The following is a 71,360-nucleotide window of genomic DNA, read 5'->3' as shown; positions in this document are numbered from 1 at the left end:
CCTCCAGAGTCTCTCCATTCTTTCATACTACATGTTTCTCTCCCTCCCTCTTTCTTCTCTCCTCACCTACATGTTCTCCATCTCGCCTCTCTTTGGCTTTTTATGCAGATAACGCCCTGCACTCTCTGCTCTCTGGACCCCTCATTGCTGAAAACTGTGTGGTCCAGCTGCATTCATCTCTGTCAGACTGCATTAGTGCCATGAAGAGCACGTACACACACTCACACTCACACGTACACACACATACACACACACAGGTCCCTGGTCTGGTCTGCCATGGGGGGTGGGGAGGCCATGACAGCAGGCCTCTCCAAAGCTGGCCAATGAATATAGATCACCTACCTATTCTCTACCACTGGGGCCCTGAGACCCTTGCTGGCCCTCTGGGACTCTGAGCTCTTAGACTGGGTCAGACCTGCTCTATGTGGACATGCAGATAGAGCCTTCACCAGCACCAGCACCCTTTAAATGTGCATGCATGATTTGTATGACCATTTCGCAGTCAATAAATGAGCAATAGTGCAATATATATGTGGTGTTATTTGACAACAGACTCCAATTTGATTTTTATGGGAAACTGTGGTGTTGCAGCTCTGGTAGGAAATAGTAGTCTTGGGAATAATGGAGGGAAACACAGCCAACAGCACTGGATTTACTTTTCCCTCAGCAGAGCAGATGGGGATGGATCACATAAGAAATTTTCAGTCTGTGTTTTTCTATTCCACATGGTTCAAATTAAATCTCGTGCTCATGAGATAGACAGGACTGTCGCAATCACTGAGGACACTGAGGTCATGCCCTCCGTATATTTTGTGGGGATTTAGCAATCTAGCGGGGGGTTTAGGTTCTACAACTAAAACCTTACTCATGGTTTGTATTTCATAAGCTTATTTTTATATATTCACACTGACTATGTTTGAAGTTTACAACTATTAAGCCAATAATAATCAAATGAATAAATGATTCAGTATTTCCTTACCAGAATTGAAATCCTGGCAGTGTGGAGAAGGCTTTAAACAATACACATATTTAGAAAATGTAAGTGAACTTCTGACAAAAAACAAAACTACATTTTTAGTGACTTTTCAGTCATAGTTTTCTGAGGAAGGTATATTAGGGACTAGCATTTGGGCAAACTTGAATTCATAAAATCACTCAAATTCTGAAAAAAAAGTACTGGCTACAGCCACAGACATAAAACATCATATAAAATTCCCCTAGTGCTTTGTTGTAAGCATTCATTACAGGTGTAGGAACTATTATGTAGTTACATAAAATATCTGTGTTCATTGCAGGTGCACAAAATGTGCTGTGGAGTGTTGTGTCTGCTTTTACCAGCTCTCTACATAAACATCCCACAGTTTAATGATACTCTGAGATTTACTTACAGGCATTTTTGGAAATCACAAACAGACACGGGTGTAAGTGAAGCAGGTTTTTAAAAATTGATACACAAAAATAGAATAACTTGCTGAGTGCACTGCACTGAGTAAAAAGTTTGACATTTTTAGATGAACATTACTCACCAAGGCAGATTATCTTTTAGGTGAAAGCAAGCCTTGTTACATGCATGTGAATGCTCATATAATTGTTTTTGTAGATAATACTTTGTATTGTTAAGAATGTAATATGACCTCTGTACAAACAGAAGAGATCAACACCAGATGATCAGGCTCAAGTGCTTGGGTACTGGTGTGTGCAGGGCATGTGTGTTACTGTTGGTCTGTGTGCTAGCATGTGTGCTTTACGAATGCCTCAGTGGTTTTAAATGTAAGACCATAAGAAGAAGAAAACAGCAGTTGTAAGTCTTTCCTGTAGCTGTGGTCAGCCGTGTGCCATTGTGTATGTGTAATCTGTCTTGCAGTATTGTTTGCCTCTGCGCTTGTGTGCCCAATCCCCTGCAAGCATGCAGTAGGCATACTAATCTGCTTGTAGAATTGCTAAACCAGCTCTATACTCAATGCTGTCGTTTCTTGAAAAACAATGAAGGAAAAAGGAAGGACTTGTGTTTTGGACCTTATCTAAAAGCTACTGGTCTATGGCCACGCTGTCTATTAACATGTATCTATAAAAAACATTGTTTTCCATGCTAATGATGCCCTTTCATTACATAGTATTATGTCTGAAACAAATCTATGGCTAAACAATACTAAGTACTAAAAGGCTGAGGAGTGTGTGTTGTTTGTATGTATTCAAACACAAAGTGCTGTTGGCGTGATCTCAAACTCAAAGCAGTTGATCACCCTTCCTTGATCTCATTAGGTGCAAATGACGGGTGGTATAAGCAGATTGCCGATGAGCGGACCACTCTGTGAGCTAACAGCCATCAGTGCAAAACGGGAATAAAGTCAGAGGTGGAATTCATGGGAGCCAGAGGCTGCAAGAAGGTAATGAGATGATGAGGAAGACCAACACTCACACTCATTTTTTAATCCTGCATGGTTTTACCAGTCCGCCCAGGCTGCTCATTCAGCAGATGTACGGTACTACTTGTGATTTTTCAACCATATTACAGTGATTTTATATTAATTGATTGATGATTTCAGGAAAAAAAAATGCCGTTCACTAGTTCCAGCTTCTGATGTTATCAGTTGCTCTTTCTCCAACCTGCTTTTTATCTGTTTTGCGTTGTTGTAAACTGAATATCTTTTGGGTTTTAGATTGTTGGTCAGACAAAACATTTGATTTGAAAATGCTGGCTTGGGTTGTTCTCTCTTTTTTTGACATTTTACAAAAATTAAACTTTTATTCGAGAATATCATCAACAGATTAATCGATAATCAATGTGCGCAACTTTTCATTGCATCTCAGTTTCAGTGGTCCAGAGTTGAAAGGCTGTGCAAGAAAATGTATAATATTGAGTTAGTATTTGGTGCACTATTGCAGCTTTTTAAGCCTTAATCTTCAACTGCTATGCACTTGCACACATTTTTCGCACACAAATTTTTCTAGTATGTTGTTTACATTTCATACGCAGCATGAACAATTTGTCATAAATATACATATATCATAGACATGAATACCATTACATTTGTCATGGACTCAGCAGCGAATCTCAATTACTTTATACTGAGTTCATTAAATGCTCTGTATGAATTAATATAACTTAATAGGGAAAACCACAGAAAAAAGTGATACATAACAAATCTAACTCATTTATCGTTTAGGTTCAGTCTTGACAATAAGCAATTGCTGAGACATTTATCTGTTTCTCATAAATGTCTTGTAACCATACAATATTTTTCAGAACAGTTAAATAACAGTATAAATCAGTTGGAAAAGAGAAAGGGCATATATCATGAGAATCTGCAAATATACACTGTTGCCCATAAAGTTGGAATAAAATGTTTTTTTACCTCTTCTCATGAAATTATTGTGACGATGTGATTTATTCTTGATAAATAAAGTGTATATCTTCTCAACTTTATTGATCAAACTCTTCCAAACATATCACAGTGAAACTTAAACCACAATTAACCTTTGCAAACTGTGTATTCAGGCTTTAACAAAATTGGGGGTATTGAACAATTATTCCAACTTTATGGGCAACAGTGTACCTCCAGGCGAGTGAAGCATGCTGGTAGAATAGATCAAAGAAGCTGTGTGCATGTGTATGTTTTCATTTGTATTTCCATTTTTTTCCACTCTCTCTTTTTTTTTTACGTAGCTGTCTGTCTTTCCACGTGCCTCACTTACATGTTCCTTCAAACATATTGTACACACATACTGGCAGCAACCAGAAGAGGAAGTACCACCAGTTCGGCAGCAGTTAATAAAAACACACCAAAGTCAGTTACCATGATCATGAATATTAATTCTCTAACACTGTAATATGGTAATTGTGTTTGGACAGCCCCAAAGGTAGTCAGTGTCACAGTTGAAGGTGTTCCATCATTTCTTCCAAGACGCAGAATTGGCATCCAGTGATGACTAGTGTATCCCTGGGCTATTTGAGATTCAAACAGACAGTTGAACTGCACACACACCCACTCCAAACATGCAAATATAAAAGGAATGGCCCGCAGCCCCTCAGGGGGGAGTGCAGAGGGTAGCTATTAGAGAGACAGAAAAAAGAATAACAGATTACAGAGAGAGAGAGCACAGACAGAGTGAGCCACATTCCTCCATGCCAGGGGAGTCTTTGCTGTAAAGACAATTACCTTACTGTCAAAAGACTTCTTCTTTAGGTAGAGGAGATTGGAGCCAGCTTGCAAGTTATAACAAAGTTTAATCTTACATGTAAGAGGAGCGTTTGACAGTGCAACAACATCATGGAGGTTACAGAGTAAAAGGCTCATCTGGTGAGCATATACAGTTAGGTTTTATAATGGGCATTGTGGGTGTAGTTCTCACACATCGTGTTATCATCTACTTCTTCTTGTCCTTGTAGATATGAGGCTTCACACCATTGCAGAGCACACCCTCGATTACCACTCTGTCTGGCAATTCGTGAGCATGTCCTTGGATGGCAATTCTCATAACATTCCCTCCTGTTTGCACTCACAAGAGTGCAACTTTCCACGTAACATATAAGAACTTTACCTTACATGTATATCAAAAGCCCATGGAGTGTAAGAGCGAAAAACCTGTCTGGCAGAACAATCAATCTTTCTGGACAGGAAAATTCTCTTACGGTCCCGCTGCCCCGGCGACCGCACTATGGCACTCCCAGAGGGTCACAATAATGTCAAAAATTAACTGCACACAAACGGTACACAATGAGAAAAATAGCTGTTGTCTACTCTGGAAACTTTGAGTATGGGAACATCCATAAAAGAACAGAAACTGTCCACCTCCAGGCTGGTCATCCCATCGTACCTGTGAAGTGGACCTGCCCCTAATAACTAATCATTATTTCCCTAATAGACAAAAACAAAGTAAAACATGGATGTGAATATGGGAACATATCTATTATCACCAAACAGTATCTTTTCCTTCAATTTTTGTTTAGTTCTATGAAATCCATACAGACAATTTGAAAATAGTAGGTTACTTCAGGAAATGTACCTTGTCTTGGAGTAGTTTTGATAACCATAGATTGTAAATGTTTTATTTATCACAGATACCATCCCTCCTGTTGATACATGTGAAATCCCATGGATCAAAAATAGCTGCAAATCTAAAATGATTCTGCTGACTGATCATTGTCATGTTGCCACTCGTCATCCTCCTCATGATCCTCCTCTGTGTTCTGGCCCTCTGTCCAATGTCCAAATTTGCCGTCCCCTCCGTGTCCTCGTCCCCATCCTCGTCCACCTCCTCCTCTTTGATCATTTCCTCGGTAACAAACATCATAATATTCATCAGTGGGAAATTCATCACAGTCATCAACAATAAAAGTGTCATTACTTTTCACCATGTTCTGCATGATCTTTGGTGGTTTGAATCCCTGCACTCCTCCATCCTACGAGGTGCTTTTTAATGTTATTGCAGATTTGTTGATGCATTCCAAGCAGGAATGCATTTTTTAGCTGTAGGTTGTAATTACTCGTGTCTGCACGGTCTACAGGTATACCGCTGTGAATTGCAAAAATCCTCTGTCCTCTCATTGTATTGCACATGTCCGAACGAGATGGGTACGTTATTTTCAAAGGGGTCCCACGTCCCCTTCACCAAACACCAATCCTGTTTCACAACACATCGCAGGACTCTCTCAGTCTCCACTGTGTCCAGCCTAAAACTGTCACACAGTCTTTTTATCTCTGTTATGAATTCTTCCGGATTTATTCTGGGATGGACGATGCTAGCAGCAGCTTCTTTTACATCTGCATCAGTCCATGGTCTATACACTCTGACAGTGGGGGGTTGATTACTCTGTCCTGCTCTGGGATTTGGCATTTCTATCATAGGAAACATTTCTGCATCTTTAAGTCCTAGATTAGGTACTGGTGGTGTTGGACTGAGGTAATGTAAAGGATTGTATACATTACCGCTTCGGGTCCGGTGTGGTGTGTCCACCCCGGACAGAGATGGTTGTGCAGTCATGGATGATTGAGGCAAGTGGTGGGAGGCAGATGAGGAGGAGGACCCCAATATCCATTCTCTTCCTCCGGTGAAAACCACAGACCTTGCGCAAGGCTGAGTGAAAAAACTCAGAGGTAAGACCTCCACCGCGGGATTCCTAAAAACCCGTTTTGGACAGGGAGGCCAGGGCCACTGGAGAGAGGGATGGTGACGGGGTGTAGCAGAGGAGTGACGAACCAGCTACCCTGAGTCCGGGACTCAACAACAGGGGTGAGTTAAACAAAAGGATAGGTCAGGGACCTATAGCAAGTCAGGGACTTGTGGTAAGTCAGGGACTTACGGGTAAATGTCTTCAGAAAGACTGATAGGTCAGGGACCTAGGGTAAGTCAGGGACTTACGGTAAAGCGTCTTTAGAAGGACGACAAAAAACTAATCTCTCAGCGCCTGAGTTAACAATAATAGACGTCGGGAAGTCAGGGACTTCAGGGAGTCAGGGACTCACAGAGAATTTTTTTTATTAAATAAATTTTCCCTAAAATTCAAAAAAAAAAAATAAAAATAAAATAAAAGAACAGAAACTGTCCACCTCCAGGCTGGTCATCCCATCGTACCTGTGAAGTGGACCTGCCCCTAATAACTAATCATTATTTCCCTAATAGACAAAAACAAAGTAAAACATGGATGTGAATATGGGAACATATCTATTATCACCAAACAGTATCTTTTTCCTTCAATTTTTGTTTAGTTCTATGAAATCCATACAGACAATTTGAAAATAGTAGGTTACTTCAGGAAATGTACCTTGTCTTGGAGTAGTTTTGATAACCATAGATTGTAAATGTTTTATTTATCACAGATACCATCCCTCCTGTTGATACATGTGAAATCATTACTTACACAACTGTCAGTGTGAGCAAAGTGTAGCTGTTTTTTTTTTTAATACCCTGATGAGAGCTTTTCATGAATGCAGCTAAACATTATGTGCATGTACTTTCACACGGACTGGATGAAGTTTGTTGAGCTACAACCTGTAATCTTTATGTGCACATTTATGTGTTTAATAGCTGTTAGTCTGTCACGACATTTACCTGTTGTGCTTACCTGGAAGGAAAACTCACACAGATAGCCGTTTCTACAAACGAGATCAGCTTGTTCTGTTTTTATTTAGGGAACACACATGTAAAGTTACATCATTATTAGTTTTTTATATGCAGAGAAATTATGTCTTCAACATGCCAACTCTATTTCAGTGCACTTGTACTAATTACAACCTGCTAAATACAGTCATGATTGACATGCAAGACAGTGGCTTCACACAATATCATAATTAATAATAGAAAAATGAAAATAATAGAAAATTTGGGAAATGTTGTCAGAAGAGTGATATCAAAAGGTAATATATTATAATAATATATTATCACACATCACATATATTATCACTCTGTTTGTTTATTGGTAATTAGAAAAAAATGATCTTAACCATCTTATTTAGAGGTAAAACTGAAAGTGAAAAAGTGAATTGCACATAAACACCATATGTGTGCTCAGCTACAAGCTCGACCAATTTGGACTCTTCTGTAACATGTGATTGGATCACAGTTAAACATATTGACTTTGCTTTCTTTTTGAAATAAGTTTAGCTCATCAGTGCATTGCGTGGAACTTGTATGATCACGTGACTGAAGTGTTTCTTGCCTGGTTCAACTTCTTTTGAGTGAAACCGCCACCTTCCCATGCAGGGGCCAATTTCTCAAAGATAGACTTTGACTGCAGCACAGATCGAACCAATGGTCAAACCTCAAGTCATCTGTCTGGTTCTTGACTATCTTCAGTGGTAGTGAACTAGTAGTAGTTAGTAGTGAACTAATTTGCAGTGAATTCTGGGTAAGTTAAGAGTGAAAATATGGTCGACTGCTCAGCTCAGACCACAACACTCGGCTGCTCTCACTCCAGCAGAAAATGTTTGACTTTCAACACTCAGAAGTAACACTGGCATAAAATCTTAACACACCTGGCAGAGCTGAGATGGTTGATGTCCTCACTGATGAGCATTTCCAATTCCACACAGGTCTCTTTTGCCAAACTTTTGCCCCTATCACTACACACATCAGTGTTAGCAAACCACAAACTGTACACCATGTTTTGCTCTTTTATGTCCTTTGGCACCACTGACCAGCGGGTGTCACTGATTGTTATCATGGAAAAGTGGCTCTTAGTCCTGATTTGGCCGAGGGGTAGGTTGGCTAACTGTTCAACTTGCATGAGACTAATGTAAAGGCAAAAATTAGAATTGGCCTTACACCACAGATCAATCGAATATATCTTCAGAAACTGGCCCCAAATCACAGCAATACACTTTCTAGTTGCTTTATTATTATTACCATTTAGAATGACATCCAGAATTGTGATAATGTGATACTGGTACAGTATCTGTGGCACAGTGAATAGAGTCACCTCTGCCACTAAAACAGAACTTTTCAACCTCTTTATGCAGCCCGCCAAGTTGGAGGTTTCAGATATTTTGAGCATGTGCCTTGTTCCTTCCTTGACCTCTGTTCGTGCACGTGTTTGTGTGTGTGCATTTGTTTGTGTACGTGCATGTGTTTGATGTGAAAGAGAGAGAGAGAGAGAGTTGTTGCCTGCTCCCTGACCCCTCTCGTGTAAACACGGACACACTCCGGCGAGGTGCTGAATGGCAGTGATTATGAGACAGCTCTGCACCACACACACACACACACAAACACACTGGGAGTTCTGCCAAGGAGGGAAGACCTACAGAGCAAGGCTTCCCCTGGCTCGCTGCCAACACTCCATTAACAGATGCAGGAAGAGAAGGAGAGCTGGAGGGAGGGAGGGGGGAGTGGGGAAAAAAAAAGAGGTGACGAGCAGGAAAAAGAGAGGGAAAAATAGTAGTAGAGCAGAAGAAAAGGGGCTGGAAAATGTTGATTGTAAGGGGAAATGGAGGATAGAATAAACCTCTCGCCGACTGTGTATTCCTTTTATAATCTTAGGATTAGAGCTGGGTTGATGGGATAAAAGGGTTGACGGAGCAAATGACTTTAACAGGATTAAAGTAAGTTTGAAAACTGTTCTCCATCAGTTATTATAAAATCTTGTAACGAGATTATCAGTACTTATTTCTTTATGTGACATTCATTTATTTAAAAGCATGCCAGAGGGAGAACATATGTTAAGATTGTGATTTAGGAAACATATGAAAGAATGTAAATGAATATAAATTAATCTGTGGATGCAGCATTCAAATTTTAATTTGAAATGCTGACAGTTTAAATGTTCCAGGCCAAGCATTCGTGTTGGTTGGACAGTTAGATGGGGCAGAAAAGTCTTTACTTGAGTTCACTGGACCTTTATTTGTGCACCATTTTAGATATGTGATCGCTAAGTTCTATTTTGCCTGAGTTATATAAAAAGTGATGAATTTTTTTTTACACCAAACATCTAAAGAGTAACAATGCAAACATTCAAAAATGGGAATAATCCAAGAAGAAAAAAGAAGTTTCACACCCTCTCTCATCATTTCCTCAACATTCTCAAGGAAGCAATGCTACAGAGCATAACAGCAAATCAATAATTCAGAGAGAAATCTGCTTTAGTATGATGAGACAGAAGAGGAGTGCTTGTGGTTAAGGAGAGCTGAGCCTCACACACTTGAAAGAAGAGTGACAGAGCGGAGAAAATAAAAGAGACAAAGAAGACAAATAGACAAAGTATTGTCAGGGTCATGTGTTGTTTGCGAAGTCATGCTTTTCCTGTCCTTTGCCCGTCTGGCCTGTTATCACAGTGTTCAGCCTGTCAGCTGACCATGTGCTGACCCCTGCAACCTCCAGTCAAATGATGTGACGGTTGCAGAACCGCCATCAGCTGGACATGCTCATCTTCCAACACAAGATCTTTATGAATAAAACAGCTGAGCTCACATTAAAGCAAAGAGGAGATACTTCAGTTCGCAGTCTTATCAAGCGACAGTAAATAATTGACAGAAAATGTGAGCGATAATGGGTTTTACACTCAGCTCTATCATTTTTCGGCAACTTCAGAGGCACATAGATTATCGTGAAGGCAAACACTGCCATAAAATGTGCACATCTTACCTTCTGCTGTGATATTTTAAAGTTTCACAAGCCTAATATCTAATTGACAGGAGTCAATTTTGGCCTGAAGTCATCTTACTTCAACGGGACCTGAGCAATGTCAATACTATTTACAGAAAAGTTCATTTTAGGCAACATTTGCTGGCTCTGAGATTCAGGTCTTGAAGTTATGCTGCTATTCCGGGAAGTCAACTCAGTTCTATTCATATAGTTCCAAATCACAGCAAAGGTTATCTCACGACAATTTTATACATAGAGCGGGTCAGGACCATAATCTTTCATTTACAAGGGCCCAACAATTTGCCAATGAGCAAGCACTTGGTGATGGTAACAAGGAAAAACTCACCTTTTACGGGTAGAATCCTTAGACAACACAGAGGACAACACGGGACAACAGAGAGAGACTGAGATGTACAGCAACAATAATAATAATAATAATATAATAATAATAAATATTAAATAGTGGCTATAGTTTATAGATGCACAGATTTTCCACGTCTTCATGGAGTGGCTAGTTGGAACATTTTGTATAAATACATTGAAATAGTGTTTTCTTTTCTTACAGCATGACATTTGGTCTAATTTCTCATGAGCCTATGTGTGTCTGACTGACTACAAGTCAACTGAGACTGATAAAACACTTCTTCTATTTTAAAAAAGACCAACACAGGAAATAGTTAAAGACTACATGTGAGCACCAGGACATCACACACAACAGTGCACAGCTGCTTATGGATCCAAAGCCAACATGTCATGATTGACTTCAACATAGCAGGTCGACTGTACCACGTTTCAAAGGCTTCTGTGATTGTGCAGAGTAAAAGCAGCCCTCTTATCAGCGGATTTGAAGGACACAAACGGTGAATCCTTTGCAACCCTCAATATCCCATAATCCATTGTGCATTGAGCCACCTTTCTCTAAAGCCAATTCATGTGACTGCCATTCTTTTTTATTGTTTTTTTTCCCACTTAACAAAATGAGCAATCTTATTTTAGAGCACGATAGAAATTCCCCACCTGAGATACCAAAATAAAAGCACTGTCATTCTGTAAAGTATTCTGAGAAAGCAGCTAAAAATGTTACACCACCAGTCAATTATTTAATGGAGCGTCCAGGCGACTCTCATCAACGCTCATAAATTTGTTAAATCTGACATGACCATTTCAAACAGCTCAATGATCACTCCATGATATATTGTTTATCAAAACAGAAGTTATTTGGATATATTCAACCTACACTATTCACCACTGATAAACATTTCATGTCAAACTGCTACATCTGGTATCACTGAACATGTTCTACAGGCTCACAGGGGTTTATACATTTTATCAGCCATTTATGGGTAACGTCCTGGTCATAAACTTTAACATAATACCATTTAACTCAGGTGCTTTATGTGCTGTTTGAGGTACAGAAAAGTGAGGGAGGTCCTCTTTTCACTTACTGACATTAAAATAAAAAATGACAAAATGGACAACTAGTGCTTTCCTTGCCTGCAATATGAGCCTTCCCGAGTGTGTGCATGTGAGTGATGTGTGTGCGTGTGAGAAAATACATTCAAAGCTCAATTTTCTTTGATGCTACTAAGCTGCACTGGCAGACTGCAAAATGGAATTTGACCTATGTAATGTCCTTTTTAATCAGAGGTAATTGACACAGATAGACCTTCATCATAACTGTATGTGCCCTTGCCAACCATACTGGAGCCCTGCAGTGCTCTGCTTCTATTATTTCCTCCACTTATGGTAGATTGGCTGAATCAATTCCTGAAATCTAAAGAGAAAAAAAAATCCACCAGGCCTTAAACTTGTAACATTAATCACCTTTATGCTATGACTTTGACAGGAAAAAAAGTCTGTTTTGGGAATAAACTTCTGAAACTCATCTGTAGTTTTCCGTCATGCAAAAATGTGCACTTCCTCTCTCCAAACTCTCTTTTCTCTTAGCCTTGCACAGTTATGTGAGAACTTTGTGCCACTGGATGGTTCAATTAATATACAGTAACCAGTTTCTCCTTTTACCCTCCATTCTCCTCTCGCCCCTGCTGAGGGGAAAAATGTGTCTCATTCCAATTTAATGCATGGCCAATTCCCACCTCGACAGAGCAGTAATTAAAATCCACACGCAAAGCCCCATTCATCAGCAGAGATGACAGAGAGAGAGAGAGAGAGAGAGAGAGGTGGGGGACAAGGGGCTCTGTCGCTGTACCCTTGAATTTAGGAATCCCAACTAGCTTACGAAGAGTGAAAAACAGGAAGGAGAGTTGAGGCTGATTTCTCCAGACATGTGATGCGTGTTGTTTTCAGTCCATCAGCACTGTATTCATTCCTTAAACAATCACATGCCTAAAGTGTGTTTGTGTGCGCAAATAATTGTGTGTACACATATAAACATGTTATATTCCTCTGAGTAATTGCAGCTCTGCTTATGTTTCACTCTCCAGTACCTGCAGCGTTAACATCTCATTAGCATAGCACCCACCGTTTAAGCCCCGCCTCTCATATTAGTCATTTCTCCCCTCCTTTATTACAGATCCCCCACCTTTTGCACCCCATGGCAGATTTTCTGTTTTGACAGCAGTCCTGCTGTGCTCTCTTGGCTTCACACACACACACACATTGACCCTCAGAGAGCTCTGTGCATATCTACAATGTCCTTCGGGGGCGTAGGGACACCAAAGGGGCTCTGGGAGGTTGACGAGTGTGTGTGTCATTGTTTGCTGTCTGTGATTACGCGTGTTGCCACCCGGCAGCTGTTAGCATGTTTTATCCTTCTGTCCATCCACACATGGATGGGGCCGTGTCTGGCGCCTTGCTGACATCACATCACTCTTGGGCTCACTTACATCTTTAAAAATGCACAAAAAATAACAAACATGCATGCTGTGCCTATTCTTGTTTTCTTTCTCAAGAAGGAAGGAGGGCTATAAAATCGTACAGTAGGCATGCAGAGTTTTAAGAGGTTCATTTCTGTTTTATTCCTAAAATGAGAAATGTTTTTAAAAGAAAGAAAAAAAACAAAGCATTTTGAGATACAACAGCAGAGCAATGCTTTTCTTCGTGCAGTCTCTCCAGTCCCAGTGGTGATGGCATATGTCCAAGGCCTCTTCTACCCCCCCATCACCACCCCAACTCCCAGCCTTCTCTCTGTCTGCCGTCTTTCTCTCTATCCTGCAGTGGACTGCACTTGAGCTTGAATGGCCAGAGTGGGACAGGCAGCTGCTTGGGTCCTGTGCTCCAGAGAAAGAGGGCTGGGGGCTGGGGGCCTGTGGGGGGGGTGCACAGATTTTAATGAGATGCACAGTGTCAATGGCCACTCGCTCTGAAGAGGGCAAGAAGAAAAGGGTGCTCTCTTTTTCTCTCCACTCCCCTCTCTCTCCTCTGTACCCCTTCCTCCAGCTCCCTCTCTCTCCATCTCCTGCCCTCCTCCCCAGCTGGCGAGGGGCTTTGTTAGGCGCCAGATGATACCCCAGATGCCCCAGCCCAGCCGCCTCTTTCAGCTACATTCACCAGCCTCCTCTTAGGTCAGAGGTCACCACCGGGCATCTGAATGGGTCTCCGTGGAAACAGTGGCCATGGTGGTTGAGAGAGTGGCAGAGGCTTTTTTTTTTGCGCTTGGTTGCCATGGACTGTGCTTGAATAATCTGATTCAACTCCATGGGGACAACTGACGTATGATTTAGGAAGAAAATCACAATTTTCAGTTTAAACTGGTGCTAATACAAAAAGAAATCTTTAGTTGTTATTTACATGGAAATTAGTGTAGATAGTCTTTAAAATGAAAATCAGATTAAACTGAGAGAGAAAGTAGGACTTGTAGGGGAAAATAATGTGTTTCAGAGAAGTGATGCAAATGCACATTTCATACAGAGCTTTTCTGGCCTGTTTGGGATTTCTTGTTTCTGTGGTTGTTTTTGTACTGATGTCCCTGCATGCTTCAGCCCTCTGCTGGGCAGAATTACAACTGCACAGTTTCACTGGCGCCAGCAGGTAAAGTGTGAGAAAACTTCAATCCACCAAGTCCCTGTTTCAGTGTTTAGAGAAATATTGTGTGATGCCGATATATTCTACTTGTCTCAGTTCATATTGTTCAATAAAAACAATAATGTGCATTTTACACTGAAATGTTCAAGTAAAATTGAGAAAAAAGAGGGATTATTAGAGGGATTAATATTATTATACACATTTGTACATAACAAAATTTAAAGAGAATAATAAATGCTTGTTAAAGTATTAAACATGAAGACAAATAATGGCATGTGTCAAATACAACGGGGACTTGTCACTTGCTATCCTTGCAAATTTTTACTTTAATTCCAATATCAGAAATGTGTAAAAAAAACCAAAAAAAAAACACACACACACACAGACACACACAAAATAGAAAAACTGTCTAAATGGTCTATGTTTTAAATGTAGAAATCCACTGTCAATACAATCCTGTTTAATGACGTAGTGTGGGTGTTATGATTCTGGATGCCTAATTGTAGGGTGCACGAGTCTATGCTGTAATAAAAAGTTGGGACTGTTACAGTAAGTCAATAGAGAGAAGCAGAACTGGGGCAGGATGTCGAACAGGAGAGGCAACAGAGGTAAAAGGGTGGCCAGAGGACAGCAAGGAGGAAAAAAAAACAAACAAAGATTTAAAAGGGCAAAGGTTGGATTTGCTATTTTTCACCTATGCTGTACACACAAAGACCAGTGACTTATTCTAAATACACAAATGTGGTGTCATAATATTCCACAGAAAAGGGGCTTTAAGTACCGACTCACGAGTAAATTTGCATCCTGATATCCCCCTTGTGTTGTGTGCACAGTGCAGGTGTGGCATATCTCTCATCTATCGAAGTATTACGCCATGCTGTAATTGACTGATGAGTCATGGACTAATATTTTAATGTCAAAACAGAGTTTAGCAGAGACACAGCGGAGCCCTGAGGGGTATTCCAAACAGCATGTATATCATATTTCTTTTCATCCACATAAATGTGCACTTGATGCTATTGTAACATGCCGGCTTTTCATTCAGTGCCAGGTTTCCTCTGCTCTGACTCGAGTGTCTCTTGGCTCTCTTCTCCTTGCAGCCTGTGTTGGTCACGCTGTCCAAACAGATCAAAGGTCACATGATAAGAAGAGGGCGAAACACTGGGGCCCATTCAGTAGCCTGGACCAATAGCGTATAACACGTGGGCACAGAGAGACAGAGACAGAGAAAAGACAGAAAGAAAGGGAAATAGAAGGAGTTTTGGCCCCAGTGTGCGTTGTGACAAGTCCTTAGAGAGTTCTGGGAAAGTCTTTCAAAGAGGAGCTTTATAAAACATTGATTTGTTATGCTAATATGGCAAATTGTATTAAATACAGTGAAAAATATCATTATGGTGGATTTAGCTTCACTTTTTGGATGAACAGTACTTGTGCTGTCCCCTGTTTGGGTATGCACACATGCCTTTGTGTATCCCCTTCAGACCCTGCGTCCACTGGAATGGACATGACACATTTATGGGTCTAGACCAATAAATATCTGAGATTTCATCATTTGAATAGTGCTTTCTTGCTGATTGGTTCCTGATTATCCAGTCACAATGAAGTTATGACTGGTAATTTGATCTGAGAGAGCTGTAGACATCAGACAAGACAAGCATGGCTCTGAAGCTTGACAGGACGAGGAGTAAGCACCTTTATTTTCTTATAAATATGCATTTATGATGATTGTAGCCTAATCAATTTGCACTCAGCATAATTCAAACAATTCAAAGTGATGATATTTTATGTTGTTCTGAATATATTTCATAACTGCAAAGTACAGGATTTTTTTAAAGTTCAGTGTCCATTCCAATGGACATCAGGAGTTGGGTGATGTCAGCCAACAGTGTCAGTGTCACATTATTTAGTGTCACTATGCAAAGTCTGTGAGCATTTCATAGCTAAACTTTGACAGTTTAGTTGGTTGGAGTATAGGCTGGATGCCAAGAGTGCCAAAATAAAGGCCAAAGACACTCTCGATCTCCTCCACTTCAAGATGAATGTGGCCCAATGTCTAGTGAGGGTCCACAAACCAGTGGCAGCAAAACGTGGAAGACCCAGCATGTCTCCAGAACCACAGCATGTCCACCACAGACCACACATTCAGGATGTAAGGCCCCTACCTGAAGTGCAGTTAGACATGGTTGACCACATGCCAAATTATGATGATAAGAGGGAGGCCACCACATGCAAGAGGCCCTACTGCATGGGAAAAACACACGTCTTTTGTGGCAAATACAATATCCACCTGTGCCTTGTGCCACACAGAAACTGCTTCAAGGCCACTCATCAGAAATGAGTGACTAGATAAAAGTATGTTCCAATTCTATGTGTGATCAATTTCTACATGCAGCCTACTATGTTAAAAAGTATGGCAATGCATTCATGAAATGTTGCTGACAAAGACATCAGAACTGATGTCTTGATTTTATGTTTCCCAAAATCATACACAGGTTGTTCAAATTGTTCATGTCCAGACCTGAACACAGACATACACATAGACAAACATGCAGACACATGCAGACATCTACTTCTAAATGTCAAAAACATATCCTTTTTCTCTTAAGTTTTTATGACATTTCACGCCCATCCAGTCGTGGCGTCCATTGTAATGGACATGTAAAAATACTAATAAAAAATTGACTTAGCAAAAATGTTTTTTTTCCCCTGCATTTCTATATTGGAGAGGAGTAAAAAGCAATTGGATAAAAATTTTTTTGCTCAGCAGAAAAAAATCAGGTCTGAAGGGGTTAAAATGTACAGTGTTTGTTTGCCAGTGGCCTTTAGCTTGCAGGTGGTGAGTGTATGTTGGTTAAGCCTTTGGCTGCGACCCCTCCCTTAAGTCATCACAGCATCAGATAACACAACTGATCAACAGTGGAAACAGTACAGAGGAGAGGCTGACCCTACCACCGCCCTCCTACCACATGCAAACTGCCGCACAAGAGTCACCAAACAGAAAAATGGCACTGGTGAATTAAACTGTCTTCTTAAGAGTTAAATCAATTTAGAGGTCAGTTTATTAGATACACCAAGCTAAAACCAATGCAGCCTAACACAGCAGTCAGGGCAATGAATCCTAATAAATGGTGATTCAACTTTATGGTCTTTTTTTGGAGGATGCAGTTTGTGGTGCTGTGGTACCATTCATATCAATAAGAACAGCACAAACAAACCCTCACAGTGCCGTTGGACTGTTTTTCAATAACACATATCTATCAATCTTGTGTGTTGTGACCGACCGTGTGTCATCAGAAAATAGATTGGAGGTTTGATATGAGCTTACTCTTTGTTAATAGTAAAATGAGTGATTTAATATATATGCAAATTACAATATGAGCTTTCATTACACTAGCCATTCATCTTTGGTAAAATCTGAATATGACTCAAAAAACAAGCTGCTGTTTGATCCCATAAACATCCGTGCTTTGGGCCTAGCTATGCTAACGTTATGGTTGAGCACATTTTTAAACCGCGCACGGAAACAGAAAAGGTCCATGAGTGCGTCAGAATAATAGTCAAGGTTTCCCCCAACCTGATTTCTGTAAAACCAAATCGACATTATTCAATCTGCTTTGTAGCCATGGCTACATTACAAATGACAGCACTTCTGTGATGCAGGTAAACAAGATCCAGCTGTATTGGATGCCCTAATGATTGTGGCAGCAGTAACAAGAATGACAGCCTGACTTGCCTGACTGTGTGGCACTCGTTTCCCTCAAAAACACACATCAACGCTGCTATTCAGGGCACGGCAACCACTATTTCCGATTAGCTGCAGCATCTCATCAATAGGCCTAACTGTCTGCTCTGGCCTTTGGACAAATAGCCCTTTCTACTCAGCCTTACTCCTCACAGCTTTAATGGCTGGAACGGCTCAGAGAAGAGTTAATTATTGCATAGCACATGGCTGGCATACAGCACTGTTGCTGCACCAGTTCAAGAAGCATGAATGTGTCACAAGACGCCCTGCAGTTGAACACATGTGATGAACACCACAGTATGTTTGTCTAGAGAGAGACAGACAAAAAGGAAGAGAAGGAGAGGATTTTCAATAAATAGATCGGGCGGTTTTACCCAATTACATGATTCATGCATGAGTTAAGAGAAACAAAAACACCTCAGTGAGCACGTGGATAATCACTCACATGTGCTGACAATTCAAATATCAATCCCTCCAACACCACATACAAGCATATACCACCCAAAGACACATACACACACCTCCCACATTAACACACACTGCAATTCACATTGTCAGTATCAATATGTCTTTGTATGTAGTGTGCAATCCAGAACATTGATTACTTTTCCAGCTCTTAAAAGCTCTCAGTATCGTACTTTCATGGTTTGTTTTAAATAGACTCAGAGTCAGGTTTAACTCAGCGAGGCATTGGAATATTTATCAGTATATTATTTGTAATTGTTTTTCTTGCTTTGATCATTATCCACATCGAGCTGATTTTTTATTCCTGTCATTGTTTATGTGCTATCAGATGTCTTCATTCTCTCTTTTGTAGTTTGTGTTAATATTCTTGTCTATGTTTAATGTTCCTTTTTGCCATTTGTCTACGTGAAATAAACCTATAACACAGAAAGGGTTCCTGGTGTTAATGACAGAGTATGAGCAACAGATGTCTGCTGTTGACAGAGTAATTTGGTAAAATTAAAGAGTTTATAATGTAAATCATGAAACAAGTTGATAGATGCCAACAAAACTGTCATCATGATCTGTAAGCCAACCTGAGCTTTAAAGTCTTAGTGATGTATTTGTCTTTGGCTTTACTACTTGTTCAGACCTCAGGCCAATGCAAATGGCTATTCTGCTGTATATGCACACACACACACACACACACACACAGACCTTGAATTTGAAACTGTTTGTGAAGCTACAGGGATTAGCTTAGATCAGTACACCTGCAAGACCACAGGGAGTAGCCATGACAGTCAGTGATCTGATCTCATCAAAAATACATCAAGGTGTTTCCCCTCCGGACATGTGTATGCAATGAAATATTAACCAAAGAGAGTATGGAGAATCCAGCCATAAACAACCATCGCACCTTCTTTAATTAAATCTGTGGGCTCTTTATTAAAGCCACTGGTGTATCAACAGATAACAATCTTTCTTTCCTTCTTTCATTCACTCCATCCATCTCTTGTTGGCCTTCAACTTTCCTCAAGCCTCTCAATCTCCTCTGCTGACGCACCCACTAGCCCACCCCCACATCCCCCCACAACACAACACGGACACACACACACATATATACTGAGTTATATGAATTCACAATTCAATGTTTCTCTATTTAAAGGTTGATAATGAATAATGTACCAATTATGGTTAGAAGGCAACAGAAATCCACACACTAACCGTTGTCTCCAATAACTCACTGATCTCCCCTCTTTGAGACTATGTTTTCTCACGTACGTCTGCAAGTGTATTTGCAGAATGTAACACACACCACTCCCCAACGCAGCAGTACATCAAAGTTTAAGACATGTATGAAACACAAGTGAAACCTGCCGATTTGCAATACCTCTTGGGTTGGACTGTTTTATTAGCGTATTTTTTTCTTTTCTCCAAGCATCAGTGTGTTTAACATAACCTGCATATACAGTATGTCACACAAGACCGTGTCTCAAGCGTTTCAATGTTTCACAGCCGCTGAAACAGGCGAGCACACGTTGGCCTCAATTTGAAGTCATGCTGTTGTCAGAGGACAATATCTTCAAAAGCAGAGTCGCTTCAAGGCCGACTCAAAGCCACTTTTATTATCTGTGAGGGAAACAGTTTGCCAGCTGTAATGTCTAAGCTCTGTTTCAGGCATGATTTCCTGGTAATACTTCACTGGACATTTTCCCTGATACTAGTTCCTGGAATATCATGGTAGCTGATTTGGTTTCACACTAGTGATAACTCAACAAATCAAATCAAATCAATCTGATTTGGCACATCACATTTGGAAATACCTTATATTTTTCACTATGTGCTGCCCTCTCGTGGATGTCAATATAAACTGCACACACACATTATTTAACATAAATTAATAAGGCATGAGCTACAGAGTGTGAGGCCAGAATCATTTGGGTTGCGAACTAGGCATATCCAATCAGAGACTTGCTGAAGGCATCCCTAAATAAAACCTCTTGCACTTTCACTGGTCAACATTATACTCAACTTCACCTACAGGATGTTACATCACTCTTACCTTTGCCCCACATAAGAACATTTTTTTGGGCTATGAATTAATAATTGATCCTATTTTCTCACTTGTTTCTTTATCTGTTTTGTTCATATTCTTTTTTATAGTAAAATCAAAGCCCAATTAATTATCTAAAACCTCACCATCACTGATCTTGAGTTTAAAAGCAGCTATACAAAAAGAGGCCCATCTTGAGTATTAAATTCATTTTAAAGACAACTTGTGAAGAGGTTTTTGACCCCAATGACAAATGCAGAATACAAGTAGCCTTTATTAAATAATTCTGCTCTTATCCTTATCCTATCTGTTTTTATCCCGGGACACAAACAAAACCAACTTGATCATAACGGATTTGTCTCCAACTCCCATCGCCACTGTAGAGCACTTAAAACAATAGGCTGCCATCAAAGGTAACAGTGTCTTCAGTAAGGAAAACATGCCTTTATACAAATATATAATTAATTAATGAAACACCATAAGCAAGAATAAGAATTTTCTTTAACTTAATAGATCTTTATTTGATTTCATATCTTATGCATTTTCATTCAAAAGGCATGAAGATAGAAAAGGCGACAGAAAATGGGTCATGGATATAAATATACAAAGAGAGGCAAAATCTTTACAATCAGTAACATTACATATAGGCTTAAGCCAGCCATATGGACATGGGGCACAGCACTTTGGGTTACTACAATAACTTTCACCAAAAGCTACACTGGACACAGGCTACATGGTAGTTAACACTTAACTTCATGCAACTGTCCAACATTCAAGCTGTGCCTTACTTTCATCCACAAACAATAGAAAAGTTTAATTTATCTGCATTATCTTCCCTCCCCCTTTGGCAATGCTAAATATACAAAACTCAGCCCCACTGTTTCCCAGAAATTAGGTGCATCATTTCTCCCGAGGTAACTGCAAATATGGAAACCTAAAAATACAGACAATGTCTATACAGTCAGTCGCCACTGTTAAATACAAGACTAGTACCATGCCACAGGTCAAAGAAATCTGACTAGTCCATTAAAAAGAGAAGCACTGTAGTAGAGTCAAGTACGAGATGGCAGAAGAGGCCACATTGGTAAGAACTGAAACCGGTCTACTTTAGCTACTTCAAGTATCCAATTACATTTCAAACCCCATCTAAAATCAACAGTTTTAAGAATCTACATTCACAAACATTACAAATTAATTAAAATTGGCACAAACTTTAAGTACTTACTGAACGTGCAGGTTACCAAGAGGTTTTTCTCGAAGTGCACAGAAGTCAAGATGCTAGTGCAATAGTAGAATAATAATTAATAACCACCTTGGTTTCAACATAAAATAATAAATAAGGGAAAAAGCAACTAATAGAAAGAAAATGGGAAACAGGAAGCTAAAGCAAATACAAAGGACAACATCAAACAATCAGCGGAAACAATGAGCCACAATCCTCAGTGGTGAACATTAACAAAGCCACTCACGCGCACACACACACTGTGTACCAGCCAATATATGCACATGCTTAGGCACAAACGTTTAGTATGGGATCTGATTTTGGTAATACTGGATCATGTCGTAGGTTCTACTCCTGTAAGACAAAAAAAGAGCAATGGGACAAATGTTAACAATGTATTCTAGAAACCTAAAGTGACAAGAACACATGAGGACAGTGTAAGCTGTCCAGGCTTTGTACGGACCTGTTGCTGAGGAAGCAGTTCTGGATGACTTTGATGATGAAGGAAGCTGCATCTTTCTCACTCAAACCAGGGTTGAATCGCTGCCTGGATGTGATGAACAAAGAGTCTATGAGCAACAGCAGCAGCAAGTGGAATTCAAACTGCTTGTTCTCATTCACACTGGCACACGCATGAAGACGCATCCACATGCACGACTCACTTCAGCAGTTTGATGGTCTGTCCTCTGAAGCAGGGGAGGCCGGTGTCCAGCATGAGTGTAACTAAGGAAACCACTCCATCCATGTAGGGCCTGATACACCAGAGGAATTTGTCTTTAGTGTTACACGCTTGCCATCTTCCTAGTGCAGTGAACACGTGCTTCAGCATTTCTCCATACTCACCTGACGGCCAGGTATCCCCGCACACACATCTCCATGAACCATTTGAAGGGCGTCGCCTCCATCTTCCCACCCATGATCATCACCATCTCATCTGTTAGCTTGATGTCTGGCTCCCAGCCGAGGTTCCCACCCGGAGAACTTTCAAACATGAACCCGAAGTCTGGACACACGCACATTAACTTAGGCTATTCAATTGTTATTGTTATTCAATATAAATTCGATTACTCAAAAGGGCCCGTAAAGACTGCAGACAGAATGATGTAATGATGATTGGATTACAAAGGGTTAGAATTCCAATATTGTAATTTTGAAAAGTCTAAACTTCAGATGCACTTCGATTATCTTTACATAACTTGTGGTACCAGGTTACTAGGTGACTAGCTACTGGTTTCTATTAGTTTAGTTACGTATTAAAAACAACTCAATGGTAAATAAAGAGGTTGTTGGGGAAAAAAAACATATTGAAACATTTATCTGAGCTGGCTTGGACAACATGAAGTCTGGTGTAGACCTAAACTCACATCAGGGCTATACACACACATGTAAATTTGCATAATACACACCAATGTGGATGAGGTGGCCCTGGCTGTCCAGCATGATGTTGCCGTTGTGTCTGTCTTTTATCTGCAGCAGGAAGAGCAGCAAGCTGTAAGCTGCCATGCTGCGGATGAAGTTGTATCGTGCCTGAAAAGAGAAGAAACTGTAAACTCGAAATGTAAGCACTAAAATAAAAAATAATACATAATAATAATGTAAAATAATACATATTAACAGATGTAAAGGACAGACTGGAGAAGCCTGTACAAGGTTGTGAGACCTTCTGGAAAGCTAGTGTAGTTTCATCGCCATACTGGTTCCTGAAATAGTCGTACATGCCGAAGTCTGTCTGTCGGCCCAGCTGGTCACGAGACTTGCAGTCTGGGATGCATTCGATCACGCCACACTGTGGTGGGACATCACAAACAGGATGTATGAGAAAGCTGGATTTATGGTTTCATCATCTTGTGACACAGAAGAAGATGGGAAAATGTTTTATACTATATATGTTAACTTACGCCAGGGGCTGTAGCCACCACCCTGTAAGGGAACACATAGAGATCCAGGCCCACCAGCTGGAAGATGTTCTTAAACAGGCTGATAATCTGAAGAGCCAGCATGTCCTGGAACACAAAAGTAGAAATGGTAGGGGGAGGGTTTTGAAGCAAAAATAATGAAGTTATGCCAAAGGAAGACATCATGAAAGTGATCGGTTATAGAAGTGTAGAAAGTGAAAAAAACAGGAGTTTAAAACTTGAGACCTGTCGGCAGTCGTCTCCCACTTTAAAGATGGCTGCCTGCCAGCAGATCCTCTTGGCCTCTTCTTCACTCTTCACCTCGTCTACTGAATCTGAGCGACACTGCAGACCTGAGGGGAAGATGTCATGACACAATGTTTATCTGTGAACACATTTCAGAACTATATCTGTTAATCTAATAATAGCAGTAGTGGTACTTAAATACAAATTTAAAGTACTTTTACTTCTACTACTTCTACTCCACAACTTTTCACAGGGAAATATATTGTTGCTGTAGATACTAGTTACTTCACAAATTAAGATTTTTTTAACGCTTTGTCGATTCATTAATTGGATAAGTGACATTCAAAAAATGTAACTGCTCCAGCTTTTCAAATGTGAGAATTTGCTGCATTTCCTTTCTAATAATCTAATCTTATTTTTTAATCATTTCAAAATGTTACTATTTGTTGGACAAATGTATTTTGAAGGTGTCAGTTTCTGTAATTGTGATGTCATTCCACACAAATTTCTGAATCTTCATAAACCAAAAACTTAATCGCTTAATGGAGAAAATCATCAACAGATTAATCCTTAATGAAAATGATCATTAGTTGTAGTCCTATAGAAAACATCAGCTCCCCGTCAACCAACTACAACAGTAAAATGCTGCTTTTACTTCAATATCAATATACAAAAAGTATTAAATTAATGTAATAATACATTAACTAATATTAATACAAAAAATAGTAACAGCCACAGGGGAAATTTTTCTGTATTGAACAATTTTACTTTTCCTGATTATATTAACATACTTTTACTTAAGTAACATTTTCAAAATGTACTTTTACTTGAGTATTTTCACAGTGTTGTATTAGTGTTGTTAGTAATAAGTAAAAGGATCTGAATGTTTCCTCCACCACTGGCAGTACCTTCTTTTTCCAGCTCACTGACTCCACACCTCCTAACTTTGAACTTGGCCAGGTAGGGAGCTTTGGCAGCACTAAACAGAGACAAAGTGACACAAAAAGTTCAGTGGAGCTGTCACATTTCTTCAAGCATTACAGAAGATGGTTTTGAGGCCCACCTCTGCATGGGAGTCCCAGACTTGTAGTCTATATCCAAAACTATGGCCTCTGGGTTACTGGGAAGATAACAGCCAGGTTGGACTTTGATCTGTGACATGGCCTCCAGGCAGGCCCTCTTCCTCTCCTCCCCTTTGGGAAAAGGTCTGATGAAGACAAACAAAAACAGCTTAAACACCTCTATGACTGACTTTATTAAGAATAGCATTTATGGGTATCTCAGTGAATGACTTCAGACAATAAGTGACACTCAGGCGCTGCTATTATTCCCAGAGTGGGGTCGCTGGGGTATAGAGTAATAGAGAGTGGAGGCCAGGGGACAGTAGAAGTTCATCCCCTGGACAGTTGCAATTAGTGCTGTAAAGAGGGCTGAAGGGAATTTTGTGTGCCTCTAGTGGACTGACAGAACACTCTCTGTAAGAGCCAGCAATAATGAAAGCTGTCAGAAAACTATTCATCAGCTGCTGAGTATACACACTGTTAGACAAGTAGTCGGGAGCACAGGGAGATGCAACACAGCAAATACATTGTTTTCCAGACCGGAGGATAATCAGAGAGACATCACAGCAACCAATGGCCAAATAAATGAACAACAAAGGGATTTAGAGAGTAGATCGCTGGTGGTGTAAGGCAGGGACAGGATCAAAACATCTTGGCTCTTGGGAAATCTTGTGATCACTTCATAAACACCTTAAAGATTACCTAGAGGGATCTGTTTGACGGGAGAGTTAAACTGTGTTACTTTGAGGCCTTTTCTTTCGATGTCCTAGTCAGAGTGTGTTATGCTGAATTACTACTAGAGATGACACTGAGATGGCAAGGTCATTAAGAAAGTCAGAGATAAGGATGAAGCTAAAGAGAGATGAGATGATGATGACATTAATGAGATGGTTTACGTTGAAAGGACCGCAGGGCTATGCGGGCCTTGTTGCATGTCATTTACAACACTGGGAGAAGACACAGTCCTCAATTTAATAAAAAGCAGGTCTAGACCAAACTCTTTAATTAAGAGAGAGACGCAACGATTCAGGAAATCAAAATTAAGGATTCAAGAATCCCCACATCAGCAAGCATCAAATATTATATTAGGCAACAGTGGCAGGAAAAACTCCCCTTTAGCGGGAAGAAACCTCGAACAGAACCAGGCTCAGAGGTGGTCGGCTTTCTATATATAAGCAGTCCCAGTGCATCTAAACATTCGCTGCCCTCAGCTGTGCTATGAAAAACTATCCAAAACATACACTTGAGTAAATGTTCACTGTGAAAAAGTCTCAATCAAAAATGTTTTGGTAACTTTGGGAAAAGTGCTGCAGTACTATGAAGAATATGCTACTGTAATTATTGTTTTAAACATGCTAAATGCACGGTATGGTTGCTAGAGTCAAATAACAAAAACATTAAGGGTGTTCATACTTGATAATGGCCGACACATTTGTAATCTTGTTAAAGAAGTCAAACTCTCTCTGGTAGAAGTCTTTGGCCGGGCCAGACAGAGAGCCAGTGATCTCCTCCACCATCTGCTCCAGCAGCTCGCCGATGTCAGCTGCCGGGAGGGAGAAGATCAGAGTTTTTAGACATGTGCATTCACGTTTTGTGGTGCAGATGTACTTGTGTTGTAAGACAGAGAGAGATGGTGAGGGTGAAGATCTCACGGTCTTTCTGGTTTCCTTCCTCGTCCAGGTATATGTTGGTCTTCATGTTCCAGATGAACTGGTGAGCCAGAAGCTGAGACTTTTGAGCAGCCCACAGGATGTATTCTCTCACATAACCCATCTACACCAGGTGGCAATGGGAAAGAAAGGCAGGGAAAGTTCTGATAATTCAACAATCTGAAGACATGTGGGCTTAAGATGCATTTTCTGACACAGAAAAGATTGAATTTACCTTGTCATAGCGAAGTGCCTGGACAATTTGAGGAATGTAAAACAGAATGGCATCCTATAAACAGTGAAAATAATGTTTAATCAGCGAGAAAAAAATTAATTCCATGACTCTGCCATTGTTTACATATAATGTGGGAATCCCTTGGGCCTATCTGTCACACTTTCATCAGATTTAAAGCTGATTTTAGGGCTTTCTGAGTTACAGTGACTGGTTTTGGTAAAGACCACACCATTAGGCAAATTGAGCATATAATGTGTGAATTATGCATCCTTGAACAAGTAAAGAGATCAATTATTTGTCAAAAGTATTGTATAACGTACAATGTATTGTACAATGTATGCTAATATGAATGTGTTAACGTACAGGAGGAAAGGAACGGAGCACTTTGACTCCATACTGGGCTGTTAGGGGGTGAGGAGGGTACAGTGAGGAGAAGTAGGACAGTCCAGTTGGGGGATCTGCTGGGGCCCAGCACAGGATATGACTCAGCTCTGGAGAGTCAGCATCAATTGTGTGCCAAGTCACCAGGAACTGAAGAGAAAAAGAGAGAAAGAAATTAAGAAATATGTAAAATAACAAAAAAACAAAAAACTAAGCTAACACATGCAACACAGGATCCATATTTCAAAATCAAATATGACAGCAATGTGATGCAAAGGTAAGGCCCCTGAACCTGATGGTGTGTTAACTACCCTCCAGAGGAAACTGTGTTTATTAGTTACTGGGAACTATGAGTTAGTGACTTTCAAAACAACTCAGATGTCATGGCTAAATTATGAAGGCCTTTGGGGAGAGCCGTGCTCTGCCTCCCCTGCCTCCTCTTTAGACAGGTAGGAGGCTCATTAAGAGTTCAGTCAGGTAGAATTAAATCAAGAAGACTAGAGGAAGCTGGAGGGAAACGATTACTTCAACAACACCACAATATGGCCGCTTGAAAGCAAAACACTGTGCCAAAAACTTTTATCTTCTGTTAAACTTTTGTTGGTGCGTAAGAGAAATTGAGAAGTCAATGAACAAACACACAACCTACGTTTAGATTACACATAAAAATAAGAGAAGGAAGAATAAGCATAGAAGAAAAAATAATAAAATATAAAATATAGATATATAGATACATGTTGGAAGCACTGTTTTCATAAAGCCTACTGTATCACATGTGGACAAGCAGAGTTTAGCCAAAAAATAAATTGGGTTCCTTGTGCCAGGTACTGTATATGGTGTGTCATAGTTTTTCAATCATGTTCAACTGATTCAATCTACTTCAAGTACTTTCGAATAAAAGCACCATGAATTAAACCAAACGGGTATCAGACACAAGTGTCATCTTGTTTGTATTTAGTGGCAGGTGGAGAACGTCACCTTGACCGCTTCAGGAACATCACACACAGCAGCCGGATCCATTCGCACTAGACGAGTCACTTCAGAGACAATGGCTTCTGTGTTTTTAAATCTGAAAAACAAATAAAAAACTGAGTAGGTGCCCAATGAATGATGATGAATTACATTGATCCTGTTAGCAAGATCACTTCAGTTATGGTCCTGTGCATCCGGTGAATGTATTATACACGTTAAGTAACAAGTAATATAAAGCACTGAGTTGGTCCATTGAGGATATTTTCATTCAGTGAGAAAAATTGTAGCTGTTTAAATGCATCAGTGGTGTGAGATGATGTCACAGGTGCAACTCTGCCAATTTTTTTGTGTTGTAAACTGAGCATCATTCAATTACTTTTTGCTGCAATACAAGCAATGTATCTGCAGAGGAATTAGAATTAGAATTAGAATTAGAATTAGAATTAGAATTAGAATTAGAATTAGAATTAGAATTTCAGCTTTTAAAAACTTCACCTGGTGGCTTGTCTGACAAATTTGCAAATTTGTTGGACAAAATCTATCACACTTTTGGTCAGACAGTAATGAAACTTGGGATCTACTGTAATTTGTCTCTCTGTGTACCTGGCAGGCAGCTGCAGAGCAAGGTATGGTGCAATGCTCCAGGCCAGGTTGACATTGTCCTTCCACTGTTTCTCCGTCAGACTGATGTATTTTGACCTCCAGTTAGCGATGCTGGTCTCCACTGACTGTTCAGTAGCAATAGCAAGCTCCTGGGTGGATAACGGGTTGTACCATATTGTCAGCCGCTCTATCTCGCTGGCCTGCAGACACACATACAGGGAATGGGACTCAATTGCCTAATAAGGTCAAGTATAGAACTAGATGTAAACATGTAATCATTTGATTATATTTCATCTATTACCACGTGCTTGTGAATATGAGTGGTGGCTGAGAAAATGTAAATACCAACAAAGCCAGTAAAAGAGTTCGTCGTTTCATGTAGTACTTGTGCAGCTGAGAGCCTCTGTTGCTTTTTTTAGACAATCCTGAAACAGTACAGAGGCAATTTATGAGTAATACATGATGACATACTGGAAATGTTATGTTACTGAAGACTTGTTTCATCTATGAATAAGAAGCATGTGGAGGTTAAGTTTCACTGTGACTGTCTTTACAGCACACGGTGTGTTTACCATAGTTAGTTTTAATATCATGTATGTGTTTTACCTGATTTCTTGGAAATGGTGGACATCCCGGACGACAGAGGGTAAGTGTTGATCCATCCCTGAGCCACCTGCTGCCTCTGGCCCACAGCTGCATCAAGACTGCTCCGGCTATCTGTCACTGCCACTACAGACAGGCTGTTCACCGACATGTCTTGGGGATCTATACAAAAAAATATCATTAATCTATTTACAAACTTACAAAATCCATTACAAAATTTGGTCCCTGGAGTGGTTCAGTTGTCATATTGTATATTATACACCAGTGAATCTGATAGAAATTAATCCATCAGAAACTAAAAACAAGAAAAATTGTATCCACAAATAAAGTGTGAATTGTCGAGCTGTGTGAGGTTACTAATTCAGTTATTATTGCTGAAAGCTCAGGCCTCTGTTTTCTCCATGTTGTACCTGGGGGAACCAGCTGGCTTGCTGCTAGATATTTCTTGTCAGACTGCAGGCTTGCATAGAACTTGATCATTATACTGATGTCTTCTCTCAGCCTCTTATCTGTCTGAGTGGGAAATTTAGGAGTGACACTGCACAAAGACAGAAAGGCAAATAAGTTAGTGAATAGCTTTAAATCACACTGAAATAGGGTTTTCTTTTTTGCCAGAGAAACTAATATGAAATTTTTCTACCTGAAGTAGTCAAAAGCCGAGGAATAGATCTTCTCTCGAAGCACATTTCTGATGGTGGCATTTGTCACAACATCAGCATGCAGAAGAGTCAGACCAAGAGTCAGTAGCCTGAGAAAAAGCAAAGTGATTCACTTATCCAGTTTAGGATTCAGCATTTCTCGCAGATGATTATTACAGCATAATAATAAAACATGGTACCTGAATCTTGGTCCAATGGCTGCAACATGTCGGTTTAGGCTACTTTTGGGCCCTCCAACACTCAGAGACAGAGATCTCTGCAAAATGGTGGTGAAAATCTCCACCTGGTCAGCACTGCTGTACTTGGCTATCTCAAACCTCTGCACCAGAAACTGGTGGGCAAACAGAAAGAAGCAATAATGAGCTGATAATTTCTAAGACTTATTCCTTAAAATAATTAAAACAGTTCAAAATGATAGAAAATGAAAATCAGTGAAATGGCAAACTTCTCAAACTACATTACGCAAAAAAAATGTATGTCCAACTAGTGGAGCCACATCAGCATGCCGTGTGGATGTTACAGACATCAAGTGACGTGATCTTGGATACTTAGTTTAAAACAACTCAAACAGTAAGTGTAAGTAGGCAATAGAGAGGACAACAAATACAAGCAGTAGTCTATGCTTGCGTGTCACTGACCTCTATCCAGAGGAAGTGAGGGATGACGTCAGGTGCACAAGGTGCAGGTTGACTCTCCTCTGAGACAGCCAGAGGTCCAGCCTCTACCTTAGCCTCCGAAAACAAACCCATCTTCAGCTCTACTGTCATCTGCCAAGCTCCTGCCATCTCACGCATGAACTAAGCGCAAAAATAGAAGGTAGGAATGAATCTATTCTACATTATAAACTATAACGAATCGAGATGCACATTCGTTTGAAAAAGTTATTCATATGATTCTCTTGAAAAAGGAAAAAAATACATACTGGCACCTCCACTCCGTTGTGTGCAGCCAGGAGCCATTCCCAGCAGGCGATAGCAGTTTCCATGCCATGTTCTGTAAACATCTTTAGAGGAGACCAACACAGATGGTGCAGGAGCAGAGGATCACAGTCTGAAAGACAAAATATAGAAAATGATCACAACTGAATTATAACAAAACAACTGGAACTATTGCTGAAAGACATGAAATAGACATTTAAATGAGGAAGAGCTGCTCACTTTTGGTTGTAATAAGAAGGGCGGCCATCTTGAACATGGTCTGGGTGAATGCCTCAGGGTCTTTTCTGTCCAGAGCACTGGTCATTTGATGGATCATCAGCTTGTTGAGGTCTGACTGGCTGTGAGTGGCCTCTGAGAACTGGATCATACCAGCCACCTACACGGCCCATAAACAGACAGGTGTGAATCATACTGTAATACATATAGGAAAGTAATATTTTTATAACATGATGACGCCACCTCTCCTGTGTAGCGGTTGCGCAGGTTGAGTGATGCCATGAAGTTAGAGTAGTCCTTCTTCACACATGCTGGTCTCTCTGTCAGCTGGGTGGTCTAATAAAAAACACAGTTCAGAGGCCACTTAAAGCCACAAAGTCAGAAGCTAGGAATGTAACATACATTACTGTGCTATAACACTTCTGGATATACTGAAGGTATCATGCCTGAGCCCTGTCTCTCTGTAATTAGTGTTCAGACCAACCTGAGGGAAAGCAGCCTACGGTTGGCCGCATGGTGGAGGACAGCACCAGCATTACCAGTTAGCCAAATGGGCAACCAGCCAACCAACCCACCCGTCCATTGCAGGTAAGTACCCAGGTAACCAGCAAATCCGTAAACCAGCCAAGCAACCAGGTAGGTAGTTCGATGCAGTTTAATAAAGACAAAATACAACAAATGAAGCAAATGAAAAAAGACAGATACAGCAGAATGCGAGCCCAAGAACAAATAAGAAATGCATAGCAAGCAAAATAATGTCACACACACTGGTAAGCATGCGCACATGGACATACACTTCTGTAAACAGCTAGGCTCCCAGTGTAAAACACACATATAGATATGTGAAAAAATATAACACACCTCTGCTCAGTGTTAACAAAACTACAAAGGTTTTGACAAAGCATGACACATTTGTTAACGGAAAAAGCCAAATGTTAATGAGCATTATATAAAAAAAGCCTGTAAGGCCAACAGCAGGAATTCACTTTTGGTTTTAAAGTTTGTAGTCCGTTCCTAAGATGTTACATATTGGCCACATCCTTCTTGATGCCTCAGGAAATGACAAGGTTCTGTCATTGACACTGTCCCTACAAAAACTTTGGTAGGACTATAAAATCATATACTGTGATCAAACAATGTTTTGCATAGCGCAGCGTCATTAAGTCACAGACTGACATCTGGTCTGCTCTCTAATTATGCAAAGCTGTGACAGGTAGCTCAGATTAAGTACTCATCATTAACTCAGACCTGTAATTTTGTCTAAATTCGGCCCACCCTTAATGTGGGGAAAGGGTGTGTGTGCAAACATGGAGGGATGTCTGCATATGTGTGTGTGTGTGTGTGTGTGTGTGACTTACGCCTAGAGTAGTACTCTGCCTGTTGTAGCCTGCGAAGTGCAGTATGCTCTCTGTGGCCATGGCAAGACCAGTGTGCTGTGACAGACCTGATACCCAGTTCTGATGCTTGTTCAAGTACTCCTGCACAAGAAACAACATCCAGGTAAGATATAGGAATGGATAAAAGACAGAAAAGGGGAAATGACAGGGAGTAATGGAACAACATGACAATTATCATCTATAGTCAACAAATTCAGTGATTTCCCTTTGAAAAACTAATTTACTTAATTACATAATTAGGTTTTATTAATTAGTTACTCTTTCTATGAGTATTTTAGCCCAAGTGGTGCTACTGAAATTAAATGGACACATTGAAAGTCAAGTAAACACTTCCTTTTAGTATCTCAAAAGGAGAGATCTCCACTCTGAGGAAAAAACTCACTTGTAGGTGCGACTTTGTGACAGAAGGGGCCCATTTCATTGCCTCTTTCAGGATCTCACCACAGCGAGCAGCAAAGTCCTTCACTATGCTCTTCAAGGAGATAAAGAAACCAGGATGTGAATCTTCATGTGAATCTTCAATACAACCAATTTCAATTAAATGCATCAAATGTTGATATTTCTGAGAGATTTGTATTGGTACACACTGAATGTGAGGTTGTTAATTACTTAAACAAATCATGTCATAAACAACCACAAAGCATAATTTAGCTGATGAACAGAACAATAATCCCACTGCTAAAGCCTTAAATACTATCATTAAAACCAATACTGTGCTGTCCTCTAGTGGTCGCAAGTGTACTAACAGTCCAAATAACTCACCTCTCTGGCCTCGTATGTGTCAGGAACAGTGATCCTGTAGGGAGTGTCTGGAATGTCATAGTATGGCTGATCCTTGTGGATGTCCTAAATAAACAAAGATGACATATGTTGCAGCTGAAGCTTATCCTTTGTAAACACTTTGTGGGGTCTGATGGCAATCACTTCAAGCTAAAATAATAAAAACTCATCTTTGATTCAACCACATAACACTTTTTTTCACCATTCCTGTTGACTTAAAGCTGCACCAGAATACTCCAAACCAGTTCACCTCTGGATGTTCCAGTTCATTAAAGAGATTCAAACCAACAACCTGTAAATGTGTCGTTCATGCCAGCCCTCCACTGATACTTACAGCACTCAGTGACAGAGAGAGAGTCTGCAAAATGTCCAACATGGTCTTCAACACTCGACCACTCCAAAGCAGGTGAGGGAATCTGGTAGAGGTAAAGCAAATGTGAAATGGGATTCACATTGTATATGGGGGGGCAGGCAGACAAAGTTTTGGGATCACTCACGTCTCAGCCAAACCAGAAAGGTATTTGTCTGCCACTCTTCGGATTCTCTTGTGGGTGTGGTTAAAGTTGATCAATAAGAATTGGGCATGTCGCTCCAATTCCTCCTCATGCTCTTTGGTCTTGGGCTAAAAAAAATGAGAAGTATGCTATGATTGTTATTAACTGATACTGAAGAATAAAACATACAGCCAACGAGACATCCAAGCCTTCTGAAATCATTTGCTAGCACCCAAAATTCCAAAAGAAACCATGCTACCAACCTTCTCAGCCATCATCTGGAGGAAGACGTCAAACACTTTATCACCAACACAAATGATGCACTGAATCATGCCTGGGAAAATTACAAAGGGTAGGGAAGGTAGAATGACAATGAGAATGAGAATGAGTGAATGAGCTATACAGAATGAGGAAAACAATGTTCAGAAAAAAAAAAAAGACATTAAGCCCTCACCAGATTTGTCTTTCTGGATGGCTTTGTCTTCAAAGTATCGAAACATGACCTGGAACCTGTCAGGATCATTGGATCGCAGCATCCTAAAAAAGCGCATGAGAGATATTACAAAGTTTTATAGTCTGACCTCACAATATACGAAACCTGAACAGTACAGCTGGATGCATAAGTGTAATGGACTTGACCTCATGTATTCTAGTCTGTAGACTGAAAGCAGGTACGTGGACATGGCAAAGTCTAGCTTGTTAATGAGGGCAGAGCCCTCAGGGGTTGGGTCGAGGAGATTGCTGATGGTTGCCCGCAGTTCACTTAACTCAGCCTGGGGGACAAAAAGATTAAAGATTATGATGGTGTTTATGTTTTCACAAATATTTTAATTATTTTACTGCGAGAAAAAGTCTAGATTGTGTACACTGTACCGGTGTGACTGTATCATTTTTTAGGGCAGAGTTGTATTGCAGTTCAGAGCGAAGAGGTTCTCCACTGGGAAAGGTGAGAAGAGGAGACTTGGTGGCAATCTCACACACACCTTCATACCACTCCTCTGGCCAAAGCCCTGAAATATACATACGAAAATGCAGGGAGTCACTGAAATGCAATGACACTGATGTTGGTATGTTGTTATGCTAATATCTGTAATTTGAATGAATTATTTAGGCCTATGGTCATATTTGGGTTGATACAGATGATGGAAAAAGCCAAACATCCATATTTATCCTTTTTAGTTAACCCTTTTATCACACAGATAAAACATATCTCTCTCCATTTGGTGTGAAATAAATCTCCATTATTACTTAAAGGTACATTCACCATCATTACAACAACTTCCTGTAACACTTCTTGCAATATATGAGGAAAATTAGTCTGAGAAAAGAATCTATGAAATAAAAATGAAAGCAGTGGGCACCTTGGTATTTTGAAACTCCACAGAGCTGAATTTCAAAACATCAACATTTTCTGAGAGATTTGGGGATTTGGTCAAGGTTTAGGCCACTAAAACAAAATCAGGAAGTGTACCTTAAATTATTAGTTCCACCACATGTAGGTGATATAGTGCAGACGTGCAGAACTGTCTACTGAATGTGTAGCGTACGGAAAACAGTTCATCTCTTGCTCACCTGATCCTTCCACGGCAAAACCCATGACCACAGAGTACAACCAGAAGTCCCTGAACAGCTTCTGGAGACGGGGCTTTGCCTCTTTAATTGGCGGAAGCCGCCTGGTCAACTGCGAGATAGATACAAGAAAAATGTGTAAAAATGTAGAGCGATTAGTGATGCATTTCTGAAATGATCACATTCTGTTAAAGGTGATACTAAAGGAATAGTAAAATGGAAATTCTTTTAAAGATTTATGTGCTGCACACTGATTAAAATAGTCATAATTAATATAAACAAACAGCTACAAAATATAATAGTCTACAAGTCCTTTCATAAATAATTCATATTAAATCTTCATAAACGTTTAAGTTGAATTGTAAAGAGTTAAAGATTTTAGTCAGTCACAGCACTCTTTGGTCTGTTTGATCTGGTCTATTTGTTCAGGGGGAGCCCACATCAAAGTTCACTTTTGTATTCAATTCTTTGCTCTTAGTCCCACAAACAGAAGCAACACAGCATTTCCCACCAGCACACAGTAAAGGTAAGACCTTTTGTAGACAGACACTACCATTAAGGGTGTTTTTATGTAAAATCTTTTGTATTTTTAGCAAGTGAAAACATTTCACTTGATTTTATTCCTACAGATGTATTTAAATGTAATTCAACCAAACCGAGTTGATCAGGTTATTAATTAGGCCATACTAAATGTCCATTCCCTCTGCTTCAGCCTTCAGGATGTGGGTCATCACACTCATCTCTGTGGCCTGTCTGCTGATCAGTCCATCCCTCGGTGGGATCAAAGACCTCAGCTCTCACTTCACTGAACCTGTACCGGACCCCAGAGGCTTCGAAGGGGGGACAGTGGATATAGAGGCCATCCCGTTGGAGTTTCACAAAGAAAACACTGTCACTAACGATCTAGTTTTTGATGGCTTTGAGGATGAAGATTATATTGATTTTGATAAGATCCTGGCTACAGGCAGTGATGACTACGAGTATGAACTGTTGTTAAGTAATGAAATAATAATGTAAAGAAATGACTTGCATATGGCAGGCCTTGTAGAGATTTGGTGTCATAAATTATCATTTATTGCTAGGAATTTTTCTTTGTATAACAGTGTACAATTTACAAAAAATGTGCATATAAAATGTTAACAGCAAAAAGTAAAGTTACTGATGAAGCAGCTACTGCATAATGCAAGTGCTTTGAGGGTGATTCTACATTTGAATGATGAGTTTATGATATTTTTCAGTGAAGGAGATGAGATAGATGAGATTGCCACACCGGCCCCAGACATTGACATCTTTGCCGAACCCTCCGACCCAAAGATTCGCCGTGCCAGACTCCTACGGTTGTTCCACGGTCGGTCTCGCCTCCAACGCCTCAACATTGTTAACGCCCATTTCGGTTTTAACCTCTATCGAAGTCTCCGAAACAGTGTCAACCAGAGTGACAACATCCTGCTAGCACCTGCTGGGATCTCCATCGCTATGGGGATGATGTCTTTAGGGGCAGGACCTGGAACGCATGATCAGATTTACAAAGCTCTGGGATTTGCCGAGTTTGTCAATGCTAGCCATCACTATGACAACGCAACAGTGCACAAGCTCTTCAGGAAGCTGACGCACAGGCTCTTCAGGAGGAACTTTGGTTACACACTGCGGTCTGTAAACGATGTCTACGTAAAGAAGAATGTCTCGGTGAAAGACACTTTCCGTGCAGAAACAAAGACTTATTATTTTGCAGAGCCGCAGTCAGTAGACTTCAAGGACCCAGCCTTTCTGGACAAGGCCAACGGCCGCATCCTAAAGCTGACCAAGGGACTGATCAGGGAACCGCTCAAGAGTGTGGACCCAAATATGGTGCTGATGTTGCTCAACTACTTGTACTTCAAAGGTGAGCGAAAAAGGAGACACACTGCCCTCCACCTTTCACGTAATCCGTATAATTTTGATGTTGCTGAACTCAGGAAAGTAAAATTACAGCTGTCTGCTTTGTTTGAATATTTGCATCACAAACTAAACATATGACTCTCTGGCCTCATTTGTTTGTATAAACAGGTACATGGGAACAGAAGTTCCCCAAAGAAATGACTCACAGTCGCAACTTCCGAGTTAGCGAAAAGACAAATGTACGCGTGCCAATGATGACCAACAAGGGGAACTATCAAGCTGCTGCCGACCACGAGCTAGACTGTGACATCCTACAGGTGGGTGGCTTCATTTTAAATTTTTACTTGCTGTCTGAAGAGTGGCAAGTTTTGCAATGAGGATTCCTTAATAAACACACATGCTGACAAACAGTCATAAACAGGCCAACTGAGCTGCATAATATTGATGTAAACTGTCTTATTTTCAGCTCCCCTACACTGGAGACATCAGCATGCTCATTGCCTTGCCTAGGAAGATCACTGGCATGAGAACTTTGGAGCAGGAAATCTCTCCCACTGTTGTCAACAAGTGGCTCAAAAACATGACAAACAGGTCAGCAGCATTCACCCAGCAAACTAATAAATAGCTGAGAAGGCACATTATAAATAATGATAGGCTTGAAATGTTTAGACCTATTTGAGCATTAAAAGCTATACTATGAGGAAACTTTTCCATGCCTCTCTTCAGGACTCGAGAAGTGACGTTACCTCGGTTTAAGCTGGAGCAGAATTATGACTTGATTGAAAATTTGAAGGAGATGGGCCTCACTGACTTGTTCCAGGAGAGCGGAGATTTCTCTGGAATGACCTCTGAAAATGTTGCCATGAACTGGGTGAGTGAGACTAAATCAGTCATGGCTTTCCTAAGAAATAACCAGTCTGATACTGAAGGCAAACATCAAAACAAAATATAAGTTTGTTGGATATTTAGTCACCAGGGCACAAATGCAATCAATATTCCTGACGAACTATTTGAAAGTATTAAGCCTTCTGATCTCCCTCTCTAGCTGAAGCACCAGGGAACCATCACTGTGAATGAAGAGGGGACAGAGGCTGCTGCTCTGACCCAGGTCGGCTTCATGCCCCTCTCCTCTCAGATCCGCTTCATTGTGGAACATCCCTTCCTCTTCCTGATCTACGAACATCGCACAGACTGCCTTGTGTTCATGGGCCGGGTGGTCAATCCTTCACAGAACTAAACGTGACCAAAAACCTATTCAAACAGCTGAACTATTCCCTACAAATTCCATGTTTGTAAGAATTTCCAACTAAAACGTATTCCTGACCTTAATAGCTGGGGTGTTGTTTAATAGGAAGTTACTTCTATTAGTACAAAATGTACATGTAACATCAAGTAATGCGTCTTTATGTGTATGTAGTCTCTCACTGAACATTTTAAACTTATCTTTCATATTTCTCAAAGTGGTGCGAGGCTGTCAGACTAAATGACTCAATGAATGCTTGTTGTCTGTCTGTTAATGTTTTATCTTATGCTGTGAGGCTAGTGGAGAAATGAGGATTACCCTAATGTCGTACTGTAAGAAATGCAGGAAGACCATGGAAACATGAACAATATAAGAGGATAATAAAACAATATACTACTAGACAATCTTATTATCATTATTATTATTGTTCATAATTTTATAATCATAATACTATATAATAATAACTTTCAGCAGTGAACTAGTGACACAAATGTTTGTACTGCAGCTAACAGGGTAAATATTTGATGATAGAGTTAAATACTAACTAACCACATGGCTTAATCTGAAGTGCTCAAGTATTCATGTAGATCATTTAACAGTGTTCTGTATGGGGAGTATCTTCTATCACTTATTCTTGTCTTAAATGAATGGGAAGAATTTCTAAAGGGGCAGAAGTCACATACAAAGATACACACATCACACACTCACCACAGCAATCACTGGAATGAGGACTCCAAGATTTCCAGCACTACTTGATGCCTACGGGAGATAAAGATTCATTACTAATTTATCTACATTGCTGTTTCCTGTTGTGTCTAGACGTTCATGCATTTAAGCATGTACCTTCAGCGCTGGTCCCTTGTCTGAGGCCCTCTCACTGGCTCTCTTTCCCTCCAGGCCCAGTTGGACAAACAGTTCTAAAAGGTTCACCATCAGTTCATCCACAAGTTGCTCCCCCTGCAGGTTGGCTGCAATGTTGGCCAGCGCATTTATCACTGCCAGAGAGCAGTGCCTTGGGGAAGGGGGAGCAGCATAGATCGAGGGAAAAGTTAAACACATTTACACTCACTGTAGAAATTTAAGCAAGATATATTTAACAGACATTTATTATCAACTTTTATTTATCAAACATAACAGAATACACAGCTTTAACACAAATCAGGAGAATTCACATTACCTTTACAGTATACTACTGCTGGCTGCTTAGTAGCAGTGAGCAAAAAGCAACAATTATTAACCTTCTATTAACTATGTGTCCTGCTTTACCACAACAACAGTCCCCTGGTGCAACTGGTAATTCTGTGAACAGGGTGAGAGCAGATGCTGACCTGTAGCCTTGATCTCTGTAGTCTTTGGTAGCCGAGTAGACCACTGAACTGGCCTTCACACTGATCTGCTGGAACAGGTTCCATACCTCCTGATAGATGTATTGCTAAAAAAACAAACAGACAGTCAGGAGTAAGACCGCACAGCCACCAATAGGTTACACTCTCAGATAAAATTAAAATCTTTTTTTTAGTTAATCATCTTCTTACTTACTACTTATGACATTTTCATTTTTTTCAAAATCAAAAATACCATAACATGAGCAGACCTGTAGCATCTGTATCAGGACGGTAGAAGGCATTTTGTAAATGATCAGCTGTAAAAGGTCAGATCCTTTTTAAGTCCTTTGACAATTGTAGTATATCACACTCTGGGTATGTTCACTCAAAAACACCCCATAACACTCCAATGGGGTGTTAACTAGAATGCTGGAATCTATTCTTTATGCACACTGTACTGAACAAGTAAACAGCAGCCAGCAGGTTTCAATTAATTACAGCGTGTCAGCCCGTCCGGGTTAAGGAAAAAGGGTTACATTGCTTCTATTTAAGCAACAGTAATGAAAGTCTGTTGAACACTGTTACTACCAAATAAATCTGCATACCCTCTCCGTCTACACGAAGAGTTTGCAGTGATTACGTATGGTCCTAATATCCCTTTTCAACCATAAATGTATCAAAATGAAGGCAAGATGCTCTAAAAATTTGTCAGCATTGTATCTTTGAACTCACATTTCCTGTAATGACCATGCAGCCGAGCTGGTCGATGATGAGCACATCCAGCTGTGATGGAGGCTGGCAGAACTTTTGTTGAAGGATTTGTAGGATGTGCTCCATGACTTTAGGAGTGTCTCTGAGAGCCACTGCAATGTGGCCCAGTGCTCGAATGGTGTGATCTGGGATCAGATGGGCATCCCTGGCAGAGAAATATGTTTTATTTTTAGAGTAGCTATTCATAAGTGTCACAGGCTTGATAATATCCAGGACGAATACAAGGCAGAGTGCAGCTTTTCTAAACCAGAAATGTTCCTCACTTGTCATTCTCCTGTGAAATGTATAGACGGTTGGAGAGACTGGCCAGGAAGGCCTCCACTATCACATGGTCCATGGTCAGACCAGCTTTCAGACATCTGAGAGATGAGAAATACATACAGAGATGAACAATGAAAGCAAAAAAATACATACAAAGCTTGTTTTCTAATAACAGCAAGGTTTGAGTCTGACCTGCAGATGTTGTCAATGGAAATGTCTCTGAGCTGCTCATACATGGATGGCTGGTCTTTCCTGTTTGACAGGATGTTGAGGGTGGACTGAGAGTGCTCATTGGTCACACTTATCCTAATTTCTCCTGTGCCTTAAAAAAAAAAAAGAGTAATAACGCCACACAAACAAAATCATTAACACAAAGAAACATTTTTAAAACTGGTTTTAAATCTATTCTGTTTGTGAAATATGATTCTGCACATAGAAGAAAGTCTTGATTGCCGTGCCAAATCTAAAGAGCACAAATCTATGAATATGCAGTACAGGACAACACAGAAAATCAGTAACCTGTATTGCCTTTCCAATTGTCTTATTTGTACCAGCTCGTCAATGAACACCCTGTTCAGACCTTTCATGGATGAGAGCCAAATGTGACAATGACACATGTTATTGATGTACTTTTTTCACTGTATAATCAGCTACAGCACTGCTGTCCCATTTACTCTTGGCTCTCATCATTTATGCTGAACTTCCCTGTTGGCTGTATGCTGGAGGTATCGCGGATAAATTCTAGCTTTTAGTAAAAAGTCAGTTTTACTTTTTAGGCGGTGAAATATTAATTGTGATTGGTTAAATGTTGCATTTCAAAACTTCAGCCATTGTAGAGCCAGTTTCAGAGTGTTTTCCTCTGTGTTCAGTCAGGAGTTACAGAGGTATACCTCAACTGAATGACAAGAACGGTTGCCGCCACCAATCAGAGTGAACGCTGAACTACTTTCTATGAGGACTAAAAGCAGTCTTCAAATCAAATTAGAGCCAAATTTATTTGCAAAATACTCTGGAGAACAATATTGATATTAAGAGCCATTGTATTAGTTAGAACAAAATCATGCGTACTGAGAAATACAGGAGCTTAGAGTTAATTAGTGTCTTAAAGTTAACTTAACGTATTTGTATCATATACTGAAAAGTTTGCTAAAGGCTACTCAACTCTGTAACCACTGACTAATTGGCTGCATTGTAGTGATTTTTCTTTTACCAAACTTTCATTTGTTTTTTTAATTTTTAATTTGTAACCTGTAATTTGGATCATGTGCCTATCATGTGTTTGTCCAGTTTGGTGGTGTTCTGTCACTGTTGTATGTTTTAATTGTGACAGATGAAAATCTGCTTTAAGCTAACTATGGTACGACAAATGGTAACATTTATATTTAATATTGTGCATGGCCCCTTTCAAACAAAACAAATAATTAATTATTTGTACCTGTGCTGTACTGGCTGTGATACTTGTATAATTTTATAAGAACAGGGGAAGGAACCACTAGGAAATCCCTGAGAGAAGTTGTGGCAGAGTGAGCAACTACAGGAAACCTCTCACACAGTCGACCCAGGCCCTGAAACAGTCAGAGAAAATTAAAAATTAATACCCAATAAATAATAGAAATTTGTGACATGCAACACAGATCTGGGTCAGCCTCAAAAACAGACAAGCATGTAACTTAGCCTACTGAATAACCAGGATACCAGATACTCACTCCCTTTTAATTAAGTATTTCCCAAACAAAAGTCCATTATATAAGGCCTGTTGTAACATTTCTGTTTTATTAGAGAAAATATCTCAGCGCTCTTTCAAAATTGTTTTTGTATCGTATCATACCTGTAGACAACAGATGAGCAGGGGCATGTGAGCAATGATGACTTTACTAGAGGTTTTCGACTGCAGCTTCTCTGACAGTTTGGTGCACAAATTCTCAGCTCCTGAATAAAGACACCAGGAGGGAAAAGTGGTGAAACAAAAAGAAGAAACACATCCAGGGTCCCTCTCATTATGACATCTGAACATAAAGCTGTGCTCACACTCTGCTACAATTGATTACCTTGCTCATCTTTGACAGCCCACACCATGAGGTCCACGCAGGCGGCGTTGGCTTGGCAACGAAGCTTGAGGGGGCTCTGTTCCCCCGGCAACCCCCCCGTATCATGGAGTACCCGCTGCAGCTCTGATTGACTGCTGCTGAACTGTTCCAGTACAAAGTCGTGCACTTCCCGCACAAATGCGTGCTGCAAGGCTGCGGAACATAAATAGAGTATGAAAATGTGTCTATTTAACAGGTTATAAGATAGCGAGAATAACCATGACATATATGGCACGATCAACGCATTATAAATAAGCTATTTATGACACTTTACCTTTCATGTAGTATAGTGTGTCCCGCAGCATTTTGAACACACACACATAGAGAGGATCACTGAAGGTTTTGTAATAGAGGTTGATTCCAGGATTAGACTTAATAACAAACAGAAAAGACAATAGACAGAGAAAGTTATTTAACTGATAAATGCATGTTGTAATGCAATGTTTAATTTTGAATTTACCAGTAACTATCGTTTGTACCGACAGTGGTTATACACTTACCTCTGTAACTTCCACCACAGTGGCGTCCAGAGTTTTCAAAAAAGAGTCGGAAACAAACTTCTTCACCTGTGAACAAACGATAGGCACAACCATCGATAAAGATATAATTTATAACCTACAAGCAGGATGGGACACGACAGAGGCAGTGTCTTGTTAAACAGGCAGTGGGCCACTGTACCATGCCAAGAAGCTGTCGGAGAAGATCAACAGGCACCTCCACCTCATTTTCTCCTGCTCCCATGAACAGAGGAGACACTGAGAAACTGGAGCTGACTGTAGCAAAATAGTAGTCAGGATCCACTCCGCTGCTGTCTGGGAGGTAGGCACCTGAAATGACATAAAAAATGTGACAAATCTGACTGGCTCCTTCAGGGTGCAATGGGTGGCATTTAAATTGCATAAAATGTAGATAATGGCTTGTTGCCGCACCATACTATAGTCATCTATGGTTACAGTCAATGGTGAATTTAATATCTGTCTCTCTAATTGATTTTTACTGTATGACTGGTTACTCATGTAAAAAAAAAAAACACTACTTTATTGATTCTGATACCAAAAACTGAAGTCTACTGAAGGGGAACTGGTAATATCTCAATGAGATGTCACATAACTATAAAATAAATTTGGCCATTAAAAACAACAATCTGACTGCTCTGCTAACACTTTAATCATCATGGCCCCAAACCAATATAAGCAGCATAAAAATTTATGGCCTGGTAAACAAAAAGATTTTAATTGTCATGTCACGTAAAGCACAGACAGGCCTTAGCACCACAGACTAGTCGCCACCTTTATGACAAGAAAACTTTGCCATAACTGAACATCCATGTTAAGACATCAACAATACCCATCCAAACTGTAGAGAGAGATGACTGTAAGGCATCGGGATAAACACTGGTTGTGTGGTGTGTTACCAAGCAATAAAGGTTTCACCCAAATGAAAATACCTTCACTATATGCATTACTGTATTTTCACAGCATGTGAGATGTGTCTGCAGCATATCCCAACAAATATCATTCAATCAGGATGCATACAAATGCAGAAGTAGATACAGATATGTATCTAGTTGTTGGATAATGGCTGTCAATGATAAGCTAAAATGAGAACACAAATTTAATCAAAGCAGCTTGTGTTTCTTGAGTTTCACCTTCAAAGTACTGGGGGCCAGGGGCTGTGGGAGAGCAGGGTGAGTGACCCCCTGGATCTGTGCAGACCTATGAGACAACACACGACAGAGCAGTTCTTTAAACGCTAATAAAGTCATCAAAAGTTACTCTCTCCCTCACATTCTAGTAAAATAAAATCACAAAGCATGTGAAAATATGACAACTCTACAGTAAACTCTAATTGTCCTGAACACGCTACGCACTATCACGACCTACGCCACACCTGTGCAGAGGAATCCAAGTTGGTCCCAGTGCATCTGCGTAGAGTGTCACTCTGGCACACTGTAAGCAGCGAGGAAGGCAGGATTGAGCGAAAGTCATTGAAGGACCTTCGCCGCACTCCCTCTGTTTCCTCTGTGACACAGCGGGTCTGGGGTGAGTCTTTGGGGAACAACTTGGACAGCAGGGCTTCATCAGTGTTGCTGTAGCGGCCAAATGCTCGAGTCATGCCGAGCAGGCTGGGGACAATATACCTGCACAAGTAGACTGGAGGCAAGAAGGATGAAGCTTTGTCATTTCTAAAGACTAGTGTTATGCACTTTGTTGCTTTTTTTTGTGTGTGAGTGTGTGTGTGTTTACCTTTGTCATGATTATCAGGTGTTTGGCACATGTCCTGCAATGTCTGCATGACTTCCATTATAGAGTTCAAGATCTGGGGGGTAAACAGAAGAGCCTGGACGTTAGCACTTAAATTAACTGCAATACACTCTAACCTATAAATTATATATTATCACCACTTTTTGAGCTGACCTCTTTTCGGGAGTCTGGATCTCTCTGAGCCATATCTGCCAAAAGAGTCACTAGACAGAAGCTGAAGTTTTCTGCAACTGGAAGAAATTCTGAGGAGCAGAAAATGACAGAAACACAAAAAAAAAGTTCAGTGAAGTTAAGTGTACAGCAAGAAAAAGAGTGACAAGCAGATTATAATAAAAAATAAAAAGGAAATCAAAAACTAAATACCTTACAACAAAGGATTAATTAGGATTACAGAGGATGATCAGAATGGACAAACAGCAGTTAACAGTATGTTGTTATGTCATATTTGGCTAGCAGAATTTTTCTCTTAACAAGCAGAAGCCACAGCTGTCTTGTTGCACTTTATGGATAGATATCTGTATGAAAAATGAATTAGAAGATCAACACTGTTATAGCAAGCAAATAGAGACCATTTAGGATTTGAGAGGATTGTTCTTACCCTTTCCTTTCTTTCCTGAGCTCTCTTCGATCCATTGGACCCGTGGTAACCCTCTCAATAGGCTCAGCAAGTAGGAAACAAGCATATCTTTGTGCTGCCGGAGTAAAGCAAATCATTACACACCACAAACAACTGCATTTGTTAGCACAGACCAGCACTTTTGTTTGCCTAACAATCACTGATAAATCAAAACTGTAATGTATTGTTTAATCCTACAGAGGATCAAATCTGGGACAAAGAAAATATATCAAACATTACTTTAACAATTAAAGTGAAGCTACCATCTCTACATAATCAGATGGCGGGAAAGCTATCCACACTGAGTCTCAGCGTGATAAGGTTAGAGGCTTACGTGTTGCAGCTGCATGTCTAATCGCCAGTTTAATCAGATTAGTAGAATAGGCTTATCATGGTGATATGTGTGCGGTCCTGTGAGAGGGTGGTAGCTTAAGCAGACAAATAGCACTAATATAATGACAGTAAAAAATTCTAAAGATATCATGCTGCTGCATTCCTATATAAAAACCTCTGTAAATTCTATAATGTTTGGATCTTAAGTCCACTATATGGTCCATTAACTGCCAGGACAGCCTTGAGAGCTTATGTTTAAAGCGATGACGAAGTACACCCACTGTGTTAAAAAGGCTCAACGCTTTACTGGCCACCCACCTGCAAGCCAGATTCCACCAGAAACACGGCCAACGCAATAACAGCATCTCTGCGACGCACATCCAGAGTGAACACACCGCGGACTTCCACTGGACACATACATTGCAGCTTCTGGACCTGAAAGAACACAAAGACCAGTTTGAGTGAAGTTGTTGCAGCATAAGAAAACATAACAGATTTAGATTTATTTGTCTCGTGAAGTATTAAAAGACCTGTTGCATGTTCCAATAATCATCTTTGCTAGTCATATCAAGAATTTGAGGGAACTGTTGTCTTGCACAAACATTACATTTATATACAGTGATCTATGATTACATTCTGTATAGACCTTCTTTTGTTATTTGTTCATATTTTAATACTACTCTTCTGTATTCTGTATTTCCCTCCTGGTGATCAATAAAGTTTACTATATGTTGCTATAAAGGTGAGAACTATGAGATATTATGTTGTTTGCCACTATAGCAATGTTATCATGATACAGCAGGTTTAACTTATACTCAATACAAGACAGTCCATAACCCACATGTTCCATTAAACTGCAATACTCCGTGCCTGTGCATTGATTGACTGCCTTGATATGTGCCTGCATGTTTTATGTGGTTACACCAAATGTAAACATTGCTTTGCCTTCTGCAGCTCTTTTATGCAAACTCACGGATCATCCTTGCAACAGGTTAGTGCCTTTCATTCTTAAGAGCACACTGCGGACCCTTCATCATTATCACCGTGCAAACCTGTTTGACTGCAGCACTGATCCAGCCTGACTACTCTGCCTGTATGATGCAGTACCAGGCACCACAAAACCCGCGACGCCACTTTTTTCTGCAATGCTCTCCACTCGTCGCACAGGGGAAACTCTTTGGAGACGACTCAGCTCCGGTGATTCATAACTACAGACGCACACCTGTCAAATGTTAGCCTGGCTGTCACGTCAGTGATCAAAATAAGCCATCCTCTGTGCGGAAGCGGAGCTACACCCTGAGCTGCTGCTGAGCGTTATTATCGTTAGCTAGTTAATGCAAACATGTATTTTGGAGCTGACTCAGAAATCTCCTTCCTCACCTTTTCGACCGGTGCGGGGCGGTGAGTTGCTAAAGACCGGGCCAGCGACAGGACTGTGTTGAAATAAAACCCTCTCGTACCACCTCCCATTACAGACATGTTTACCCTACATCAAACGAGCGAAAATCAGCGAGGAGAGGGGAGGAAGCAGGAGAGCAGAGGCGGCTGGCGAAGCCGCAGTACGGCAACACATCAGGGACAAACCTTACGGGGGCTGGCAAATATAGTAGTGGCACTTTGTTCGACCACACGAAATTATTGTATATAAAATGACTAGTAAAACATGATACTCTGTCGTGTGGTGGCATTTCTAAGCGCCATCTTTTAACAAGTTTATCACCGTTTGCGTTTTTGTTGCGCAGGATTAGCCGTTGGGAGAGTACGTGGTGACGTCACTGAACGTGACAGGAAATGTTCTGTGGCTAACAGTCAGCTGATAGAGCAACAACATCTCCTAGAACTCCGACGGTCAAAGGTTTGGCTTTTTAGCTCATCGTGCCTGCGATCTTTACAGTTTTATTCATTTATTCGACGATGAAAATGTCTTTTGGCACAGCACCATCTTGTCAAGGCTTAAGGGTGTAGTTAGTTGGTTAGCTGGCAATCCACCTAAATTATCTGAGCTAGCGGTTGACTAGCTAGCCAACACCCATTAGTTTGCTTTAATACTTGAACCATAGTTATTGTTGCAATAATGTAAAACTCTCTCCGTTAATGTAACCCAGTAGTTATTTTAGAAGCTTATTGGTGTGGAACATTTGTCTCCCATCGCTCAAAACGCGTTTCAATTTATGGAAATTGTGACTAGCTGAAGCGCACAACCTAGGGACACATCTATTAATTATTTACATATGTACATATGTATGTATGTAAATAATTAATAGTGTGTATTAATGTATTTTTTATACATATGTATATGTATAAAAAATGCAAGCTAATAGGGCCCACCAAAAATATGATCAATGATTAAACTTAATTCTTTTTCATTTATACTCATTCGAAGAAAAGCTCTTCACATTACAAGGCTGTATTTTATATGTAATGTAAGATCAGTAAATGTATCCAGTTAAATGCAGATAACTAAATTATCCAACTAGTATTTTTATTTTCCTCCAACAAAATTTTGTTCCCATTTCAAACCTTGTCAAAATCTCCACTGCTTGCAAAGCTTATTCTTGGCCTTAGAAATAGAGGCTTGATGAAGATTGTGAGAATCGGTTGAAAGCACTGGGAAAGAAAGGCTAGTAGATTATTTTGTTAAAACATTATGTGTCTGCTCCACAGATGGCCTACCCTAAATCCTACAACCCATTTGCAGATGATGACGATGAGGAAGATTTTAGGCCTAAAAGTAAGGGGTTCGATGATGAACTCAGTGATAGTGGGATGAGTGAAGCAGAGAGGAGGCAGAGGTACCTTCAGCAGGAAGTAATGCGTACAGCTCAGTCTGCTGTAGACAGCAGTAACCGTTCCCTCGGTCTCATCTATGAATCAGAGAAGATGGGTGTGGAAACTGCAGAGGTATGTTAAACTACTGCTACAACTTTGCCCTGGCACAAAGAGGATCTGCTTGTCTCTGAGAGGATGAAGGTAAACAAAAAAATTCATTCTGTTCTTTCTCTCTGTCCCTCTCTCTCAATCTTTGTTCGTGTAGGAGCTGGTGCGACAGGGTGAGGTCCTCAAGAGGACAGACAAGATGTTGGACAACATGGATCAGGACCTGAAGACCAGCCAGAAGCATATTAACAGTATCAAGAGTGTTTGGGGCGGCCTGGTCAATTATTTCAAGGCCAAGCCAGAGACAAATCCACCACCTGAGCAGCCAAAGGCATACCAGGCCAGCGACAGGTGAGATTCAGCAGAGATTTATGTATATATTATACCAATGGAAGGACAGGAAAAAAAAACATTATCTGCAAATGAATTTTCTAAATTCCCTCCTCTAACTAAATAGAATACTGCTTTAGATTAAATATTATGAATGCACCAACAGTCCTAAACTATAATTACGGGCACATTAAATATCACCATACAAATGCTTAAAATAACGATTAGATAAAAACATTAGGTTCAAGCAATATTCCCTATACAATACAATTCTGTCAGCATATTGATAAAACAAACAACATGGTCAGTTTCTAACATTTTCAGACTCTCTTATCTGGGCTTATAAACACTGAACTCAGTTAAATTTAAGATAAAGTATTCCTGATACCAACTGCTCAAATATACTTTTTCCTTTGCTCTCTAACTCAGTACAATGTGTCAACAACAGAAAGGCCTTAGGTTCAGATGCAGTAATACTTCACCCACCTATGTTTAGAGAAAATGGGCAGCACCTGCCACCCCAAATTTTATGTATCAGACATTGTGGCAGACACAGTTCTCAGAGCACCAGCTCATGTCCCCTGGTAGATGTTTCATAGTCTCTATTCCTTTAGTATTTCCGTGATATTGGTATGTGTCTTTGTGGTGTCAGGGTCATCTCATACTTAGAGTGTAAGACAAAGTCTGACGAAGAGTGAGTTACAACCAGACAGACTGTAGTCGATGGTACGTTACCTCAACACCTTACAGGTCTTCACGTCACATACAGATCACTTCTATGTATTTAAGATTTCTAGTGCCAAGTTGGAGATAATTTTTTACACCAGAGCCATTATAACGATAACTCTGCATTAGTGCCTAAGTAATGCAGCCATAAAATTTGTGCTTTTACCATTTCCAGCTTCTCGTCATTGGCCGTCCTTCATTAAACGTTTGAACAATTTTTATCTGATATTCTCAGATTACAGAGTGCCATTTCCAGCAGCAGAGAACATGAAGATAAGTACCAAGCCAGCCATCCAAACCTAAGAAAGTTGGATACAGGAGGTAGGATTTTGCACTTCAACCTCTGCATGTCGTAACCATACCACAAATAGACTGCTACAATTTCTCATTTCAATGTCGCAGGATTTGGAGCTGCTGCATCACCAGATGACAGCTCATCTAGACAGAATGGATATACTGCGAACAGATACCTGCGGGACACTCATCAGGCCCTCGACAATAATTTAGGTAAAAATCATTCCTGTTTTAATTCTCTTGTATTTCTACTTGATTATAATGTGCAGTTTTATACAATGCAGTTACAAAAAAGGCTCAAGGAGATTATATCAGAGCTTTTTCAAAAAAGTTAAATTATTATTCAAAAATAATAACCCACAGTTTAAGTAATGTCAGATGTCCTTTGTGAATGACCTAGATGAGATGTGCAATGGCCTGAGCAGACTGAAGAACCTTGGACTTGGTCTCCAATCTGAGATTGAAGACCAGGACAGCTCCATTGATTCTCTGCTGAATAAAGCTGACAAGATGGACCTCAAAATCCAGAACACAAACCAGCAGATTAAGAAACTTAAATAAAACAACAATTGGACTCACCTCACAGAGACAAAAGAGGACAACCTCTCATCCTCTCACTTGGCTCTCTATCCTGGCCTCTGTTGAATGAAGTGTGTGTTCTTTGATTTTGTTTTCTTTCTTTATGGACTGGAACATGTAACTCTGGCAGATAAGCAAGTGAACACATTTTATCCAAATTATCAGTATACAGAGAGATAATTCTGGTTGTAGATTTGTCCATAAATCCAAGTTTGCGTAGAAAGTTGTCCTGTCTGTAAGGCGTTACTCCACTGCTACTTCACTAATTTGTTTATTTGTCTGCTTTGAGGGGAGGAGTATTCCATGTGTGCATTACATGTCTGTCCAGGTAAAATCTGTTCACTTTCTCCATCAAGCTCCACTGCACTTTTCTCTGAATGTAGTCTGTTGACTTTGCATTGGTTTTGGGTGATTAGAGTAGTTTCTCGATCACCATCTACAATTGGTTACTAGTTTGCTCCTCATTCAGGCAAAACAGATGTATGGTTTGACGAATGAGGAAGAGCATTTTTAATTATTTAATTCAGTGAATAGACAAGAATACAACATATTGTCTAAACTGGAATGCTTTGTGTGTATGATTTATATGTCAGTGGTAGCTCTAATTCCTGGACCTGCCTCACTATGTACAAAAACACTTTGGATATTCAGCTAAAGCCCCTTTTGCCTTGCAGATAATTTGTATGTACGGCTTTTGGTTCGGTGCCATTATTCAAACTCATTACGATCATTCTCACTGTGAGATGCTTCACTTTGTTTGATTGATAACAAAATTTTTGTTTTAATTATGTTCATGCCCATCAGTGCTTTTTCCAGCTTTATAAAAATTGTTTATATTGATAAATATTGTATTGAACACTGCAAAATGTGATTGAGTGAATTATTGTACAGCATAAATAATGTGAACAAGGTAGCTGTGAATATAAAAACTTAAAGCTTTTTAATGATTTTTTGGACATATGTCATGTATTCTAATCAGAACCACATACCCAGTAAAAACATTAATAAGGGGAGTGTCAGGTGTTTCCGTTCAAATGGACCATGAAGCCGAAAGCACCACAAGGTGACGCCAGATTCCTAGGATGGAATCTGCATGATCTCCTGCAGAAAGATACTACTGTTTATCATTAGATCATATATGTTAGCATGGTACCTTTTTTATGCATTGTGATATAGCAACAAGGTGATATTTTTAGATACAAGTAGAATAAATGTCTTTCAACAATCCAAACAGACTTATTACAGTTGAAAATAACCTTCATGCACAGTATACCAAAGCTCTCAAAGTAAATTTAGGATCAAAACAGACCAAGATTACTAAGTAAATTTAGCAAAGAAGCTCATATTATACTGCAATTACGATAAACCAGAAGCCTTGAAATATTCTGTCCCCTTGATCCTTAAAAACAACACTGCTGATAAGATCGTCATAGGATGTGTGTGTGTGTGTGTTTACTATACAGGCTCTGTTGTGTACCAGCTGTGTTGCTGTGTGTAGCTCAGGTCCTCATGTCGAGGCGTCCATTCATTATCATTCCTCTGTGTTGGACCAGCTGCTCCTACAGAGGCCCTCATTAGGATGACTTGTTAATTACAGTACACACTTCCCAAAAACACATCTATACACAACACTGGGGTGATACAGAGGGGAAAATGGGGGTACCAACTACCCAGGGCCCCAAGCTAAGAGAGGCCCCTTCGTGTCTGAACTAGAAGAGATTTTTTGCAAGTTCTCAAGCATATACTTGTAAATATTCTATATTTCTTTTATTTGATTCAGTGCTGCAGGACCACCAACAAATTTGAATGGGACACTACAAGTTAGGACGTGATCTGATTACTGCTGTGAGTAGAGTGTCCAGAAAACATATTGCACACATGTACTGGGTTGTGTTTGAGTTGTGGATGTGTAGACTTCCTCTCCTATTGCACATGTAGTCTAGAAAGGGTAAACAAGGCAGATGGAAACACAAGTAGAGTAGCAGGTAATGGCAGCATCATTTACACTTTAGGAAAAGCAGGAGGGAGTCAAGAATGTTCCAGGAGACAAAACAATGCTGTCACAGATTTTCACCTTGCTTGAGCAGTTGCTGTTATTATTGGAGGGAATATTTTTGTACTTGCAGGATAGAAAAGTGTGAAGTTTGTTAAATGACGGCTCTTCTCTTTGGTGACTCAAATGCAATCATGTAAAACAATGTGATAATATGAGATGCACAAACTGGGGCTACAGATAGATATACAGCTGAAGGGACCTCAGGTGGAGGTGGCACTGCACATGAACCGACACCACCAATAAACGGAAGTCACCCCTGGCTTCTTTCCCTTCACGCCATCCGTGGGGGCCGAGAGGGCTTTGAACAGCTGTCTTGTCAAAAGCAAACAGTGGCCGTGCTGTGACAAAGGCCGTTGGTGCTGGAATGCCCCCCTTTTCAGCGAACGTAATCCCAGAACACACTGCTGTCGGAGCCCATCAGGCACTGGGCCAGAGATGGGCCTTCCTGCCCTTTGGAAAGCGGGTTAGCAGCAGAGGCAGGGCAGCCAGGGGGGTAAAGCCTGCTTCAGAGGGGATGGACTGACAGGCTGACAGCACTCTATTGCCACTGTTGTAGTAAGAGAAAATAAAGAGTTGTGCTGACGGAGGGGAGTTTGGTAGGGAGCTGGTGTGAGGGAGGAGGGAGGGAGGAGAGCAGAGAAAGAAGGCAGGGCAGCTGGAGAGATTAATGGAGCAGGTGAAGTTCAAGTTTCTCTGAGATCACATCAAAGTAACCAGGAGTATCAATCTTTCTGAGTGGACTAATGCGGGAAGTGTTGATTTGTTACATCTTGGGTTGTCTCGTTTTTCACAGAGCCCTCTCAGACATGCTTGTGATCTGTGCCATGATTGCTGTAACATTTAGCAAACAGACAAAAATACTCTTCATTTATAAAGAGAATACATTTCCTTTAAGATTTTGCAACTTAAAGCCTAAATAAGTGATAAGTCTCACTGCCTTCCTGTTTACACCCCTGCTTGTGATGAAGTTCCATACTGTACAGTGAATAATGTGAATAATAATAACTGTATTATTCTTTGTCCAGAGTTGCTGTGAAAAACCAAAAAAATGCAAGTGACAGATGTTTTTCAGATGATGTAAATTGTCCAGTATATCAGGCCTCATGTTTAGCCTTTCCACACATCATCTTTGGCAGTTACATCACAAACACAAACCCCAAATTTTAGGAGAATGTAGCACGAAAACATGATTATACACATTCGTTGACATTTTGCTTTTTGTCATCTCGTTTACACCACAGGGACAAAAAATGCCAGGAATGCAACAAAACTATGTTGATGGATACATTTAGTCACATATGCTTAACGGCACGCTTCTTTTAACTGCGAAGTGTTGCATTTAAACACCAGTCAAGCTGAGGGATATACTTAGCAGCGTTGTGCTCGTAGTAGTAATTGCAGAGGGAAGAGGTTAAAAATGCTAATGGTGGTCTGTGTAAGAAAAACTGTTCCAAGTGTTGCTTAATCTGGAAGCTAAAATGCAATGAAATACTCAGATTACATAATTATGACAAGAGGGGCAAAGAAGACAGTATAGTTGTTTATTTTCACTAATGGACAGTGTACAGAGTATGCTGTGCTGCACTAATAAAATCATCACTTGTTTTATAATAAATAAACACACAAACACAGACACAGACATGGGAGAGAAAGAGAAAGTCACAGGTTTCCAGAGAGAACAGTTCTTTACTGAGACTCCACTTTTCCTCCTCTTAAACCAGCAGTACAAGAGATGTGGGAGGGCATATTGATGTAGTTGACTGACTCTTGTTTTTAAGTCGAGAAGGTAACGCTGTGATTAATCTGCAGCTGTTGTTTTTTTTCAAGAAAACAGAAAGTCCATAAAGGCAACAAGGGCAGAGAAGAACAACAACTGCAGATGATGGAGCTGTGGGGGGGTTCTGTTAATTAATGAAATAGGAGTAACATAGCTGCATGTGATGGTTATATTGGATGATTCTTTGCTGATAAGACTCCCCTGTGAAGGTGATAGGTCATGTCTAAGTAAGGCAGAGAGTGTAAGAAAACAAAAGTATGAAGCAATTCTTTACAGTCTTGGACACAGAGGATAGAGAGAACCACAGGGAAATTCTCTTAAATGGCTCTTTTTCCTCTCCAACAACATTAGGTCAAAACAAGAGGGACTGATTTCAGCTATGAGTCATTTTAAACTACTAAAAACATCAGTGACTGACCATCAGAAGAGGCAGACATGAAAGAAGAAGCTTGATGGGAGACAACGACACAAATCTCAGCACCTGAGAATCAATACCTGATATTCAGTTTGACTTGCTGGTATAGATGTTTTTGTTGAAAGGAAATAATAACAGGAACAAAACTGCAAAACACAGATATATTGACTTGATGACTCTAGTAATGGATACAATTTGGATGAACCAGTTTTCAGCATCTCCAACCAGCAGGATTAGATTTAGGACCCTTTGGATTGGCGCTTAAACTGGGTGCAGCAACGGCTGATTGGTGTTTGAACTGTTGAATACAAATACGTGTAGCTATATAGACACATATACATAACACATAAACAATCAAAAGTAGAAAATGTATAAAGCAAAATAATATATTTATATATTTATACATTATGCATTAACAAATGCATTTGCATTGATGGAGGTAGATAGCAAAGATTCAGAGGTAAAAAGGCATATAGATGTTGCTGTGCTTTGGAGGAAAATAAGTACATAATGTGGCTGTAAAATTTGAAGTTAAATGCAAGAATTTCTGTGTGCTTAGTAATAGTGTATACAGTACAGAGCATGAGGTGAAAAGGAAAAAGTGGCAGGATGCTGCTGATCTCCTTGAGTTACCCATCCAGTAATTTGGATTGGAGGGGTCTGGCTTGGCTGGCAAGGTGTTGAGGGAAGTCTTGTCCCTGCATATGGATATCTGGGGTTTGCATATTGGCTCACACAAAGAGCAAAGAGTAGGGAGGACACCGGCAGCCCTCAGAAGACGACTCTCGCACCCAGGAACCATGACAGCCCGGGACTGAAGCTGCTGCCCAGAAAGTTCTGGGAAGAAAAGGACCGTGTCAGGCGCGAAACATGAAGCATTTTACATTTGTGTTATCAAAATACATGTACTGTGGAATTTGTGTGATCATAGCATATTTCAAATTATTCCGATGGCATAAATTTGGATTTGTAGAAATAACAGTCTAGGTGAAAACTGATGCAGAGGATGTTGAATTCTACACTTTATTTGCAATATTTTACATTAATACCCAGAAGGGGTTAAAAAGCCACTTCAGGTTGTCGAAATTATTCACTCCAGAATACTTGATCCCATTGATATCAATTAATTTAGCTGCGTCCATAAAATATACAGTATAGTGTCTTGTTCATGGGCTTTACACTTAGTAGTTGAGGTGAAAATGAATTGGTCATTCTCTGTTGCTTTCTAGTTATACCGGTCTGCAGATGGCAAAGGCTAAGATACATTAAAAGCCACATATGCCCAATTCCCTTAACTCAAAGCTGTAAGGTGCGTGATGGATGAACATATCTTTGGTTTTCTGTTAGTCATTTGGTTTACCTGGTGCTCTCTAGGCCATCGCCTCCACAGCGGTCTGACTTCGACATGGCGTCACTCTGACACTCAGCACAGACCAGCCTCTCTCTCACCAGCTGAGCGCTCCACAGTTTGAGTTTACACGCTGCGCTGGCCTGTTTCAGCCGCAGATACACACAGTAACTGCAAGCACAGAGTAAAGATAGGGAGAGAAAGGAGGGGTCAGAAATAATGTTTCACTTACATTAGATTCTTAAATCTGGCAACAATAAATGGGCTCAAAAACCTATAGACGTAGTCCTGTGAGAGCTAAACAGGAGCATCAACAACAAAGAACGCAAATGGAAAACGTCCAGTAGAAAATACAGACACACCCTTGCAGTGGATCAGGAGTGAAAACCAATCCAACGTGGCCTGATTGATGAAAGCAAAGTTATAACAAGACAAAAGACAAATCAAATGTCCTGATAAGAGATTTACTCCAAGGTGATCCAGCAGTGTCATAGTCACCTGCAGTATCCTAATATCAACACAGCTCACTCTGTGCACTGGAAACAATAATAAAGTCTTGTTTTTCTGCTTGTTGTGTTCTCTGGCAGGCACATGAACTTCTGCACTATTTATTTTGTCTCTGATTCAGTCAACTGTGACACAACACCATCCCCACTGGGGTGGTTTGTCAAAGATAACATGAAGCTACATGAAGCTTTTTTTTTCTCACAATGAGTCTTGAAGACTTTGTCCACAACATTGGAGCTCATGCAATATTATTATTCAGGTCTGACTTTGCTACCGAAAGGTTTTGCTACCAAGCAAACAAGCAAACATGAATAAAATGGAGTGAATGAGCAAGATAGAGGGAGTAGAGAAAAGTAAAAATTAAAGTATAATCACTTGTGTTTGATGGATTCAATCAACAATTTCTATTAACGCATATCTTTGGAATTATTTTAAAATGCAGCTGAAATGACACGAATAATTGCTGAAGGGGGATTTCCTTACTTTTCCCCTCCCTTAATTAGGCTTGAGCTTGTTCATGCTGCACAGCCTGACCTCAAATGCTGTAAATCCGTGTTCACACCATTAAAAATGCTGTCCTGTAAAAACACACAGTACCTTCACACCTATTAGCGCAGATTTGTTATGTTTCTACAATAAAGTAAGAACTGCATAAAAGCCACCTGGCAATTTCCAACCTCCATATTAATCATTCAAGTAATGTCGCAGATATAACTAAAGATCCAAATACAACTAGCCTTCATCATTTCATGTTATTTTAACCCCTCATTTCCAATTTCCATGCAAACACCAGGGACCCATCAGAGCACCAGATGTGTGAAATCCCTCTAACTCTGTGTCCTTCATGCTAAATGGCTCACATTTGGTATGATTTATGTTCCTTTAATCCCCTGATGCTTTGTATTTCAGTCAAAACAAAGGTATCAGATGTCCATTTTAATCAGTGTGAAAGGCTGTGGGCTGTCGTGATTTTATTCCCTGGTCTCTGATTTGTCCTGCCCAGAGAACATCTGCAATCAGCTCAGATCAAAGATGACATCTTTGCAGGGAGGGTTTACCTTTTACATGGATTATGGTTGCCTTATCAGTAAAGGTCAGCTCATGATGCAAATATTTAATGACAGTGTTCATGTTACACAGTCAAAGCAATTTCAAGGCTCTGCATGCTATGGCAACCTTGGCCTTGGTCTTTGCTTGTTAATCTTTTGGAGCACAATGTTCTTAAAGTGACCTTTGGAGTTAAAACTGAGGGGAAAAATCCAACTATATCAAAGAAAATGCAAATTTGGAGCTCGACGCTGGAACAAAAGAGGTTTGTGCCTGAATGAGGAAGCTAACATCTGAAAGTTTTCTTACAATTAAATGATTGCTGGCAAAACACATAATTCTAGTCATGAGTAAGAGTTGTGCTTTTAAAGATCAAACATGCTTTTGAAGTACTGAGCCAGTAAATTTCATGCAAAATGCATCGATAGCATTTTCAAAGTTTAACTCCTCAGCAGCTAAAAAATCTCAGTCTCTGTAAAAGACATACGATTATTCTGCGCTTCACACATTTCAGCTGTAATTGCCCCCCTGTCTGCACCAATTGCACATGAAAGCCGGCAATACAAAAGTGGGCTGGCTGGGTCAGTAGTGAGTAGTCCTGTGTCTTTGTTTGCAGTCTTATAATCGCGGCCTTACCTGGCCTTCTCCTCCTTCATCAGCATGTGTGGTCGCCTCCAAGGGTCCTTGAAGTTCCTCTTGAAAGAATCAGGCAGGATCTTTGCCACCTCTACAGGTCAGGTGTGGGGATGAAAAAGTGGAAATGAGAAGGGCAACAATCATGTCAGGTAAGCTCTTGTTTCCACTGTAAAGCATTTTTTTAATTGCTGAAAAGTCAGAGGAGGTATAAACACATCCCCCATGACTCAGAAAGACTCAGTGTATCAAAGTCATGTGAGAGGCAGTGGTATTAAGATTTCCTTGAAAATCTACAACTGTAGTGTAAAAGTGTTTATCTGTGTTCTGGTGTTTTATTACTGGAAAAGTGATCCAACAGCTAAGTGCATAACTGAGAAGCTTGAAATAGTGCAGCTGGAGATAAGGCTTCAGAACAGATGTGCAAATATGTTAATTAGAGTAAAAATCTTTACAAGACATACCCCAGAGAATACTGAAACACCATATGTAATATGTAACAGAGTTCAGAGCAGCAGTGCACAAATGCATACATGTAGGGGCGTGTAGAAACAGTTATGTTCTCACCTTTCGCAGTGCTGCATATGGCGTTGTTCCCAAAGCATCCTCGACGCTGTTTGAGGTCAGGACAGGGCGTGCCTCCATTTCTAGGGGGAACAGACACTTGGCGACTCCTTTCTGTGCTGCCAACTCCACATGGAGATGTGCACGATGACCAGGGACCCCATGATCCAACCACACAGTCAATGGCTGCTAGGGAAGCACGGAGACAGAGTGATCAGCTGAGGGTTTTGGATAAACATACATCCAAAGATGGGGAAAAGTTGTGAGATATGGATGAGAAAAAAAAATAAGATCATGCTTTAGGTTTTCTCATATTTAGGGAAAGTGAGATGAGTGTCAGTTCAGGAAGTTTTAAAGGCAACAAATGCACTAATGCTGACAAATGATTTGATCTTTACCCCAGAGGTAGTTCTTTCCCCTAATCTTTGCTGTCAGGCCTAACTGCATGGTTGAAAGTCTGTGCTGCAACACACACGTGGATATTGAATTGCATAATATTGCCACGAGCATTTGCTTGGGTAGGTGCACTGCAAACGAGTGACTGGGTCATTACCATCTACTAATGTCAGATCAGCCAAACCCCAGACTCAGGAAGTCTGCAACCTAGGTCATATGTGTGGAGCCATTTAAATAAGGGGCTAATTTTGCTTCCCGTTCTCTTTGGTTTCCCTCTACCCCACACACACATACACTGTCACACACACAAATGCACAACACCATATAAACACTGCAGCAACAGCAGCAGTAATCAGGCTTCCCCTTCAGTGGGCTGATTTAGCCAATTACATCAGGCTAAGAGGAAGCTGTATTAGTTAGATGGCTGCTCTGATCAAAGCCAAGAGTCTCCAGCAGTAATCAAGCCCTGTCCAACACAGAGATTTAATAGCAGCAGACATTTAACAGCCTTGTTTTGGGGAGGAAGTGCCTACTCCATAAACACATAAACAAATGTGTGGAAAGGCGCTCATACTCTCACACACAAATTACACCAGAATATTTAATTCAAAAAGTCTGGAGTTGGTGTGGAGCTTCTTTGTAGGCAATAAAAGTTGAATACAATGAGAGCAGGTGCACACAGCTTGAAGCTATTAGATGTTCTTGGTGAAATTATAGGGAGGGAGAGGATAAATATACCATAACTGCATCTAATCCTCCCTCGCCATCTAATCTTCCTAACTCTGTCTTTATAATACACACTCACCCCACAGTACAATACTGCAAGTGAGTAAGTGTGTGTGTGTGTGTGTGTGTGAACAGGAGAAAGAGAGAGAGAGAGCTTTCAAGGTGCCGCCTGTTCAGTTCATTCCCATGGTCCTGTTGGGGTTTTGGAGGGGGGCGGCTGTCTCAGTGACACAGCCGATCCACAAAGCCACTGTGGAATCTCTGCATTCCTGCACATTAGTGCTGCCCACCTGACACTCGCCTTTCCCAGATCATCACACACACACACACACACCACACATACACACACATCCAAAACAACTTCTGTTGGATTAAACCCACCCACTTGGGCTTGTTCCACCTTCAGTCATCACCCTAAAACACACAGACATACACATTACTCTGTTTAGACTTGTAGAGTGACATGAACTTTCTTGGGAGTGTACCGAGGGGCGTGATCGAATTAGACACAGCAACCATATCAACTTCCTACTCTTGCCTCCTCCACCTCTTCTTATCCTTACTCCTGTCTCCTCGCCTTTCCTTCCCTCCTTTACATCCTCTGACGTTCACGGGGCAGTTTTTGTGTTGCTGTTTTTCTTTCTCACAGTGGGAAAAACACGATCAAGCAGGGCATTTGAGGTCTTACTGCAGAGGGTGTGCAGTAAAACCGATAGGGTCAGGGAGTTCCCGCACCCGAAGGGGACACAGGGCTATTACCCCTCTGATCGACACCGACATACACACGAACAGGACTGAGGCCCTGTCTGGGAGTCTCAGCCTGTTAGCCCCAAGCCACCAGAGGTCAGATGGCGATTACCAAACTGTGGTGGTCCCCCACTCCGCCTCTGGTACCACCAGTGCGACAGTCCCACCACCCACATGATAACCCTGCTGACAGACACAGCCTGACCCACAGAGCTTACAGCCACTGTTGTCAGCCCCATTGTTGATGACAAAGTCCCCACTTGGGAAGCATGCCACCACCTCTGACCTCTGCCCCCAATACAGGAAACAAATGGCACTCGTTGTCAGCATGTCTATCAGCTGATATTTTTACAGAGTGTTTTCAAGCACTTAAAAATTTCCCCTCAAAGACAACCTCTATAATTAAACGTAGACGGTGTTTTATCTGCAACTGACCTTGGATCTCTATTCTCTAATCTTTTGGAGCACAAGGCTAATGTCATAGTGACCTCAGAAACACCAGCTACAGATCCGAGATAAACACACACCATTCTGCCATAATTTAGTTAAGTTAAGTTTTTGTTATTTCACATCATCTATATTTCTTTTTTTCCTCTGTGCTCTTTTCACCAGTTTTGAGTGAGCAGGGCTGAGTCGGAAAAATGTGAAGTCACATATTTTTATGCCGGATTTAGGAATTAGCAACATCAAACTGAATGAATTAAAATCTGAATCAATCAAAATCAAACAGTTGGTGGTTCTTGTGGTCACTGTCAACTAAATCTGATCAAAGCACTGCATACCAAGTTTTCAGAGGCTTTAAAACATGATACTTTTTAAGGAAATAGAGGGGAGCAACAGGTGTTTGTGTGGACAGTCTGTCGCAGCATCGTTAGTTTTCCTGGCAGTTGAGCTTCAGACAAGCACCACTAACTGAACCAAGCCACTGACCAACGTGTATCCAACATCAGCACTTTTAGTTCCCGACTTGTCAGCCAATCTCCAGTCACACTTGCCACAGTAGATAATAGTGCACTATCTCGCTTTTCAGATTGCCATTCGTGTGCTTTCTCTTTCTCTCTCCCTGAATCCTGCTTCCTTTTTAGGGTTTCATAACAAAAGAGTTATCAGCTCTGCCCGCCCAATTTGCTTTATCTTCTTCTCCCTTTATCACTTTGCCCCACACTCACGCTTGTTCTTTCTCCCCCATCTGTCTCCTTTTTTTGGTCCTCATTTTCACTCTCCCACCCACTCCGTCCAACCCCCATCTCCTCTCTGATGGGACCCAGATGTCCAGCTGCTCTGGAGGACCATTGCACCCCAAAACATCCTCAGCCAACCTCCCACCCATGAAAAGAGCTGGGCCTTGGTCCCATCAGACAAGTCTTACTGGCCTAATGTTCAGCAACACAAGGGAGAGCCATAAGCTTGTTAATATGTGTGAAGGACATGGGACTGAGCCCTAATAACAGGTTAGCACATAAATGTTTCCTCTAGACAACTTGAAAAGAGGAGCCAAACAAACCAACTAATTAAAAGGATTCATTCCAAACACAGCTGAGGCAGAGAAGAAGCATCGCATGGCCTCTCAACACTTTATGGTATAATGATAATAACTAAAGACATGGAGCACGTAAGAAATATATTTAATTCTCAACAGTCCACTTCCTAACTACAACAAAACATCAACAAAAAATGAGAAGCGGGACAAAACAGTTGTGCTTGTCAGGGGAGGGTTTACCTGCTTGCCTTCAAAGTGAACTTTACATCATAACTACCAGAGTTATGGCAACATCTGAGGAATGTAAGCAACAACAAAAGTGGGTACTCTGGTGTGGAAGCTTGAGTTCATACCAGCTCAGGTTCAAGATAAAAACAACTTGAGGAACAAAGCGATATATATATCAAATCTAAATGCTAATGCTAACATCTCATTATAACAACATACTGATGCCAATCAGGTGTATTTACTATGTAAATATGTATGTATCAGCATGTTAATATTTGCTAATCCGAACAGGAAATACAGCTCAGGTTGGCCTGATGATGGCAGCAGAGCAAAAGTGATTGCAATTCATCCTGAGAGAGACATAATTGTTACTATCAAATTTGATGTTAATCTATCCAAAAACTGTTCTCTCAAATTTCTCACATTTTTCAACCTGGCACCAGAGGAACAGCTGTTGGATCACCAAAGTCAGTAGTGTTCATTCTCTGAGGACCACAAAAAACTATTCATAGCAATCTCTCTTTTCAGCCATGCCGCTAGCATGGGTAAAACTGTGTATATGGACAAAGCAGTTGTTCTTGAAGGGTTGTTTAAAATATTCTCTCATCAGTGAATTAAAGAAGCATTACTTTCCAGAAACAATGGTGCCATGTTAACTCTTTATGACCCTGCTGTGGGTCATCAACAGTTTTCCTTACAACCAACATACTATTAAAGAAATGTCCCTGTGGAAACTTTTGACACACTTCAAGATCAAAATGGAATAACTTTAATGATTTCTGGTCATAAAGACACCAGATGAGGGTCATCAAATTTGCGTCCAAGAGCATTTATCATTGTACGTGCAGTATGTGAACCCCAGGAGAAATTAGACGGTAAGCTGCTTGTCCCAAAAAATACAACAGCTGGCCTGTTTCAGCCCAGCTGCATACTCAAAGAGGTTAAAGAAAGAACATGTGGAAAGCACGAAGAAAAGGAGGGAGTGAACGTAGGTGGAAAGAAGCAAACATCATGGTATGACAGTGTATGCAGGAAAGGAAGAGAAGCAGAAGTGCCTGCATGGACGACACAGATGAATGATGAGCAAACCACTGGTGTATCTAAGGCAGAGGCTTCAATATGTCTTCCTGCTGAAGTGAGAACTACCAGACACCACAGCAGGAGAGGAGAGGAGCTGCCACTTCCATCCCCCCTGTGGGCCAGTTTCATCTCTGGAGCCCACGAAGAGGAATGAGCAATTAAAGACTTACTGTAAGGTTGACATGGAAATGGTATGATGCACCGCAGGTACTCCTACAACAGGAGGCAACTCCCCACTTGGATTTCTGGCACTGTACATACAGTATCATTCATTTTCTGATGTTCTGTTAACAACCTTTAGCTTAGCAGGATGACGAAAGAGAAAGTTTATCCAACCAGAAATGTCTCATCTGCCTCATTGAAAAGGCAACAGTTGAGACTGTATTGAATTCCAATGTACTGAAACCAGCTCACAAATATGTATCTTCTCTGCATCTTTCATGATGCATTTCTCCCTGAATGTTTTAAAATAAGGTCTCTTTCCAGGCGAAGACTAACAAAGATGGATGCTTATTGGTTGATAATCTTTCTGTAGCTGAACTAGAAATAAAACCTGAGAGATTTAAATCTCTACTTCAGTAAATTCATTTGAAAGAATGCGAAAAATTCACAAACACAGAATCCTTGTGAGCTTAGGTATTAGTCTGGAAAACATCCACCGAGAATCAAGACCTACAGTTAGAACTCGCTACATATCGCCCCCTAAACTGCAGGAACCCCCAACAGACAACTCTATCCAAGATCCTCATCCAGGATCTGATTTTGATGGGTGAACCTGATGAAACCTCAAGAACATTCCAGTAATTGGCACATTCTGCCAGTCTGATGCCAAAAGACTTTATACTTTCCAAACCACAGTGATACTCCCTTTGAATCAATGTAAAACTATTTTTGTTTCTGGGTTGGTGCTGGTGGAGCCAAAGTGATGTAAGTGGTTCTTGGCTCTAGACCAGCCAAGTGTTGATGCTGCTCTGAGATGTGAAGAACTAGTTCCAGATTAGGTACCGGCTCGTAACAAGCTCTTGAACTGCCTTGTTGGAAAAGAGGAATCAAAATGGGCCCATAAATGCATGGCACCTCACTTTAAGATGTTTTACTGTGTTGTAGGAAGGGAAGATTCCTCAAAACATTTCACCACTGACTTTAATTGTTTTTAGTTAGATATTAAGTGCACAGGAATATCCTCAACAATGAACACACATTCCTGAGAAATACTTCATTTAAAAGACATCTCTGGGGATACCCACATCATACTCTAAGGTGATTTAGGAGTTTGTGTCCAAGTGGTGCAAACAGCCTGCCAGTCTGTCCTCCTGGAGTTGCCCACTCAAAGCTCTTTGCTTGGCTACAGGTGACACAGCTAAATTACAGACTGTGACAGACAGAACACAGACAGACTCCTTGATGCGTTACAGAGCTGCAGGATGGGGATCAGATAAACTCTGAGTGTAATGTGTTTGGGAAAACATCAGGGCACTGTGATGGAATTGAGCCAAGCCACAAGCTGCATGTAGTGTTTATACTGTAAAGATGCTCAGGTTGCAGATGGAGGAAGTCACGGTTCTTTTCTCAGCATCACTCAGAGCTCACTGATCCACGCAGCCTTTATAGGTCATGGCCAAGCTGACATTATTTTCATGTTCAGATTCAAACATGTAGACCAAAAACACACGATCCTATAAGTATTTTTTAGAATTTACTATGATAATAAATCTCTCCACTTTGGATATGTTTGGTAGGCTTATCACATAAATATTCAGCAGACATGTCTTGATTTCCAGATATTCTGTACAGTGAAACATTGTCCAACCTGTAACACCTGCCTTGCACCACTGCGTGATTCTATTCCCAGAGGGACGTCTGCCTGTTTTACGGTGTCACATCAGGATTGACCTGTCAGAGCGACACATGAGGTCCACGGCTCTAAAGATCCTCAGCTGACACGTGACTGAACCAATGCACATGGCAGCCGTTAGCTGACCTCTGAGGGACCAGCTGCTGTTTAACAGTACAGTGATGACTCAACACTGACCTGAGGTGCTTCCCTGTGCTTATTCTGTTAAGTTTCAGCTTGGCAGGCACATGGGATGGATCAAGTGATGCCTGGACTCCATTCAGCTGGCTGCTGGATGATAAATGCTGTCTCTACAGTGCATGCCTCTTTGACTGATCGGTGGATAAAAAACACAAATAGAAATTTGAGACTGCAATATTTCTTCCTATGTGTAGTAAGTTTTAGATGCTGGTAGCCAAGCCTGTTGTTAGCTACATTACAGAGTCGATTCATAGCTACTGAAAGAGCCACACCTACAATATATCTATTTTAACCTAATTAAAACAGCTTGCCAGTTGAATTCAAAAGCACAAACACAACTCTGTGTGAAATATTCTTACCTATTTGACATGACACTGTTAGATCAACACAGTATTTTAAATTTTTGTGCAGATTTCACAGCACTTAAAGTGCTATGCTGGTGTTTTGGACTGTTTACTGGTATAGAAATCACTTAAATTTACATTACAGACAAATATTTCTTAACATAATGCAGTTGAAACTGTAAGTTGATTAGAAGAGTCTGCAGTCAGTAACCCCACTCTACACAAAATAGAAGCTGAAATGACGCTTACTGAAATGGATCACTTGGCTCAAGCAAATTTAAAGTTTCTACAGATGAAGTTCAAGTAGTTAATTTTATAACCCCGAATCACAAATTTGGATCAAAGAGCTTTAAAATCTGTGCAATAGACAAAATGATTTTTTCTGAAATTCTAAATTTATTTAATTGAAATTAAGGGATCCTCAATTTGTAAAAATACATAATAACATAAATTAACTGAAGCTATATGCCTTCCAAAAGGATAGTTGTGACGTAAAGCATACAAGTATTGAAGTAAGTTGAATTTTTAAAATACCTGCAGTTGTATGGCTAATTTCAGTTGAACAGTCATAACAGGTGGTCCTTGGTTAACTTTGCAGTAAACAGTGCAATCTGATAAAGTGTATTGCAGCTTCCATCACGGCACTTTTGTACACACTTATAAGTAATTAACTCAAGTCTGGATGACGCAGCCCTGTTCACATCACAGCACACATACAACACTCAAACAAAGGTTCACTATGTATACACTAAATGTGCCTAAATAGAGGGATCTCTGCAGCATTTTAAGTGCTCTCTGATCTTGTTGACTGACCCTGCAGGTGCTTGTTAGTGTGCACTTAAGACGAGGGTCACATTCTGAGTGTATCTATACACAGATAATCACTCCTCGTGAACTTGGGAGATTTCAACATGCTGTAAGTGTTGCCTCAGTTGCAGGTCAGAGTGTGGTTCCTGTCTGCCACATCTCAGACATGGCTCTACTGTAATCCTGACCATCTTTGGCAGTCTGTTCCCATGGTGTCCATTCCCTCATTTGTCCATATATAGCAGCAGCCAGGATGAGGATGGGAGAGGTGAGCCACACTTACATTTTAAGGATACCATGAATTCAATCTTGTGATTAAAGTGTAGTTTATTCTTTCCTTGCTGAGGAGAAAACTGCCATGTTAACATGCTTGGGTCAAATTTCTTTGTAATTAGTGAGTTATTGAATACAAATTACATGACAATACTTGTAATTGGTAATGTAATTCGCTGAATTACAAAAAAACTAGTACTTCAGAATTGAAATAACCCTTACAAAAACAGCACTGGCATAAACTACAGGTGTGCTGCATGCAGTTCATAACATGTGGGATGCTGTTTCTTTTGGATTAGTAATTTTGCTGAATATTTTGAATTAGTAATTTTTAAATTCTCATGTTGTAAAGATGCTTTCAAACTGTAATCAAGCAATCCTTGGCAATCCTTGACACCATAACTATAATATAACTTTTCAAATGTAAACTGGACTCACTCCTCTTTCAAACCACGTCATGGCCAGGTTGTGGAATTTGTATGTTTGATGGTCAAGGGTCAACCCCACAAACTTAAAAACCACCTACAAACAACCTGCTGCTGAAACATACAGCATGAAAACAGCAGATCCGCACAAATGGTCACCTCTGTCTGGTCACTGAAAACAAACAGCCATAATGGGCGCACTAGAGACAGCTATGTGTAGTATGTCTCACTGTCTCCATGTCACCTCAATGCCAGCCATCTCCTGCTCAAACTGGACAACAAAGAACAACAGCCATCACTGGACAGGACACAGTTGGAATCCACGCAAATCTAAACAGCGTAGGTGTTATTTTCCCCAAGTTTTCAAGTCTAAAGGCATCATCAATTTCTACATGATAGTGAATTTCAGAACAAGCAACTCACCAGATATTTGGCACACACGCTGATAGTCCTCGCAGCAGTCTCCGGTTTTCTGACAGTAGGTATCACAGTAGCACACAGTCTTTCTCTTGGTGTATTCAAAACATTCGTTGTTCCGGCCGGTGCAGCAGTTTGGGTTCTCCCTCTCCCTGCAGCCCGCTTCAACCTGTGGAACAATTTCTCCACAGAAAAACGCTAAATATCCACAAAGGACAAACCCAAGACGCACTGAGCTCCATCCATGCGCTCCCATGACGGAAACTTTTCTTGGTCCACTTCACACTGACGCACACTCCACTGGTGTGTGCTCTGACTATGGATGGCGTTTTAAAGCTGGATGTGATAAAGGTTACTCTGGTGGTATTTTCTGCAGAGAATCCACATCCGAGGTAACTTCGGCACTGACACCAACACGAGCAACTGATGCGTAAAAGTGCAGCCTGTGTGCGCACCGGCTCTCCTCTATCCGTTTGTTGGACACCGCCCCTTAGAGCTACTGTTGGTTATTAGAAAAGACTTACAGTACCAGCCTCCTCTCTCTCTCTCTCTCTCTCTTTCTCTCTCTCTCTCTCTCTCTCTCTCTTGCTCTCTCCCTTGGCTGCGCAATTTGTAACTTCACAAATGAGAACATAATGTCTTGTTATTCTCTCAGAGGGTGTTGAACCACATCAGCCGCTGAGATGCGTGTAAGATGAAAATCATTTTGGGGAAACACTCCCAAACCACACAAAATAAGCCCTAATGGGTTTTTTTTTTTTATATAGAGACTGCTCCAAAGCTGGAACCCAAAACATTTTAAGCAATCCAAAACATTTGCTGCTCTCAAGTGAAAAGACGTCTGTGGAAAACGCTTTAAACCGTCCAGATCAGTTTATCTTCCAATCAGAAAATCAAATTCAGCACCACGGACAGCGGCTTAGCGTCTTTATCTCCAAATCAGTAAATAAAAGTGAAATTTGCAGGAAAATAAAGTGTCTGCCAATAGCTACTGAGAATGAAGAGGTCGTTTTTTCGAGCAGCAGCCACAAAGTGATCTTCCATCATCCCGCAGAACTAAGAGCACCCACCCTTTTTGAGAGAAAGACTGGAGAACAATGACATTACTTACCCTTCACTGGGTCTGAGTGAATGGAGGCTCTAAAGGAGACACTGTAAAAGCGCATCAGGATGAGAAAGACACGAGAAAATCAGCATTATTGTCAGTTGGAAAGGATTCAAAACCTCCATCAGTTAAAGTAATATCAATAGGTCAGTGGAAAACATTGGATTGACACTGGATTGTATTAGCTAATAACAGCACAAAATTTCGATGTTGTGTTTGATGCATTAATCAGTAATATAGCACTGATAGTATCTATATAGTAATATAGATAGTATTCCATCCTTATATTCAAGTATAAGGATTAGCTGGTCTCATTGCTGTTCAGAGGCCTGTGGGTCATTTAAACTTAAACATATGAGTTCTCTGTAGGAAGTTGGACTTTTGCTAAGTAACTAAAAACAGCCACAAGATAATGGGATTTAATACAGAGCAGCGAGTCCTATACCTGAGGGTCCAAAAATTAAATCTAATGGGTTATAACAGAATTGAAGGTAGGAGAAAGGAGATATATGTGAAAAACTTTTTCTAGTTATACATTTGTTTTGGTTTTTACTTAAAAATTACTCTTTTTTTTAACTCGTGCCCACATGAAGACCATAATCTGTGATGTGAGGTCACAAGGAGACGCTGCTTCATGTTAAGGAACCACTGACATAGCATATCAAAGTGTTTCCTTCTATAAAATACAGTGGAGGAAAATAAAGACAATGTACTTTGAGTATTTCTAGCCTATTTGCTAGGAAAAATAAAGGTTGTGGAGCCATGAAATCACTACTGGATCATCTCAGAAATACAGCGAAACTTCACTTTTCATCTTTGAAGTTTAAACATGATTTCAAGGCCTGAGCTGTGTGGATAATTTCTGTGACAATGATGAGAGATTTTCTGGTGATTTTTGACCAACGCTCTCTCCAGCAGCAGAGAGGAGGAGGGAGTGATGATGTTAGGATGAAGGGAGGATGGGAGGTTCTTTGACCCTTCTCATAAAGCCCTATTGTACAGCTATGAAGAGAGGAGAGTCCTCTCTCATCACTGTGTGTGTGTGTGTGAGTATGTGTGTGTGTGTGTGTGTGTGTGTGCCAGAGGAGCAGGGAGGGAGGTTTGAGGCTCTGGCAATAGCTCCACCTACTGTCTGAGATCAACTTTTTGGCGTGTGCTGTATTTATGTCTTAAAGTTGTCTCTGAGGTCACAATTCATGCAGCCGGTCCAGTTTCTCTCCTGTAACTTCTGTTACTCTGGCGGTTCACTGTCGTACACCTTCACACACATCAGTGATAAAAAAGAAACTAAATACGGTACTTTTTAAAGGCACTTATGCTACTTTAGACTTCTACTCCACTACATTTTTGAAGCAAAATTTTACTTTTTTCTCAACTACATTTACTTTAAAGCTTCAATTACCAGTTACTAATACCCCTGACATGTTGTTATAGACTAACCAGCAGTATAGTTAGAATTAATCCCACCTTTACCACCTGAAACATTAAAGTGATATGTACATTAAGGCATCAGTAAATATAATCCAATAAAATAATATACATCTGACTCTGAATTAGGCGAAATCTGCACAATGAGTGTTTTTGGTACTTTAAGCAGATTTTGATGCGAATACTGTTGTTATTTTACTCAAGACAGTTTTGAGTACTTTTACTAAGAGAATATATCTCCCCTGTGGAACTACTACTTTTACCTAAGATCTGAGTCCATCCTCCACCACTAATACACACACACAAATAGTGTTTCTGTGCATCTCCTCACTTACTCATTCAGGTGAAAATATCCACAACAGACTGTCCTCCTCACTCCCATCTTCTGCAGTGGGCTGTGCATTCCTTCTCACAACAAACCGCCAGGGATTTGAAATTTGTGTGTATGTGTGTGAGCGTGTGAGAGAGCAATGGATAGTTGAATCACCCTACATGAGCATCAGCCAAAACTGGAACAATGAGTTCCCTGTCTGATTGCTCCCCTACCTGCCCCCCATGGTTTGTCCCAACATGATCTGTCGAAACCAAAAGGGCAAAACAACAGAGAAACGAGGGAGAGGACAGAAAAACAACCATTCTGCAGGCTTTCAAGTTTTCAGATGCTTGTTTTAATGAGTTTTGAAATTCCCCTACCACAAAAGACTTTACATTAAGCACA

The 71,360-nt window shown here is 40.5% G+C and overlaps 4 protein-coding genes across 6 annotated transcripts; 2 read left to right on the top strand and 2 right to left on the bottom strand.

The window, feature by feature from the left end:
• Positions 1–20,821: 20,821 nt before the first annotated feature.
• On the bottom strand, positions 20,822–47,483 carry pi4kab (phosphatidylinositol 4-kinase, catalytic, alpha b). 2 transcript variants are annotated; one of them, XM_070833142.1, is made up of 55 exons: positions 47,379–47,483; positions 46,317–46,433; positions 45,648–45,741; positions 45,203–45,291; positions 45,032–45,104; positions 44,676–44,938; positions 44,434–44,500; positions 43,464–43,612; positions 43,286–43,351; positions 43,060–43,156; positions 42,747–42,938; positions 42,527–42,627; positions 42,134–42,263; positions 40,891–41,020; positions 40,701–40,796; positions 40,399–40,582; positions 39,670–39,773; positions 39,185–39,353; positions 39,050–39,100; positions 35,224–35,332; positions 34,525–34,661; positions 34,291–34,424; positions 34,106–34,188; positions 33,915–33,985; positions 33,655–33,779; positions 33,492–33,573; positions 33,140–33,223; positions 32,760–32,849; positions 32,339–32,458; positions 31,465–31,479; positions 31,224–31,316; positions 30,984–31,140; positions 30,749–30,876; positions 30,465–30,623; positions 30,006–30,157; positions 29,808–29,915; positions 29,578–29,705; positions 29,171–29,329; positions 28,910–28,989; positions 28,565–28,764; positions 27,968–28,058; positions 26,972–27,139; positions 26,609–26,662; positions 26,377–26,497; positions 26,138–26,267; positions 24,727–24,870; positions 24,572–24,642; positions 23,664–23,770; positions 23,421–23,525; positions 23,183–23,308; positions 22,929–23,049; positions 22,366–22,525; positions 22,185–22,274; positions 21,986–22,069; positions 20,822–21,876 (listed from the first exon to the last, which is right to left on the bottom strand). In XM_070833142.1, the coding sequence occupies exons 1-55, from the start codon at positions 47,475–47,477 to the stop codon at positions 21,825–21,827; spliced, it is 6,309 nt and encodes a 2,102-aa protein (XP_070689243.1). In that variant the 5' UTR covers positions 47,478–47,483; the 3' UTR covers positions 20,822–21,824. The 2 variants fall into 2 exon arrangements, with proteins under 2 accessions (XP_070689243.1, XP_070689244.1); XM_070833143.1 differs by lacking the exon at positions 31,465–31,479.
• On the top strand, positions 35,941–38,700 carry serpind1 (serpin peptidase inhibitor, clade D (heparin cofactor), member 1). Its single transcript, XM_070834335.1, has 6 exons — positions 35,941–36,200; positions 36,459–37,102; positions 37,267–37,415; positions 37,565–37,689; positions 37,825–37,969; positions 38,144–38,700. Exons 1-6 carry the CDS (start codon positions 35,941–35,943, stop codon positions 38,333–38,335), a joined length of 1,515 nt encoding a protein of 504 aa, XP_070690436.1. The 3' UTR covers positions 38,336–38,700.
• A 273-nt stretch (positions 47,484–47,756) lies between the features above and the next one.
• snap29 (synaptosome associated protein 29) lies at positions 47,757–51,956 on the top strand. The gene is made up of 6 exons (XM_070833645.1): positions 47,757–47,853; positions 48,663–48,899; positions 49,033–49,226; positions 50,167–50,252; positions 50,334–50,438; positions 50,626–51,956. The coding sequence occupies exons 2-6, from the start codon at positions 48,663–48,665 to the stop codon at positions 50,784–50,786; spliced, it is 783 nt and encodes a 260-aa protein (XP_070689746.1). The 5' UTR covers positions 47,757–47,853; the 3' UTR covers positions 50,787–51,956.
• A 2,447-nt stretch (positions 51,957–54,403) lies between these two features.
• Positions 54,404–68,585, bottom strand: LOC139204027 (somatomedin-B and thrombospondin type-1 domain-containing protein). 2 transcript variants are annotated; one of them, XM_070833971.1, is made up of 5 exons: positions 68,116–68,585; positions 59,155–59,340; positions 58,591–58,681; positions 56,413–56,571; positions 54,404–55,889 (listed from the first exon to the last, which is right to left on the bottom strand). In XM_070833971.1, exons 1-5 carry the CDS (start codon positions 68,363–68,365, stop codon positions 55,784–55,786), a joined length of 792 nt encoding a protein of 263 aa, XP_070690072.1. In that variant the 5' UTR covers positions 68,366–68,585; the 3' UTR covers positions 54,404–55,783. The 2 variants fall into 2 exon arrangements, with proteins under 2 accessions (XP_070690072.1, XP_070690073.1); XM_070833972.1 differs by having other exon boundaries at positions 59,155–59,337.
• Positions 68,586–71,360: the final 2,775 nt, after the last annotated feature.

This window comes from Pempheris klunzingeri, chromosome 7, assembly GCF_042242105.1.
Source record: "Pempheris klunzingeri isolate RE-2024b chromosome 7, fPemKlu1.hap1, whole genome shotgun sequence".
In the NCBI taxonomy this organism is placed as follows: Eukaryota; Metazoa; Chordata; class Actinopteri; order Acropomatiformes; family Pempheridae; genus Pempheris; species Pempheris klunzingeri.
The sequence above is the reverse complement of the archived record's forward strand: the minus strand, read 5'-3'. Positions and strand labels throughout refer to the sequence as shown.

What these genes read in the sequence shown, in the direction of transcription:
- snap29 (XM_070833645.1), top strand. Translation starts at nt 48,663, where the DNA reads ATGGCCTACCCTAAATCCTACAACCCATTTGCAGATGATGACGATGAG. An exon ending in GCATACCAGGCCAGCGACAG is followed by an intron (nt 49,227 to 50,166) that starts GTGAGATTCAGC and finishes TGATATTCTCAG; the next exon opens with ATTACAGAGTGCCATTTCCA. An exon ending in AAGAAAGTTGGATACAGGAG is followed by an intron (nt 50,253 to 50,333) that starts GTAGGATTTTGC and finishes TCAATGTCGCAG; the next exon opens with GATTTGGAGCTGCTGCATCA.
- serpind1 (XM_070834335.1), top strand. Translation starts at nt 35,941, where the DNA reads ATGTGGGTCATCACACTCATCTCTGTGGCCTGTCTGCTGATCAGTCCA. An exon ending in CAACTACTTGTACTTCAAAG is followed by an intron (nt 37,103 to 37,266) that starts GTGAGCGAAAAA and finishes TTGTATAAACAG; the next exon opens with GTACATGGGAACAGAAGTTC. An exon ending in TAGACTGTGACATCCTACAG is followed by an intron (nt 37,416 to 37,564) that starts GTGGGTGGCTTC and finishes TCTTATTTTCAG; the next exon opens with CTCCCCTACACTGGAGACAT.
- LOC139204027 (XM_070833971.1), bottom strand. Translation starts at nt 68,365, where the DNA reads ATGGGAGCGCATGGATGGAGCTCAGTGCGTCTTGGGTTTGTCCTTTGT. An exon ending in GCGTGTGTGCCAAATATCTG is followed by an intron (nt 59,341 to 68,115) that starts GTGAGTTGCTTG and finishes GTGCTTCCCTAG; the next exon opens with CAGCCATTGACTGTGTGGTT. An exon ending in CATATGCAGCACTGCGAAAG is followed by an intron (nt 58,682 to 59,154) that starts GTGAGAACATAA and finishes CCTGACCTGTAG; the next exon opens with AGGTGGCAAAGATCCTGCCT.
- pi4kab (XM_070833142.1), bottom strand. Translation starts at nt 47,477, where the DNA reads ATGTCTGTAATGGGAGGTGGTACGAGAGGGTTTTATTTCAACACAGTC. An exon ending in TGGTGGAATCTGGCTTGCAG is followed by an intron (nt 45,742 to 46,316) that starts GTGGGTGGCCAG and finishes TTACTCCGGCAG; the next exon opens with CACAAAGATATGCTTGTTTC. An exon ending in CTCAGGAAAGAAAGGAAAGG is followed by an intron (nt 45,292 to 45,647) that starts GTAAGAACAATC and finishes TCTGCTCCTCAG; the next exon opens with AATTTCTTCCAGTTGCAGAA.